Here is a 63,753-nt window from a genome sequence, read left to right as displayed (position 1 = left end):
GGTCATAAGGTCATCAACGTAGACTTTAAATAGAGCTGGACAGAGTACACTGTCTTGGCAAAATCCATCAGATGTTTAGAAGGACGGTGATTTTGACGGGTTCCATTTCACATATAAAGTTGCATATCTAGTTTCGGATAACGGCTTGAATCGGACGCGAGATCTTGGTTCAACGCAATTATCTAGGTATGAAATATAGGGCAACGTAGAGACGTTAGGTAACTGATATTGATCCGTGACAATCAATGGATTTGGCTCATTCTAGCGAGAACGAGACTCGACTAAACGTCTACCAAGCCCTATCTCTAGACCCGGACAAATACCTCTAGTTTCGGATGGCCTCTCGTGTAGAGCTACCAAAGCAGAGACCCAAACGGAATCTATTTGTTGCAGTAGCCTAACATCCCATCTTCCAAACAATCGTATGGGCAGCGTCTTCGTGTTTCGTGCGTAGCCGTGCTAGTCGTCAGAGTTGAGTGAGGTCACGTCCTCTAGTTTCGGATGCCGAAACACGCTAGATCGTCATTTTACGAGCAAACTTAGACACTCTGTAAAGATTTTGAGCATAAAATCTCGACATCTAGTGCTAAAATCAACTGTTAAGACATGTGTAGACATGTTTCTACGTATTTCTAGCCAATTGCTCATCACTCTTTGCCGTTTGAACATCTATGGAAAACAGTTTCTCTATGTAGCAGTATCTTACTAGCTTGCTACGCAATCTAGAGTTAAAAAGGTTCAATTTTCACAATCAAAAGTAGGTTATTTTCCTCTGGTAATGGATATCTATAGTGCCTTCACGCATTAGAGAGACTGGTGGAATGTAGCCATTTGCGCAACAAAGGTGTTGCCTTCCGGACAGATATTGGTATCAATCGAAAGCTCTTTACTTTCCGGATCTAATTACACTCACAGTTGGGCTACAGAGACGTAACTGAAGTTAGTAAAGCCAATTTCCTGTATTGTAATGAGTTAGGGGGCGGAGAAAGGCGGAACTAAGGCGGGATTAGGGTTAAATGCATAAAGCTAAGTACATAATTGTTATAGCTAGCAGGCTGTTAACAGTAACGCAACACAGTAAACTTCCCAGTTGGGGTGTCAGTTAGCTAGGAAAGGGTGCGTCTAGGATCCGTTTCTACTCTTCATCCTTGGAACTGTCAGTTTCAGACGACGACGAATGTTCTGATTTAGGACGAACTTTGAATTCAGTGACCATCTGCTCTACACCGTCGTCTAGCACACCGCGTATTGTCCTGTAATGCTCCTCCACCTTCTCACGTACGTGCACGTGCCTCACGCAGTTTGCCCATGTTTCCACAGTAGCGTTTGCTATACCTTTTCTACACAGACTCTTGATGTTTTCAATCGTATACACAGCAATCCCTGTGTTGTGCTGTGCAGAATAACTGTATGTCAGAGGAGGTCAAAGTACTCATAGTGATGTCATCAACGCTCAAGAATGCACTAAATGGCTGGTCAGTTTGGTTCTGATATGGTCAAATTAGTCAAGTTCTCGTGGTTTTCATACGCTTCTCTAAGCCAGAAGTGAATGAGTGTATGTAAATGGTACATACAGCTGTTCCAAGAAGAGGCAACTGACACATACAACCAGTGAGGCCCTAGAAACGTCCAGGTCTGTTGTCAGGGGTTATAGTAAAAGTACAATTTTTAGTAGATCATTTCATCATGAAGCAAAACGCGTTTCAAGCCATCGAGGCAGCCAGAGGCAACACGTTTATAAGTACACTTTTACGTAAACTATAGTTACCTAATTTGTCATTGACACCATACGCTCTAAACATAGATGCTATTTGCCTCCTGTGACAACATAACATCCGTTTACACAAGCACTACGCCACGCCTTAGGGTGTACTTTACATATCAGCAGTCGCTCTAATAGCCTCGTCCCCAGACTCACGTGAGTCTGGCTGTGTCCGGTTCCCGTATGACATTTTCAGCCTCCCGTGAGTCTGGACTCACCGCACTTACTTTCACACACTTACTTCATTAAGTGTCGCCCCACGTCATAGTCTTGCCACCCCACATGACTAAAAAGTACTTACGTCACAAACTCAATTAGCTTATATCTATCTAATGTGTGACCCAGCAGATTTTGTATCACGCCCAAGCTTCTTAACAGCGCATGGTGACTCTCCACAGTGAGTGATGCACCACATTCACGCTATCCAAATCTCAAGACGACTTCAGCATGTGGAAGGTCAGTGTATTCCTAGCTAAGTTATTGTCCTACTCGCGTAGACTGGCGAGCCAAGTCTAGTTACAGCGATCCGGACAGCGCGTGTAGTTTACTCGTTGTTTCGTCGCACATCCGCTATCTGCACGGCCCTTGCTAGTGCAGACTCTAATGGCCAGTAGGGCGCGCAATGGCAACAAGAGACACATTGACGTGGAATTGCAGTCCGCTCTCCGTCTTTTCAATTATGATGACTTTCGGGAGAGTAAACTTGAAGTCTCCAGGGCCATTCTAGGGGGAAAAGACATCTTTGCCCGCACAAACCACGAGTGACTACACGTGGAGTCCAGATCGCTGTAACTAGACTTGGCAGGCTCGCCAGTCTACGCGAGTAGGACAATAACTTAGCTAGGAATACACTGACCTTCCACATGCTGAAAGTCGTCTTGAGATTTGGATAGCGTGAACGTGGTGCATCACTCACCTTGGAGAGTCACCATGCGCTGTTCGGAAGCTTGGGCGTGATACAGAATCTGCTGGGTCACACATTAGATAGATATAAGCTAATTGAGTTTGTGACGTAAGTACTTTTTAGTCACGTGGGTGCCAAGACTATGACGTGGGGTGACACTTAGTGAAGTAAGTGTGTGAAAGTAGGCGCGGTGAGTCCAGACTCACGGGAGGCTGAAAATGTCATACGGGAACCGGACACTGCCAGACTAACCTGAGTCTGGGGACGAGGCTAGCTCTAATTCGTGAACGCACTTCAGTTTCCTTTTCTCGTGAAATGGTAGGACTAATTTGTTCCAATTTTCACACTGCATTTCCTATTAACTAGTATTCCTGAACTCTCTTTTCTTCAGTAACAACCAGGAGTAACATGCGGCTGGTCCAGACATCCAGCCTCGTACCCAGGCCCTCTTGCGCGCCCGATACCTATACTCGGATCTTCAGACCAACGTAGCGGCAATTACAAAATCAGCCGCATGTTACCCATGTTTGTTACTAAAGCAAAAAAGAGGTCAGGAACGCTTGTTTATAGGAAATGCAGTATGAAAAGTGGAACAAATTTAGTCCTACCATCACACGACAAAAGAAAACTAGATAGCCATTACCAGATCGAGGGGAATACCCTACTTTTGATTGTGCAAGTCGAACCAATTTTAATCTAGGTTGCGTAGCAAGCCAGTCAGATACTGCCACATAAAGAAATTTTGTCCCATAGATGTTCAAACGGCACTGTACGATCTCTACGCTGCAGAGGGTGACGAGAGATTGGCTAGAAATATGTGGAAACATGTCTAAACATGTAATAAAAGTTGATTTTAGCACTAGATGTCGAGATTAGATGCTCAAAATCTTTACAGAGTGTCTAAATTTGCCCGTAAAATGACGATTTAGCGTGTTCTGGGCATCCGAAACTAGAGGGCGTGACCTCACTCAACCCTGACGACTACCATGGCTAAATATATACGCATGAAACAAGGCGACGCTGCCCATGCGATTGCTTTGAAGATGAGATGTTAGGCTACTGCAACTAATAGAATCGGTTTGTGTCTGTGCTTAGGTAGCTCTACACCGGAGACCATCCGAAACTAGAGTTATATTTGTCCTGGTCTATAGAGGTAGCTAGGGCGTGTTCATCTCTTTTTTTCTGGTAATTTCTTTTTAGTAGCAATCTTTTCTTTTTCTGGTAATCAGAAATACCCCTCGTGGCCGCTTTGTATTTTTATTCGGGCACTCGAAATGACAAGAGCAAATCGAAACCACCACCAACCACGAAAACTAGCTTTCAAACATCGCGCTTTGTGCAGTCGCAACAAGAAAGTCGCACGCGTGGAAAACTGATAAAAAGCACTACTAGACATTGGTCTGATGCGCTCACAAGAAAGTACTGATTGCGAAATGACCCATCAACATATTTTCGAACAGTATTGAGGCGCGTTGGCACATCAGCAGCTTGTACCATTCGACATACGGCCGCGCGCACGCGCGAAACTGCAAGGTTCATGTGATCACGTGCGTTTACTATCTTCTTACTACGTTAGTATTTAAAGTTATAACGTCACAACTTTTGACTAAATTCAACTAATATGTATTCTAAAGTTTTAATTTATCAATCTCGTCTATTATTTTATAAGTTTGAGCCGTTTGTGGAAAATGTATATGTGCATATTCGAGCTTGCAGAAAACCATTCTTATTTGCTAGAGTATAACGCTATTGTAAATCATTATATCACGTGAAACAGATTTCAAGCTATCAAAAATCGAAACAACTCTACGTTGACTTCGATGACACGTACACGTTCTTATTTCTAAAACTTAATCAATTTTGATTGAAATTCGATGAAACACAATCGATTTCGTTTTGTAATGTGACTTAAATGTATTCTAATATGTATTGGAAACACTTTCTAAAAATCATCTGGAAATAGAGAGTTGTTTTCTAAGGTCGCTGTAAACCATACGCGAATTAAGTGCTTTCACGTGAGCACGTTCAACCATTTTCTGCTTTGTAGTAATGACGCCAGTACTTTTTTCTGAAGGCTTTCTGTGCACTCGTCCACTTCACGTAGGTTTATAATAGCAAATTCAATCATTCTACTCTCTCACTTAACCGATTCGATTCATCAACTAGGAGCTGCTTGTTGCCAAATTCGCGTGGTCGTAGTCTTCGGCGGCTAATTCTTTTTAATAGTAATGTCGATATGTCAAGAAAGCTTACAAATACAATCTCGTTTCCATTTTCAAGAAAATTATTGATAGACTCCTGTACGTCAACGTAGACCTATCACAGCCATGACCAGCCTTGAAACCGAGTTGTTGCTTGTTTGTACGCCAATGCTTTGAAATTTTGCCATGACAATTTTCTCTATTAGTTTCTCTAGCACTGACGATATCACTGTGCCTCTATAATTGTCTGGATTATTTCTATCTCCAGCTTTATCTTTGAGGATGGGGATTACTGCGGTTTCTCTAAATTTTCTCGGAATACAGCCATGCATTACCAATCCTGTGACCAAGCCAGCAATATGTCTATAGAGATTCAGGGAGCCATTCTTGATAAGTTCTGCCTAAATACCATCCAAATCTGAGGCCTTATTGTTCTTCAGTTGCAAAGAAGCCTTCGTATATTCTTCTGCATTGATAACAAAGTGCCATCACAAGGTTCTTTTTCTTATATCTTCCTCTTCTACCATTTATCAAGCTGGTTGTGCAATACATCGCAAAATTTTTGATCTTGAATATTTCCTAATTTTTGATAATATTCTTTCCAATAATTGCTAATGTCGCTGTCAGTTCTTGCAATCCCTATCTGAACACCATTGAATAATGGTCGACCTTGCTTCTTAATTCTTTTCCAGAAGTCGTTCTTGTTTGCTGAGCAAAGTTTTTCCAAGAGGATCTCACTCTCTCTTTTCACTCACCTGCGTATAACCCTCTTGCGTTCTTTTCGAAATATTTTCCGGCTGTCCCTCATTTGATCAGAGTGTGTACTAGATCGACATTATCCACTTTTCCTCCACTTCCTGTATGCTTCACTGGCTTCCTGTTGTCTTACTTGAATATCGCTATCCCATCCATTGAGCCAAACTTTTCTGTATTTCTTCTTTGGAATACTATTTTGCCGTGCAGTACGTAGTGCATATACTTTCGCAATACGGTTCCAAGAGTGGTTTGTGACAACACAGGTCTGGTTGATTACATAGAATTGCACCCCACGGTATTTCTATATCTGATAAACGCGTCTATCAAATTCCCATTGGTATCCAAGTAAGTCCAGGTCTTGACATTGTTGCGAATTACAAACCGAATGGTTATGTCTGACATTGAAGGTCTCTACATTAATTATGTTGACTATCGTCCAGTTGAATCAATAGTCGTACTGGCCAATATGATCAGATCTAGGAACTATATCCTCTATTACATGAAAATCTCTAACCTGAGATTTGATGCTATTTGATACTAAGGCATAGTCCAATCAACTGCACTTTGAAAGATTCCCTATTTCCTTGTCATAAACTTTACATCTTTTTCAAAGCGATGTAGATCTGCAGTAATGACAGTATTATTTATAGCAAACTTTAAATTCTCATCTTCTTTCCAAACCTGCTACTACTGTATGACCGAGGGTCACCATTAATTCCCTAATTATTATTATGATGTCGTACTCCGGGCTATTGACAAGACCATCCAAGTATCCAAGTTCTTAATTCTTCATAATCATATCACTTGAATTAATTAAGTTACGTCTCTCAAATCGCATGGCATATATACTGACGCAACCAGATCTCGAATTTTCCTTACTGCCAAATCAATGCTAATTGCACACAGTCCGTCTGACGGGGTCTTTTGTACTTGGATATTCTCCTCTGTTAACTCCTTATAATTCTTTCACATGATAGCAACACCACCATTCCTAGGGTATATCCCGATGCGAAGTGCACGAAAGAATGCCGTCGTTGTCCCACCGTGATCTCGGCGTGATAGAAAAATCCAGGCAGATATCGGCGGTATTAAGCTGCAGTGTTCGGTAGTTATGATCGCGGATACGCAAACCTCAGCTCGTTCACAACGTGTTTCTCTGAAACTCGTGTTTTCACGGCGTGTCACCGTGAACCTCAGACTTTTCACGGCGTGTTATTAATCTTGATGACTGGATCACGTACGTGAACGTAATTAGCTCGTACAACGCGCTCAAGCTAGCTTTGATTTACATGTAAACAAAACATGGAATTGTCTAGAAAGAACCGTGGGACGGTTTTTGAAGGATTAAATGACACTAACGTTGTTTCCACAGTGTTAGAAATCTACCATGCACGTCTAGATGCTCGTATATGCATCGCTCCAGGGATGAGATTTTAGGTTTATATAGAATGTGCACTATTGTTCGTGTAGCAGAAGCTTATGTGATAGCTGCTTATGTTTTATTCATTTCCTGACAGACAGCATATCCTTTGTCGGCAAGACTACTACGTTCAGGAATGCTTAGTCAATTAGTAGGTTTCAGGGAAGTTGCTGGGAGTAATTGACGCTTCATTCCACCGCTTACCTCTACACCAATCAAACAGCAGTAATAGCATTGTTTTGCATTTTCAACTGCGCAGCGGTCATAAGTTCTTACTCCAGCTGTCTGCATCGCAACTCGATCTAACTTTACTGCAATGACTAGAATATTTCGCAAAACGTTTGAGAAATTGATGGACTACGGAGGTATGCAGCGGAGAGAATCGGTACGAAAAGAAAAAATCAGAAAACTGTGTTAGGAAGATCATCATGTCTAATGGTTTTTAGACTTTGAAAACAGTTGATGGCAATGATTCTGTGTCGTATTCTAGCTTTCTTTACATTGGAATAGCCGCATTATAAGAATAATAAATTTATAAACTGCAATACAATTACTGGCGTGTCTATGCCGTAATCCGTTGAAATCCTGGGTGTATGTACCAGAGGGATTTACTCGTTAGTCCACTGTATAGCGTACCAGTACCAATGTAATTACGAGTAGATCCAGCCGGTGTCACAGCATAAATCCGCTGAAATACCCGTCGAATACCCCGATGCTTTCATGAGGTAATTCGCCTGGAATTACCAGCAGGTACCACGGCGTGCACTTTGCATCTTCCTTGACCCATTAAATTACTCCTCATTGGTAAGACAGCTGTGAAAAACATATCCATATTTACATGACCAAGTAGATCAAACTGTTCTTTCAGCAATCAGTGCTCCTGAATGCAAAGAATATCTGCTTGCGCAGCTAGCAGTCTAATATATGATCTTCAGAAGATCAAAACACCTCTGCAGTTAAAACTAATTGCATTCAGAGTAGACTCCATTATCACTCACTCTTCGATTTGCTACTAGAGCCTCGAGAACCTCTAATCCATGATCTAGCCTTGACATATAGTGGCAAAAAATAAAGGATGATTGGGATCAAGAACATTTTGCTCATCTTCCAAAAAACATACTCGAATTCGTGCACTCACGGATCGAGTCTTTCAATTTAGAATTCAGGAGAAATAAGTGGATTGGCTGTACTCCATTCTCTGACAGATATATCCTTCAATAGCTTCCTTACTGCTGTCTGTCTACATTTCCTACGAAGAAATCCCAATATGCTCTCCTTTATTGAACTCCTTTCAAACTGCCAGAAGAAGTTTCTCTTTCCCTTCATATCACTTTCACATTCTTCTTCTTTATCTGTGACACTACAGTCCAATCTGCTTGGTTATACTTATCCTATAGCTGGCATTTCTGATATTGTCATCCTCGCTGTCCTCTCTCTTTGTAAAACCAACGTCACTACTCTTCTGCTCCTTAACATACTCAGGTTCTTTCACTCTGCTTCCGGCATATCCTTTAGATGTTACTTCTCCATATCTGGCTCTAGCTTCGTTCTTTGAGGTTTTCAGATACCCAGATAGCAGATCTACTTTCTTTACAGACTGAAAAACTTCTGAGGTTATCTCTTTCTGAGCCGATAAAACTGTTTCACAGGATCAGCTTTTTCAAAGGGCATCCAAGACGGAGCATTCAGATGAATGGCTGCAAACTTTTGCAGAGAAAGCCCAAGTCTGATACATTCTGTAAAGATCTTTGGTAAGTCTCAAACGTTCATTTCACCAACTGACGACTTTTCAGTTTGACGGTGCACGATCTCCTTTCCTCACATTCATTTCCTCATGGCCCTGTAAGTTGTCGACAGTCTCGAATATTATTATTATTATTATTATTATTATTATTATTATTATTATAAATGTCTAGCATATTGATGGAAATTAAGATGGACGTTTAGCTGTATCGCTCGTCCCAGAGCTAGCTGAGGAGCCTGTTCCTTTTCGTGAATCCAAGACAGGGCTCGTAAAGTTGGAATCTGGAATCACTGGAGCTGTTAATTCGAAAGACCAGGAATAGTTCTGGGCGTAGGGCGACTGGTCGACCCATCTCTCGTGCGGCGTCTGATTTGAATTTGGCTTCAAATCCTGCTGACGACACTATTGTGATGCCCACCGTTCTTAGCGAATCTTGTGTTTCGGCTAACAGGAACAGCAATGCAACAAGACGACGGAAATGGACGCAACAAATGAATAGGAAAGTGATGTTTTGTTATTAACACGTGATGTTGTCATGCAAGTTCTCTGCTTTCAGGAAACCCATTCATAAGCTGTGGTGTGAACCAAATTCTTCTCTGACTGACGTCTCTGAGCAGCGTTTGGCAGACCAGAAGCGATATCTCCTGACTTTTGGAAGTCTGATTGAATCAGAATTAGAGGAGATTAAATGCGAGGCCGCACAGGATGGAAAGCCGGTTTCAGGTTTGTTATCTGTTACGACTGATGTTTGTCCTGGTGTGCAGATGTCGGCGTTGAATGTGGTTTCTGCTCTATCAGCTGATAGTTCAGTTGTCAGGCCTTTGCTTGACAATGTGTCACCTTGCATGGCTTCAGTCAGGATGGCGCCTGCTGTACGTGGTAGGAAACCTGTCGTGTCAATAATGCAAGAAGATCATGAGTTATCTAATCACTTGGAAGATGGCTCCCTTGTTCAGTCAGTCTCTGTTCTCACTAAGGACTGCTCATCTGCAAGAGATAGTGGTGATATCCTATCCGCAGATGACACTTTGTATTCAGTTCAGTGCAGTGTTATCAGGGAATCACCATCACCTTGTGACTCTGTGAGGTCTGATCTGATGACTACACATCCTGTTACAGCTTCTCGGCTAGAAAGGAGGCAAACTTCTACATCTCAACTCAGTCCAGACTGCTGCCAAACGAAGGATGGTCTTTCGCTTGATAGTGATGCTGCTGTGGAATCTGTACTTCGTCGAGAGTTTCTTGAGAAGTTGAAGAAAGTCAGGCAAAGTCTTATCTGTGAGAGACAACGCCTTCCAAGGATCTTTGTGAACAGTGGAACCCTGAAACTTAATGGTGATCTTAACACGATCATCATTTCGCTTATTAAGGACGAACCAGATATGAGTGAAATCATTTATCTGGTATACTCTGCTGCTTTGCTAGTGTCCAAAAGGCGAGGCTTAAAGACGACGAAGTCAACCAATTCTCAAACACGGACATGGAGAAGAAGGATGTATATGGAGATTCTCACACTTCGACGTGCGATATCACTGTTGTTGGGGTTATAAAGTGTTCATCGGGCATCCATATGTTACATGAACTCCGATTTCTCCGGCATTGGTTGAGCATTTCCTGTTCGGAGAGTTGTGAGGTCGATATCAATGATTGAAAATGGAACTTAAGTCCAAGGTCGAGCGGACCAGGAGTCTGGAGAATAATGGTAAGAGACTTCGCCAGAATGGTTTGTTTCAACGAGATGCTGAACGGGTTTACAGAGAGCTGGGTAACCAGACTATCCAGGTCACTTCCCCGCCATCCGAGTCTGAGATCGAGCAGTATTGGTGTGGTATCCTAGAAACTGAGGTAGATTACAATGAGTATGCCTCCAGGCTGAGACGTCAAACCGATGGTGAGACGCACCGAAGAGATGAGCAGCAGTGGTTAACTATCTCAGACAATGAGTTCACATCGTGTCTCAATAGGATGGGGAACTGGAAGTCTCTCGGTCCAGACTAGGTTTATGGTTTATGGGTCAAGCTTATCACGTGTCTTCACACTGATCTGACTCGTAACTACAACATGATGGTTTAGAATCCAGACTTTGTACCCGACTGGTTGTCTCAATGAATAACCACTCTGATTCCTAAGAATGACAAGACTTAAAAGGCCAAAAATTGCAGGCCTACCACGTGTCTGTCTGTCTTCTATAAGACCTTCACCTCAGTCATCAATAAGAGGATTGAAGGGCTTTTTGATCAGAGAAACCTCATGTCTCCGGAGCAGAAGGGTTGTCGACAGGAATCTTTTGGTGCAAAGGATCAGCTGTTGATCAACAAGCTGCTGACCGAAGACTGTAAGACCAGGTACAAGAGCTTGAGCACTGCTTGGTGGACTACCAGAAAGCATATGACAGCGTGCCACACAGTTGGTTGCTCCAATGCCTTCAGCTGCATAAGTTTAGTCCAGTCTTTTGCAGGTTCCTGTCACGTGTGATAAAGAATTAGAGAACATTGATGGTGCTTTCTTTCGGAAACAGTATGATCAAGACAAGGTTTATGCAGATCAGGAGGGGTATTTTGCAAGGTGACTCACTTTCCCCACTTTTATTCTGTGTGGATCTCAATCCTCTGAGCAAGGAGCTGAACAGAAACGGTTCCGGCTACCGGATTGCCACTGGGCATGGTAAGACTACGAAACGTCAGCTCATCAGTCATGTACTTTACATGAATGATCTGCAGCTGTATGGCAGAAACTCTGATCAGTTGGATGTGTTTTTGCGCACGGTTCGTACCTTCTCTGATGACATCCAGATGAAGTTTGGTCTGGACAAATGTGCTTTTGCACACTTTTTCAATGGCAGGCTATCTGGACAAAACTCTGGAGTGACTGTAGGAAAATCGACACCATCAACTGTATGGCAGCAGGTCAAGTCTACAAGTACTTGGGTGTAGATGAGAGTAACGGTATTCAGCACAGCAGAATGCGGGAGAGACTCCGTTGTGTGTATTTCCGCGAAGTGAAGGTGTTTCTCCGGACTGCGCTGTATGGTCGGAACAAAGTTCTAGCCATCAATGGGTTTGCACTACCGTTTCTCACTTACGGTTGTGGCAACATTCAATGGGGGTGCGCTGACCTGCAGCAGCTCGATCGACGGACCAGAAAGCTCCTCTCTATGCACGGTGTCCACCATCCTTCTGCAGACGTTGACCGACTGTACGCTCCTTGCAGTGATGGGGGTAGGGGGTTACAACAGATTGAGTCGGCATATAAATCTTGTATTGTGAGGCTGAACTGTTACCTTGCTGACCGTTCTGATCCTTTAATGAATATAATACGGGAGTGTGACTCTAGAAAATCTTCACACTCCATCGAGTGCATGGCTTGTCGCTTTACTGCACAGCTGCGGAGGAGTCTTGCTTCGGACGAGAGGTTCCAGAACTTACACAGGAATGCATCCATCTCGGTTGAATGTGACTTCGAGCAAGCGTCTGAAACAAACGCGAGACATTACCGTACGTGTTGCAGTTTTGTTCGTGTGCGGTCCTGAAGCTGCAAGCCTACGCACGGGAGGTATCGCCGTCTCACTGAGCAACCGCCTGTGGACATGAAAGAGACCTACAGATAGCTAAAGACAGCGAATCTTTCTGCTGCAACTGAGGAACTGGCTGTTGCTGCTCAAGACCAAGCTCTTTAGACTCGGTACTATGAGCGCAAGATTCTACATCGTGATGTCAGTCCTAATTGCCGCATGTGCAGCGTATGCCTGGAAACAGTCGACCACATTGTTGCAGGCAGTAGTGACTTGGCACCGATGTACTACACTGATCGACACAATCAGGTAGCCTCCATCATTGACTGGAAAGTTTGTCGCCATTTGGAGTTTCTGTGGAGAGCAGATGGTACTGGCATCATTCTGGCTTGTGGAGACGGATGACATTACTATGATGTAGGATACCACCATTCCCACTGCCAGGAAGATCAAAGCCAATCGTTCAGACATCTGTCTCAGAAATAGGTAGACAAACAGTTATCTTCTTATTGATATCAGCTCTCCTGCTGATGACAACATTGGCAAGAGTCATGCCGAGAAGTTGGCGAGTACAGAGACTTGCGAGTGGAGATAAGCCGCATGTGGCATTGTTGAACACTGGTGGTTCCGGTGGTCTTGGGAGCTTTGGGCACAGTGCACGCAGGTATTAAACGGTCGTTGTACATTATTCCAGGTCATCACAACCTGCAGCACTTACTGAAAACAGTGCTTTCGAGATCTACTCGAATCCTTCGTAAATTCATGTCTTCTTTCTAGACACTCGTGATGGTCTAAGTACTTCTGAAGCAGGGTTTGCTTCCGGTACTTGTAATTGACTTTACAAACCAGAATGATCTGGTTGAGCACGACAATATATTTTTTCATACCACTACAGGTACAGTGCTCTAGGCCTGACAAGATACATACACTAACAAGTACAAATATCTAATCATAAAAGAATAAACGTAGAAGAATAAACAAACATAAATTAATGTTTAATGCAGCTCTTGAAGTCCATATAGGACAACACCATTATTCTTGTCCTCGTCTCATTGTCCACTGATCGCCACAGACTGCTTTGAGTATTCAGAATGTACCCACTCATTAATTCATTATTAGAATGAACTGATCTCCATACGAAAGAGAGCTGGCTAACACGCAATAGATCTGGAGCTTCCCTGATAGGTTCTGCCAGAGTTTCCTGCAAGGGTGTTCTGTTTGAGATCCCTAGCCTTTTACGATACCCTCTTCTCCACGCTCGATGTAGTAAACGTTTGGTACTTCCCATTCCCAAATCCCACAGTTCGCATCCATAGCTCAATACAGGTAACAATACGGAGTACATTATCGTTGTCCATACTGTAGGATTACGACCCACACCTTCGGCAGCCCCTACAATTGAGTATAATGAAGAGTAGAACTTCCGACTCCGCTCAAACACCGCACCAGTTGCTTCTTTCTCAACAGCCAATAATTTATGACCTAAATGAATGACATCATGTACTTTAGGCAGATTCTCTCCATTGGTGAAGAAAGCTGTCTCTTTACAGTAAATGGAATGTCTCTTCCTAAAACTAATTGATTTACTTTTCTGAAGATTAAATTTCAGGCAGTTGTCTGTTGCAAAACTCTCGCACATCTCCAATATCCTCTGCATGCCCTCTCTACTTGTAGACAGAAGCGATAAATCATCCGCGTATATTTGCGATGCCACTACTAAACCTCTCGTTAATTCGAACACCTACTCCCGATTGTTCCAATCCGGTAATAAGATCATCAACGTAGACATGCCTAAAAGCTGAACTGGTTTAGTTGTAAACGCGTTTAAGCCAAACTTGTCTAAGGCGCAGATAGTACAAAACACGGTCTAGTTCGCTGTTGGTCTTGTCATGTCTTTTCGATTTTGCACTCTCACTTCGTTAATTAATATTTACTCACTCTATTATCAACAAGTCAATCATTTCTCAATGATCACTGATTCCTAGATTTTACGCAAACATGCCCCGATCGCAATATCTGTGTGTCTATTATACTACTAAACATGCAATTTATAATTATTAAATTAATTAATAAGAGGCCTGATTCCCTACTGATAAAATATAATCATTACAATTCATAACTTAACGCTTACTTATAAACTCTCAGCTCAAACGTTCAAAATTTATCACTGGTCAATGTTACTAAACTTTCAACGGTGTAACGGTCAAGTTGTCTCCGCAGCAAAAAGACACGCCTTCGCTGTTTTTGAAACGGTTGATGCGCCCTCGCTTCGCTCTAACGTACGGGAACGCAAGGCTACGTAGATCGCGTACAGTCTGACGCGATTAGAATCTTTTTTTTGTGCGTTCAAGTTCGTTTTGACGAGTTTATGTACCTCGAGGTGTTTACATTTTGTTTGGAGAAGACGTCAAATACGCTCGTAAGCGTAACGGAAGTAAAAATCGATCCTAAAAAATCTGTTTGCTGTACCTCGTCTAGCGAATCGTCGTGCTAAGTGTTTTGGTTCTACGCTTTAGTTTTGCCAACTTAATAGAAGAAGAAGGCTCGTATTGGCGTCCATACTGTCTTTCGCAACGGTCGAGTGCACCGGAAGTTCTCGGCAAGTTGCAAGGTTGGTTTTAAACATGCAAGTGAGCTAGACGTAAGCTACAGACAATGTTTCTACACTGTAAAGACGAATGGAGCTAGTCATTTGGTACTGTCCCTTCTGACTAGGAGGAAAGGAATACCGGAAGTGCAGGGGACTACTCAAGAATGCACGTCGATTTGAAGGTGAAGCAAGGAGTTTGAATATTGTCACTTTGCAACCGTAGCAATTGATGTTAAATGAAATTGTACAGGAAAGAGTTAATAGGAATGATTTTTTCATAAAATCGGTCTGTGTAGAGAGTCAGGCCCTTTTTATTATTAATTACAAATTATATAATTATTACGGTATAGCTAATTCTATACTGACAATAATTAGAAACATACTTCAGACTAGTTTTTGACATGCAGTCACGTGAACAAAAATTGAAATCCGGATGTATCTAGCTAGCTAGAGGTTACAATAAAGAACGTGCATGACACACTTACTGGGAACGGGCATAGTTGTAGCAAGCGCTTGCTAAAATAAACGTCTAAACAGAGTCTGACAACGATAATCTAAAATCGAGCCAGTCTCTTTCCGACCTTGCCGTTTCTCGTATGTCACTCTGGAGAGAAAACGACTGTTAGCAGACAGCGTTCTTCCGGTGCAATTTACTCTGACGAGGTGCGTAATGTAAATATATATATATATGTACAATCTTCTAAACTACTATCTAACAGATAGGGTTACCTATTCACGTCAATCACGAAAGATGTTGGTCGATCGCCGCTTGTCTAGCCTGGTATATCATGCACTTGTTAGTAAGTGGTATCTTACCATGACCTCCGACTGCTATCGATGACACCTATAAGCCACCTGCTGATATGACGTATATACTTGTTCGGAAAGACGCCATCTGGTACCATACTCTCTCCACTCTTACCGGTAACCGCGGAGGCGCAAAGAGTATCTCGAGTCTAACAATATGCACCTATACGCGACGAAGCCCTCCTCTTTCCTTGTTATTTCAATGTCAACTGCATGTGATAATTTGATACTTTCCTTTACGTGCTTCTGCTGCTTGTGTATATGAAGTGTTCTCTGTGAAAATCAACGTTTTTGTGTGTAAAACTAACACATAGGCAGTTTCGAGTACATACTGTGTTAGTAGTGGGTACAGTCAGTTTTGGGTGTGTTCGCTGCTAGCTGCTAAATGTCATTTACAAGTACAGTGCGCACCTTTGGCCCATATGCAGTCAGCATTATCGATCTTTGCCATTTGGTTAACAATTGTTTAGGACCCTCCCACTTGAGTGTCAGACCACGAGCACCACAATTTGGCAATGATGTATATCATATCACATTTGATTGAACAATAGAACATGACTTACATTTGACTGCAGCAATATTGATATATTTACACACCATCTTCTACAATGTTCTGTACAAACCTTGTCTGCTGTGATTGGATGATGCAGCTTACTCCCCGCCCTCCAATCAGTTCACTTCAATACGTAGCAAAACGGAACTATTTGTTCATTGTTCTTCTTTGTTCACAAAGAACAGCATGCTCAAGTTCTTGCTTGTAGTTTGTGCTCTATTTCAGCAAGCTGTTAGCAACAGCGACCAGACAGGAGATGCATCAATGCAAAGTTGCATTGGAGAGAAAGGTGAAAAGGTAATTAGACGTTCAAAAAGTACAACAGATAACTTTAGCGAATATCATGAAGTACTGATTATGTGTTTTCTAATGTTTAGGGCGACTATGGCCTAACCGGGATACGTGGATTAAGAGTGAGTTTAACGTTTCAATGTGTAAAATCGTTCAAATGAGTAAAATTAGCGTGCTTTGTATTTACTATTAGGGTTACAAAGGCGGATTAGGAGCAGCCGGTCCCAAAGTAAAATCGGTTTCTAATCAACTATTGATGCTATTGCATTAGAACTCGTATTGCAGGGAGACCGTGGAGCATCCGGTCCTGCTGGACCTCCTGGTGCTCAGGTGAGTTCGAACAATAGTTTTGTTGCACTAATATTTGCACAACTGAGTTAATTAATCAAAGAATGATTACAGTAGTGTGGACGGGCGGACAATCGGAATGCAGCAAATGTGCTCGTTGTTGTCGTTAGAGTTAGCTAGTGTGTTGCAGTCAGTGTTATGATGTCTGTGCTTTCAAGAGGTAGCTATCGCAATTCGACACTCCCACGTGCTTGTCACTGTTCAGCCGTTTTCTCAAGCTCTTCAATGGCTCTGACTAATTGGATTGAAGGTGGATGAACGCGCATTAGAAGAGTGATTTCGTTCGTGCTTGTACTGCCTTGATTAATTAAAGGGATTAAGGCATGCAAAATATTGCTACCCACTTTTAGGTTAGAAATTTTATTGCTTTGGCAGTAAAATGAGTGAGTGCATAAAATTTTTATATTTTTAGTCAATGTTGTGATGGCTAAAACAAGTGATCTTTCGTTAATTATGTGGCACCGTCTTACTTCTTCCGGTAGTTTGAGGCGTGTCCGCCGTGACATTACAAGGGAAACGGTGCTTGTGACAAAACATAGACCATGTCTTTAGTGTTGAAGATGTGTTGCAGCCAACTGTTGTAAGTCATACAGCAACTAAGACTTTAGTCAGCTTGTTTCCTGTTCACAAGACCCAGCTCTACAAAACGGTTGAAAAGAGCAATAGAATTACTTATAGACACTAGGCTGGCCCTATTTTTACTGTATTCAGTGCTATGTAGCAGAGGACAGTTTTGACACCGAAGCTCTTTTGGGCTCATCGTTTGTCATCGTCATGCAAGGATGCCTAAAACGACTACCAGACGCCGTTCCAACTCTTGTCCAACTGAGTTTGCAAATTCTGGAGTTATGACCAGCTATGTCCTCCGTGCGGATACGGAAAAGAATGTCCACTGGCTGTCAGAATTAGTTGATAAGCAAAAGGGGAGCGTAAGAGAAGACAGAAAGAGCTGTGTAGCGTAACAATTGACGGAAGTGCTGATTTGTGAATACACACACCTCAACGTGTTAATAATTGGAGTAGACGTGTTGCTAGAAGTGTGGTTAGTAGGTTACACTTGAAGTGTAAACAACAACGGCGAGAGTTGGTTGTTGTAGCTGAGATCGAGAAGCATTCACTATTACTGATAAATAAGGCTGACAGATGGCAATTGTGCATGGGTTTACAATCTAGACTGATGTTTTATGGCCATAGACGTTGCAGTTTTCTAGCAATGTTGTCTTTCTTGGAAAAGCGTACACGTTAGTTCAGTTATAACTGTACACTGCCCAAAGCTTCACCTTCATTCCAACACAAATGTTTATGTACGCACTAGAGAAGTTTACACATGATACGGCAACTGTTTAGATACCAGAACGCTAAACGGTACAGTACACATCATTTTCTGCAATGACCAGTAATTATAGACTGTAATTGCTTTACATGAGTGATGAATGGCTACTGGAGGTAAAATAAGCATATTAAATTATTCTTTTGGCTCGTGGTGTGCGCGCCTTGGTGCATGGCGATCGACAGACGCCAAGTGGCAACATTCGCAAAACTTAGCGGAAAGCGATCACGACTCTACTATACAATCATGCCTAACAATAATATTATTGTGACGTCTGTTATTTACTGCTGTATTATCATAGACAGGATTGTAAGAAGATAGGTGGTTTCTTCTCTTTCCACTGTCTCGTCGTGATAGTCGTAGGGCTCTACACAATGCCTCCGGATTCTTGGTCCTCTTAATGAGTTGGAGCTATTGCTTTTCGACGAAAACGTGCTGTATTATGTTAACTTGAACTATGACTATACATTTGCATTCTTCTACCATTCAGGAATGTGTAGTTAAAGGGTAACTGCAACTCAAAAATCAAAAATTCTTTTTTGTTGGAAATTGATTGTTATGGATGCATACCTCACAAGAAAATAGTTTTAGATTTTTAAGTTAAGTCTTCGCTGAGATATAGCAGGTCAAAGTTGCTTCCGGTTCTTCTATTTCTGGAAACGCGTTAAAACAGGCGCGGTGTAGTGTGACGTCACAGACGCGAGACGCGAGTGCGTCTGTCTAGTCAGCGGCTTGTGAAAATGATTACATCTTCATATCCAAGGCAATGCTGTAAGGGTAGAGGCGACGGCAGCAACAGTTATTTTTCTGAAGAGCCTTCTGGAGGTTTTTACGTGATGATAACGTTCCGTCTTCGCATGAATCGCATGATGAAGAAGATCTGCTGAGAGCCATTGTAGTGATTAGACCACACAGGTTCGAGTTCAGCGACAGTGGCTCCGAAGCTTTGAAATCGCCTGCTGCCTTGGAAGCGGTCGAGGAAGAGGACAGGCTACCCGATAGCCTGTCATCATCGTAAGTAGAAGTAGGAGTTAGCAAACGTAATCGATGGACATCCGGGTAAGTAAACAACCATCACAGGTGCAGCTGCGGTTGTGAGATGATGGAAACGTATTCGTGTTGAGTGCGTGTGCTGTCAAAACGTATTAGAGGTTGTCTCAAATAGTGACGCTGTAATATTGTCGAATACTAGCGACAATAGTGGTACAGTGTACTGGTGAGTTTATGCAAAACTCTAGCTATTGCTGTGAGAAACAGAACAAAATAGGTTGAAGTTCGTACGTTGAATTCACGTTGACACAAGGTTTGACTTCACTGTACAGTATACTGTAATGGATACCACTGAATTCACTACACATGATGATCAAGCACCTAGAGACGCAAGGCTGTTTTAGTCGTCAAGAGTCTGACCTCTCCAGCCATTTGCAATACTTTTAGTCCTGCTCGAGAGTCTTCCTTACCCTCCCGCTTCTCAAATACGGCTCTCCTTTTCTTTTGCGAAGGTTCCAGAGTTCTGCGCTCTTGAAGTGTGGAGGCAGGTAGATGGAAAATGGTGGCATCAATTTCGCTCTTCTACAACCCAGACCAAGTTCTTGAATAGACCTGGCTGTACGTATCTCGAAGCAATCAGGCTAAAAGTGGCTGCTACAGACTCCCGTCCACTCAGCAAGACGCGTATGATGAATGCATACAACAGTAAATTTATGATGCAACAACTGATAATAATATACATTTATTAACCATTAGTAATAGAGGTTGTGCATTGACGTCATCCGACTATAGCAACGGTTGCTAGGTCTCCATGATGAGTGGAAAAACACGCATGCTGGCGTGAGTGGCAGGATCCGGTTTTGTTCTGTTTTGTTGGGTTTGTTCTGTTTCTTTTGTTGCGTACGACAGACACAAAACAGAGCATAGGTATAGTAAAACACTTAGATCAGCAGACGCCCTAGCATGCGCGCAGTAACACCTGGTTGTCGACGTAAGAGCGTGTTCATACCTACATCTGGACTACAGTACAGCTACACCAACTAACAGTAGTAGCGCAAACACGTTCACGCCGTTAATTATGATTACTCACGTGGGCAGGTGAATGTAAAATTAGCCTCGACATTCTTTCATCTGTCATATCCGACCACTATCCGTGCTAGATGTTTCGTATTGCTGCCCATAGGATCTTGCAATATCTTGCAAGAGACTTTCCTATGAGTCAGTCGTTTTGGGCTTGCTGTCTTCGTTGGTCTCCAACCCCAAGTATGTACTGCCAGACTAGCGATGCCACGTTTGCTTTTGCAACGAGATCTGAGGATATGAACCCTTGGCGTTGATTCAGGGCTGCTGTCTAGTGAACATATACTGTTTGGCGACGATCGCGAGAGACCCTCGAACACTTTTAGCGCGTTGCGCTTGCGAATCGACTGAGCCCTCTAAATGTCGTCAAAAGGCGATTCATCGTGATATCGCCCAACACTGAATTACCTATTAGTACACCCAACAGCACAGCAGTTCTTGACCATTTCTAGCGGACTGCGTGCTAATATCGGAGGATAAGAAGGCGTGGCTGACAACTTGCAATCATAATGGCGGAGGGAGCGGATCACCTGGCCTAGTGACGTCATGTGCACAACCTCTATAGCTAATTTACCACTGCGGAGCTCGGGATGATGAGCTTCATAATATATATGCATGTGTAAGAATGTATGTGTTACGTATTTAAATGAATGTAAACATATATCCATATATGAATGTTGGTATACCCAGCTGCAGTTAATCGGGTAAGCGTGTGGTGTAGAGGATTTACATCTCATCAAATATATTGCAATGTAATGTGCATAAAGAGACTAGCCTTCTTGTTTTGAATGTAACGCTACGCATTATGGTGCTTAAACAAACAGTCATGCATGCATTTAGCGAATAGGCTGATATCATTTTCATACACAAATAATAAAATAGTAGTATATTTGTTACAGAAAGCAATGATATGAACAAAACGAAACTGTAAGCAAACAATTAACGAAAATTGAAATATAACTTTAATTTGTGAATAGATATTAAATCGTTATAGACACTATATAAAAAATAATAGGAATGTTTAGTTTGTTTATGGATGCGAAGTGTTCAGGCTTTGAGTCATTTTTATTGATTTAATTGTTAATGCGTCATTGTTATTGATTTGACATAGTCATGTAAATTTATTTATTCCTCTTTAGGGTCCAACAGGCTCTATTGGTCGATCCGGACCAAAAGGATCAAGTGGTGACAAGGTAGATAAATACATGTTGTTAAAAAATTGGCCAAAATTGTGCATCGTGTGTAAACGTTGAATAGGGGCAGAAAGGAAGTTTGGGGCCAAGAGGTATTGAAGGAGCTGATGGAGATCCGGTGAGACAAAATTGATACAGATACTGTTTTACACAATGACGGCTAGCATACATAGTTAACGACAAAGTTGAATATTAATATGAAATAACTAATCTAACATTTCAAGTGTGTGCCACATTTTAATGTTTATTAAGAATAATATTCAACAATATTCAAGTAACTTTAAACTTGCATAAAGAATTTTGTAATTCAGACGTCATTATAAATTGTATAATATTTAAATATTGTTTGATCTAGGGAGTAGCTGGTCACACGGGACCAGTTGGCCCACGTGGCTCAAAAGGAGAAAAGGTAGTACCTTGTGAAATTTGAGTATTTGATTCATACTTAAGATACGTTTGGATTAGGGACTGAAAGGGATGGCAGGTGTAACAGGCCTAAGGGGACCGCAAGGAATTCCAGGAGAACCAGTATATTTATTTAAATAAATGTATATGACGTCATCAAATGTTAAAAAATGTTTAATTATTTAGATAGACCAGGAGACGCTTGAAAAGTACTTTAGTCCTGTGAAAGCGTTACAGACAGAGGTAAGTCAATATCAGAGTTAAACCAATATGCCACCATTTATGATTTGATCAGTATCAACGGAAAGTTACGCAAAGAAATATTAATGGCAATTAAGAATAGTCTCGCGTAACCAGACCCCTTTCCACCGCGTCATCCTTCCGGCGAAATGGGGTGTGGTGAACGGCTTTGATGTCGCTGTCTGCTGCGTACCCAGAAATCGGCTATATAAAGATCGGATTCGGTTTCTTAAATCCTTCACTAAAGACAAGACTGGTATGCAAGCAGTGCAATCCTATCTCATTAGCTTCTCTTGTTTCGTAGAGAACTACTCGAAGACTACAGCTCGAGTCGTTGCTGTTTGTGAAATCTGCATGTCTACAGCAACAATTAAAAAGCGGCCGCGGGAATGTTGACGTCGGCAGGTTCGACGTCGTACGTCTAGCGCTGTGCGCTCGTGTCACAACGGCGACTGAATGCGAACGCACTGAATGGATGCGAACGTACTCGATGCTGTTTGCTGTTTTGATGTCTAAAGCGACCGCGGACAGTCCAGAGTGAGCGATATTTGGTCTTGGAATTGAAGGGCTTGGAGCTGACGTCATTGAAACAAAATGAGTCGTCTTCCTGTGTTTGGCTAATCATCTCACGTGTTTTGTGCATTGCTTTACATCGAGTACGTTAGCATTCAGTCTCCGTTGTGACACAAGCGCACAAACGCATGTACGACGTCAATAATGACAGATTGCCTAGGAGATGGAAGCCTAGCCAGTCGACGTCAACGTTCCCGCGGCCGCGTTTAATTAATTGTTGCCGTAGACATGCAGATTTCACAAACAGCAGCGACTCTAGCTGTAGTCTTTGAGTTGTTCTCTACGAAACAAGAGAAGCTAATGAGATAGGATTGCACTGTTTGTATACCAGTCTGGTCTTTAGGGAAGCATTTAAAAACCGGAATCCGATCTTTAGACAGCCGATTTGTGGCTACGAGGCACACAGCGCCTGTTCACCAGACCCCATTTCGCCCGGAAGGATGACGCGGCGGAAACGGGTCTGGCTACACGAGACTAAATTAAGAATTGGTTGTACTTTAGTCAATTGAGTTAGTGCAATAGACTGTAGGAATAGGAATTTATATGTAAAACGACAGTTTCTTGTGTTTTTTACAGCTTGTTAATAGTGCTGACGTTGTGTGTGCTTATTATATAGGTATCGAACATAAAGCTCACTTTGCAGTCCTTGGTAGGCAATAATGCAAATTGGCTATTTGCCAATTTCACTATTATAATATGTTACACTGCAGGCAGGCAACGATCAACCCGCCGCTCATTTGCACGGGAATGGGAAATCTGGCACATACAGTTCCAGTAAAGTTATTGTCGTCAACACTGTGTAAAAATATTGTTAATCCATTTTGGTGTAATTGATTGCAATCAGACAGCATTATTACGGATTGGTATACTGGTAGCGGTCAGTGGTATTCTCCTATTCTGAGAGGTGGAATGACATACAGTAACGGATACGTTACCGTGCCGAAAGATGGACTTTACTATATCTACGGACAGATATGGTTTGATCCACGGTCGGGACAAACACAATCTGGATTCTACATTTACTTGAACAATCAATTTGTTGATTTTACGTACCAGCGTATTCAATCACCTAATGGTTACCAGGATTACACTCGTTATTCCGGACTTCTAAAATTCGTCAGCAAAGGAGACAGGATCTACATGAAGTTTACCTTTACTGTGTACGCTTACATGCACTCACATCGTGCTCAGTTTGGAGCCTTTCGTGTTGCTTAATCAGTGCAATATCTTTTGCTGTCATTTCGCTGTCAAATGATTGCTGTTTTCGTAAACTATACGTGTTGTTGATGTATTTTTTAATTCTTCGGTTTGTCTGAAGTAAACAAATTAGCATTTATATTTTTTCCGCCATCATATTATACGCATTGCCAACTGTAAATGTTGTAATGTTACCAAAAAACAGTACACATGACCGACAATATTATAGCGTTTGTACCGTCTAGCACAGTAACTAGGCTGCCTTGATTTCTAATACCACGCTCACACGAGAGAGTTCATGCAGAATCGTACCAAATATGTACATGTATTTGATAGAAAGTGACCTGGCTGGATGATCAAAATTGGCATATAAACGAAGTCTTTATCAAATATTTTTAGTACAGTATTTAATGGCAGTCATGAAACAAATTTACTAGAGCAACCTCGATTCTACAGTTAATTGTTAGTGTGAACGCACGTTCTCCCGATTTTGCCACGGGATTGGCACGATTCGGCTAGATTTGTACGGTATTTGTGAGAACGAGGTATTATAGATCTACAGCAAACTAAAATAATTACCTCTTGTCACAACTGTCTGGCATTATTCAAAAGGTTGCTGCATATACAGCCTCGTTTGTCCACCATAGCTATACAACAATAGTTTTACGCTTTTTGTAGAATAGAACGTATTCATTAATAGTTTTCAATGGAAAAGAGAATAATTACAATTTTGCAAGCAAATGATATCATAGCTGTAGGACATGCGCACGCACATTTACATCTGCACGCACATTTACATCTGCACGGACATTTGCAAAAACATTTGTCAAAGACATCGAAAATATTCTATTCTATTAGAATAACGCTGTAGAAGCTTACAGACTAACTCTAGCATCGGTGTAGTAAAACTCACTTCTCATTTTTAAGACAACAAGTACTGTAAGCACATGTATTCATGCTTGAAAAGGCTAAAATTGAGTCATGCAATTGAGTTACAACTTACTATTGGCTAAAATAGTTCTACCAGAAATGCTATCAAATACGAAGAAACAATCATATAATGACTCATGTATGCTGTATAGGCGTACACGTACTTGCTAGCTTCTGATGGTATAAATAAAGGCACAAAAAAGTAGAAAAATACAAAGTTCGCGAAAAGCAATAGCATGCACTGGCCTCTCTAAAAGGTGTTTTGTACTATTGCGAACGCAAACGTAAAAACGACAATTTTGGAAGAAACAAACGGCGACCAGATGGGCAGTTAATCTTCATGACCTGCTGCTGACATGTCTCTTTTGTTATAAACCACTGCCAGTCTAGCTAAACAACCACAGACTGCATGTTGAGAAGTCAGTATACATAAAAAAACGTCATATTACATTAACATAAGGTACAACAGTACATGTCCGCTGTTTACAATGAACAAAATTGTCATGGTCGAAACTAAAGGGTTTCCCCACAAAATAAAAGTATAGCGACACGTAATCTTATTGACGAATTTTAAGTGGTTTAGGATGTAGGACTTGATAGAAAGTTGACCTAACTAAGTGGCAATCTGCAAACTCACAGTTCCTCAATCAATTGCTTACTAATTCAGGTTATATTTCTTGCTTGCTTTGTTGCTTGACTCAGTTATAGTACATGTCCAAAAGGTCTGTTAAATGTCATCATGTACATTGATTAAAATTATATTTTTACTAACTGATTAATTTCTAAATGTTTTGTCATCTTTGTAGGTTCATTCAATTCAAAGTAGTCAGATTTTTGGATCACTTCTCGCTGACATCAACGGTAGGGACACTGCGCTCAATACACTTTTTTTTAGACCACGTGTTCTTTAGCGATTACTCTACGCGCGTGCCAACATATACGAGTTAAGCTGTTTTCATATATACGACGAAGGATTTGTTAGTGAGTTCAATCCATGAATTAACGCATTACCGATTATTTATAGAATTGTGATATTTTCCGAAATCCGCAAAGAAATCACCGCGAGCGTACGAAAGAAACCGCAGATATTAGGTCTATCGTTGGAGTCCCTGGAAGCGACTATTGCGCACATGTATATGAGTGACACTGTGTACTTAACCCCGCTCTCAACATTCCGGCTGGACTACGGTCTGGTGAGGTTCCTTTGATCTTGAAATTTTGCCACGTCACCGAATTCTTGTGAACTAGAGACCATATAAATGTTATAAAGAGGCAAGATAGTATTACCGCTTCTCGTGCAAAGTGGGTGGTGCTGGACGTTTATAGAATTTAATCATCGATTTTATCGAACTCTAGGCAAGCCATGGCCTTACAGCCATTGCGAGATGAGTTCTTGTCGCGAGCGATGTGTGTGTGCACAGGCTCTTTGCAGTCATTGATTTTTACTTTGCGATGCTGCAGTGGAGACGAGCACGTACGCGTACGTGTTCGGCTAGTACGTAGGTTAGTCCAGTGAAAAGCTAGACGCTAGGCTGTATAGCAAAGCGTTTATATGCTATATTCTCAGAAAATTAAATTCAATTATTTAAACACAACAACTTGTGACAGACACACACTTGTTTAACTTAAAAACGTGTCTGTAGTAACGTAGCGTGCGCAGAGAATTGTGTTTGTTTTTAGTCCACGTAATTTGAACTAGTAGTCTTGTGTTAGCTGTCGTTCTATGATATATACTACCAGCCAATAAGCACTACATGGTGTCAGGCTATCGACCGACTCAAGAGTCCGCCGTTTCTCGACTTTGGAGCGCCGAAATTGGCAGAAACGTGGAGGCAATAAAAATAGCAATTTCCAGAGCTGCACAAGAAGGATAAACTTACTCAAACGACGATCTTGCTCAACATAGCGAGAGCAGACGCCCTGGAAGTCTACAACACCTTCGTGTTCGATGCCTACTCGGAGGTGAATGCTAGGAAACGCAACGAAGTAGAGCAGTTAATCGAAAAATTTAAGTTGCATTTTCATCCTCTTCGTACAGAGCGGTACCGATTTTAGTCGCGTGACCAGGCTGAAGGGTAGTCGGTTGACCAATGGGTAACTGACCTATAAACGAAGACAACGTCATGCGCGTTTAGAGAGGAAAAAGATCACCATATTAGAGAACAACTGGTGTTTGACTTGCCAAGAAGAACGAGTGAAAGAGAGGCTGCTGAGAGAGACTACGCTGAGTCTCCAGAAGACGATAGACTTATGCCGGGCAGCAGAAGCGTGCAAACAGCAGCTGCAGGCAATGGAAGCGCCATCAATATCAGTACAGAGCTTACTCACAAATACAAAACGAGGTGCAGCGGCGCATCAGAAGAACACAGCGGACAACCGAAGCTGCCGCGGGAGACAGCTTTAGGCAAATATTGTGGTGATAGCCACCCGCCGCGACAATGTACAGCTCATGCTAAAACATGCAGCAAATTTCACAAGCGAAACCATCTTGCAACGGTTTGGCAGCTAATCCAGAAAAGGAGCGACAAGAAACCTGCAAAGGCAATCAACACGTTGTCATATATCCACGTGACGCCAACCTATCAGACGAATACCTATTCTTGGGTTCCCTATTTGTTGGAGCTATGAGCGATGATAACGACTGGTCTCACAAGCTGCGGATAGGGCCAGTCACGATTATCTTGAAGTTGGATACAGGAGCCAGTGCAAGCGTTTTACCGTACAGACGGTATCAAGCTCTCAAACACGTATCTGGCGTTTCGGCAATAATTTGGCAGGCGCTCAGGTCAACAAGGAAGGTACTAGTAGGTGTTGGAGGCGGTCGCATAGCCCCTAGATGCACAACAGTATTGGAATGAGCCACGAGTAAAAACCAACTCATAGACATCTAGTACCTTCTACGTGAAAAATGAAGATTTATCAATCTTGGGAAGACTGGCATGCCAGGACATAAAGCTGGTCCAGCAAATTCAAAGCATAGATGTCAGTTTCAAGAGACAAAGACAATTTGACCGAGCATTACGGAGACGTATTCCAAGAAAGAAGCTTATATAACAGACCCTATCACATACGAATGCGTGAGGTTGCAATTGCGGTTATTCAGCCAGCTAGAAGGTTTCCGTATGCGAAAAGTACAAAGCTGAAAGACGCAAGCAGCGATTGCAAGAACAAGACATCACCGCAGAAGTTGAATTCACTACGGATTGGGTTCACAACCTTGTGTTTACAGAAATAGAGAATGAATCTACGTAATTGTGTCTCAACCACAGACCTTTCAACAAGAAAATTCGAATGGAATTTTAACGCAATGCAACCGCTAGCGAGGTGAAAGCGGGGTTAGCAGGAAAAACACTGTTTACGGGCAAACCACTGTTCATGGGCAAAAACACTGTTCACAGTGGCGGACATGAGAGATGCGTTTTGGCACGTCCAACTGACGGAAAGTGATTGAGGTGGAATCTGATCACAAGCAGTTGAAGTCTATAATGACAAACTCACTCTGTGCAGTCCCTCTTAGGCTTCAATGGATGATGCTTCAACTACAACATTATGAGTTGGAAGTGCGCTACATACCAAGCAAAGATGTTCCAATACCAGATGCTCTATCTCATGCTCAATTGCCCAGTACTGAGGATGCGGACGATCAGATGACAACAGACATTGAGGTGATGGTTCACACACTCACCAGTTCACTGCCAATGATCTCCACCAGGCGAGCAGAGTTACAACGGGCAACGGCTCGAAACTGAAAGCTACAGAAGCTATTGACCATTATTCGGTTAGGAAGACTAAGCACTACACACACGGATACCAGTGCAGTAACTACTGAGAGTAGCTGCTGATTGCGCATAGAAAATGTCCTTATTCGTCGGCAGGAACATGCCCTTTCAAACTTTGTATCGGAGAGAGGCTTGCTTGCCGACACAAACCGCTCTCACCTCACCCCCGACTGCCCAAGCTCTATAGTATAAAGCTAGACGACTATATCGCGCAACAAAGAGTAGCGCTGACATCAGCAAGGGACACAGCAAGAACAAACATCAAACAAGCGCAGGAGAGATATAATTAAACATGATCAGGGATGTAAGGCGATACAAATTTGGAGACAATTTTAGGTCTTGATATTAATACCTCAAGCCAAGCAGCCAGGCAAGTATCGGAAACTAGCGACACCATTCCTGGGACCGTTCGACGTTTTGGAAATTCGCGGAAATACCCTGCTGACGCGATTGTCGAACGAATAACAAAACCAGTCTTGTCAATCTTGACAAAAGCAGTCCTTGTCGAAGATAATTTATTAAGTAAGGACCGGGATTGTCAAGAAGAAAAGGGAATAAAATAATTATTTAAATATTAATTAATAAATGGCCTGATCCCTACTGACAAAATGAAATCATTATAATTCATGACATAACTGTTACATCTAAACTATCAGTTCAAACGTTCCAAAATTTATCACTTGTTAATGCTAGTAAAGTGTTTAACGGTCCAGCGGTAAAGTTGTTTCCATAGCAACAAGACAGATCTTCTCTGTCTTGAAAAAATTATTGCCAGCTCGTTTCGCTCAAACGTGAAGGGAACGCGAGGCTACATAGATCATCAGAGCCGTATACAGCTCTGTAGATCACGAACAGTCTGATGTAATTACAATCTTTTTGCGCGTTCAAGTTCATTTCGACGAGTTTCACTACCTTGGAGTATTCAAATTTTGTTTGGAAAAAAACGTCAAATACGCAGCTTAGCGGAAGTAAAGATCGATCCATCAGATTGTTGTACCTCGTGTAACGAATCGTGGTGCCAAGGCTTTTGGTTCTATGCTTTGGTTTTGCCAACTTATTAGAAGAAGAAGCTTCGTAATGGCGTCCATCCTGTCTGTCTTCGCGCAACGATCGAGTGGGCCGAAGTTCTCGGCAAGTTACAAGGTAGGTTGGAAACATTCAAGTGAGCTAGACGTAAGCTACAGACACTGTTTCTACACTTTAAGAAACGAATGGAGCTAGACATGTTGTACTGTCTCTTCTGATTAGTAGGAAAGGAATACCGGAAGTGAAGGTTTACTCAAGAATGCACGTCAATTTGAAGGTGAAGCCAGGAGTTTTGAATATTGTCACTTTGCAGACGTAGCAATTGATGATGAAATGAAATTATAAAGAAAAGAGTTAAAAGAAATCAATTTTTTCATAAAATCAGTCTGGGTAGGGAGTCAAACCCTTTATATTATTAATTATAAATTATATAATTATTACGGTATAGCTATACTCTACAATGACAATAATTAGAAAAAACTTCACACTAGGTTTCGACATGTAGTCGGGTGAACGAAAATTGAAATTCGCTTGAATATATCTAGCTAGAGGTTACAATAAAGAGCGTGCATGACACACTTACTGGGAACGGTCATAGTTGTAGCAAGCGGTTCCTAAAATAAACGTCTAAACAGAGAGTGACACCGATATTCTAGAATCAATACAGTCTCTCCCCGACCTTGCCGTTTCTTGTATGTCACTCTGGAGAGAAAACGACTGTTAGCAGACAGCATTCTTCCGGTGCAATTTCCTGTGACTAGGTGCCTAATGTGTGTGTGTGTGTGTGTGTGTGTGTGTGTGTGTGTGTGTGTGTGTGTGTGTGTGTGTGTGTGTGTGTGTGTGTGTGTATGTGTGTGTGTGTGTGTGTGTGTGTGTGTGTGTGTGTGTGTGTGTGTGTGTGTGTATGTATGTATGTATGTATATGCAATCTTCTAAACTGCTCTCTAGCAGATAGGGTTACCTATTCCGCTCAATCACGAAATACGTTGGTCGATCGCCGTTTGTCTGGCCTATTATGTCATGCATTTATTAGTAAGTGGTATCTTACCATCACCTCCAACTCCTATCGATGGCACCTGTAAGCCACCTGCTGATATGACGTATATACTTGTCCGGAAAGACGCCATCCGGTACCATACTTTCTCCGCTTATACGGGTAACCACAGAGGCGCAAAGAGTATCTCAAGTCTAACAATATGCACCTATACGTGACGATGCCCGCCTCTTTCCTTGTTGTTTCAATGTCAGCTGCATGTGATAATTTGATACTTTACGTTACGTGCTTCTGCTGTTTGTGCAGACGAAAATATTGTCTATGAAAATCAACGTTTTTGTGTGTAAAACTAACACAGAGGCAATGTCGAGTACATATGGTGTTAGTAGTGGGTACAGTCAGTTTGGGTGTGTTTTCTGCCAGCTGCTAAATGTCATTTACAATTACACTGCACACCTTTTGCCCATATGCAGTCAGCATTATCGAACTTTGCCATTTGGTTTACAATTGGTTAGGACCCTCCCACTTGAGTGGCTGACAATGAGAACCACAATTTGGCAACGATGTCTATCATATCACATTTGATTGAACAATAGAACATGCCTTACAGTTGACGGCAGCAATATTGATATATTTACACGCCATCTCGTACAATGTTCTGTCCAAAACTTATCTGCTGTGATTGGATGATGCAGCTTTCTCCCCGCCTTCCAATCAGTTCACTTCAATACGTAGCAAACCGGAACTATTTGTTCATTGTTCTTCTTTGTTTGCAAAGGGCAGCATGCTCAAGTTCTTGCTTGTAGTTTGTGCTCTATTTCAGCAAGCTGTTAGCAACAGCGACCAGGCAGGAGATGCATCAATGCAAAGTTGCATTGGAGAGAAAGGTGAAAAGGTAATTACACGTTCAAAAAGTACAACAGATAACTTTAGCGAATATCTTGAAGTACTGATTACGTGTTTTCTAATGTTTAGGGTGACTACGGCCTTCCTGGAATACGTGGATTAAGAGTGACTTTAACGTTTCAATGTGAAAAATCATTCAAATTAGTAAAGTTTGTGTGTTTTGTATGTACCACTAGGGTTACAAAGGCGGATTGGGAGCAGCCGGTCCCAAAGTAATTTCAGTTTCTAAACAACTATTGATGCTATTGCATTAGAAATCGTATTACAGGGAGATCGTGGAGCATCCGGTCCTGCTGGACCTCCTGGTGCTCAGGTGAGCTCGAACAGTAGTTTTGTTGCACTAATATTAGCACAAGTCGACACTTCCACGTGCTGGTCACTGTTTAGCGATTTCTTCACGCTCTTCAATTGCTCCGACTAATTAGATTTAAGATGGATGAACGTGCTTGTAGTGCCTTCATTAATTAATTAAAAGGATTGAGGCATTCAAAAATATAGTTACCCACTTTTAGGTTAGAAAATTTTATTGCTTTGGCAGTTAAATGAGTGTGTGCATGAAATATTTATATTTTTAATCAAAGTTGTAATGGCTAAAACAAGTGATCTTTCGGTAATTATGTGGCTCCGTCTTACGTCTTACGGTATATTCAGGCGTGTCTGCGGTAACGTTACAAGAGAAACGGTGTTTGTGCCAAAACAGCATTTCCTGTTCACAAGACCCAGCTATACAAAAGGGATGGATAGTGTAATAGAATTACCTATAGGCACTAGGGTGGGCCTATTTTTCACTGTATTTAGTGCTATTTAGCAGACGACAGTTTTGACATCGAAGCTCTGTTGTTTTCATTGTTTGGCATCGTCATGCGAGGATGCCTAGACCCGCTGCCAGACGCTGTTCTAACTCTTGTCCGACTGAGTTTGCGAATTCTGGAGTTATGTGAAGTTATGTAGTACGTACGGACACGGAAAAGAGCGTCCACGGCGGTTAGAATGAGTTGATAAGCAAGAGGGAAACATAAACGAAGACAGAATGAGCTGTGTAGTGTAAAAATTGACGGATGTGCTGATTTGTGAATACACACACCTCAAAGTGTTGGTAATTGGAGTAGACGTGTTGCTAGAAGTGTGGTTAGTAGGTTACACTTGAAGTGTGAACTATAACGGCGAGAGTTCGCTGTTGTAGCTGAAATCAAGGGGCATTCACTATTACTGATAAAAGGGGCTGTCAGATGGTAATTGTGGAATGGGTTTACAATCTAGGCTAATGTTATGCCTATAGACGTTGCATTTTTCTAGCAATGTTGTCTTACTTGCAACAGCCTACACGTTCATTCGTCTACATTAAGGAGGTATAACTGCACACTGTCCAAAGCTTTACCTTCACTCCAACACAAATATTTATATACGTACTAGAGTGATTTTACACATGAAGAGACAAAACCTGTTTAGATAACAGAACGCTAAAAGGTACAGTACACATCATTATTTTTTCAATTACCAGTAATTATATAATTGCTATACATGAATCATGAATAGATACTGGAGGCAACAGAAGACCATTAAATTATTCTTTGTGCTCGTGGTGTGCGCGGCGTCGTGCATTGCAATCAACTGACGCCAAGTGGAACCACTGTCAGAATAAGCGAAAAGCGATCACGAACCTACAACAGCCAAGGCTAACAGTCTAGATTGTAAAGTCTGTTATATTCTGGTGTCTTATCATTGGTCGGACTGTAAGAAAATAGGTGGTTTCTTATATTTTCACTGTCTCGTCTTGATAGTCGTAGGGCTCTAAAATGCCTCCGAATGTTTGGTCCTCCTAATGAGTTGGAGCTATTGCTTTTCGACGAAAAGGTGCTGTATTATGTTAACTTGCAATATTTGCATTCTTCTATCATTTACGAAACTTACAGCAGTGTTCGAAACTGCGGTCGCAAATTCGCCAATGGCGACTAAAACTTTCCGCTGGCCATTGCATGCTTCAAAGCTAGTCGCCAGCTTTGGTAAAATCTGCTACGTGTACGGCACTGACCGGCTTGCAGTCTCTGGAGAGGCAAATTGCACTCGTGTAGCTAATTAGACAATCTTGTTACTGGTGAGTGGCAACTTTTTACTCTGTTGTAACGTGACACTCTTTAGCAGGCAGAATGTATTCAAAACATTTCTATCATGCAGATTTGGTTAGTGCTCTAATGGTGTGACCACATCCCATTACTCACTTCCTCAACTTCACGTTTGGGGAATAGAGAGAGACGAGTGTGTACTGTACAAGTGTACGTGTTGCTAGGAGCAACAACACAACACAGCTGGTAGCAACACACTTGTAGGTGTGTTGACACTATGGTCTGCAACCTGGTTTGAGCTTGTTATCATACTTGAGTTAGTGTTAAACGTTGCACCTGCTCCAAGGAATGCTGTTTGCATTAGGTTTGCAGACGGTACAGTAGGGAAGTTGGTTTGCGGTTACTTGAGGAGTTATCAAAACATTCCAGCTGTTTCGCGCGTAGTAACAAGAGTAGCATTCTGTCTAGCACATAGTGACAGGAGTAGAGCGACGCCCCTCTTATCGAACACCGTCAATCATCGGACAGTCGTGCAAGAAGGAAACGAAGTAAGATTGAGCTTTGTTAGAGCCCACGTTAAGAAGGATTAGTAAAGACTGTGATTCCAGACGCGGGACTTCCAAAGGATTAAAACGGTTATGTTAGGACGGTAAAGGTGATCCTTCTGTGCGACCACGTTTATCGGACACCACCATTATACAGACACGATCTCTCCATGGAAACGCAACGGCAATTCTGCAACTTCGCACATGAGATAGGTTTATAGGTGACTAGCTAACACAACAACACTATCACTGTCTAGAAGTGATAGCGAGTGCTCATTGTGTCTAGGTAACGCCCCTTTCGTCGGACCGCCGTCGTTTTCTTCGCAGCAGCAGCCTGCAGGTAATAAATGTCATAAGAGATAGTTGGAAGGAAATATCGTACGGCCCCAATTCGTTTGACCTTTATTTGACTCAGCAACGGTTATCAGAGGAAACTGCTGAATGTCCTCTGCTAACAAGCTCATTCTGTTGGCCCTCCGGTACTGTCTAGTCATCCCAGTGTAAGAATTTGAACTCCTGAGTGTCTTGCAGCGCAACTGCATACGCTTGATGCACCGGATGTAGCAGACGATTCACGTCATCCATGTTCGAGCTTTGCGGCGAGCACATTCTCCCAACTCGCACAGGAACAGCTCGTGCTTTTTTCAAGGCCTCTAAATTGTTACTTGGCTCTGACTAAGACAACTGTACCGAATGCAGGAACTTTGTTTACTGTCAGAGCAGCTGGAACTTCACCCCTGCTTCTGCTAGGTAAAGTTGAATTAGATAACGTCAAGTCCTTGTCAACGCACGCTACGCAGGATCGACTTTCTTTGCAAAGGTTAAAAGAGCGTTTTAGCACTTCAATCGTGCTCTCTCATAGGTTTCGGTTGTCGTCTTCTTTGTTGTACGGCTTGTTCGTTCAAGTCCACCTTTTACGCGTCGTAGTAAGGGCGTGATTGTACGAGAAATGACTCAGAATTGCCGTCAAGCACTCTAGGCAGGCGTTCTGCGTTCTGCGGCGTTCAGATAACTGAATTTAATAGACTGCAGTCATTTGAAACCGAGAGCTGTTGTTGAGAAGGCAGGAAGGCATGAAAATGGGTATCCGACGATTGGGGCCGTTACCATGGCCGTTTGACTGACTGTAACTCATACAGATCTTGGCTGACATGCAGGATAACTAACAACACGATTTGTAGGTAAAGAGTTGTTGATTAGCGATATATAAGTAACTATGCTGAAGGATGCGTGTGTGTAATTTAAACGCTTCTGTCCGGTGAACAATGCGCTTGTACGATGAACGAGATATGCAAAGCTCCGCACAGTTTTCAATCTCAATCTAAGCAGAGAATAGGTATAAAGCTCTTTTTTGGTGTGCTCAATTACAACTTGGATACATACATTTATGATGTGGTAGAGACTGCATTCAAAAACGAATAACTGAGAACTCGCGTCCGGAATATGATGGTGTTCGAGGAACGGGGCAGCGCTCTAGCAGTCTAGGGCTAGCAAGGAAAACATCGTCTTACTGTGTTGGCTGCTGCAAGAAACAGGGCAAATCTCGTGCGTGCAACACGGCAGAGAAGGTCGTCTTCATCACTATCACAGTGATACCACACTGTACCGAAATTTTGTGTCGTCCGTCAAGCGGGAGTATCCTGACTTTATTTTCAGACTCCATATGTAAACATTTCTGCTGAAACTGTAGCGTGCTATATTACAAACCAGGTAGTCAAGCCCAGTCCAGTATGAACACAGGTTTGTACTTTATGCTGATATATCTACTCGTATTACGTAAATCAAAACATATCACATTATGGTTTGCAAACCATATGATAGGCCTTTCATCAAAACGGCATTAGGAGATAAACGGTGAAACATTTAGACTATACGTTTAATTAGTTAATTGGTTAGTGACAAAACAAATAGATTCAGTCTAGAACTAGAGAACAACTGCACGCCACATAAAAGTAATATTTACACATCCTTACACTTCTACTTTGAATGATGATAATATACGGTAATTCAATCAAAACAATTGCTCTGCGTGATACAAATCGATTAGTACCTGTCGTGACGAAACTCGCCACAGGTGTCATTTTGTTTTTGACATGAGAAACTTGCATTATGATTAGAATCAGTGCAGTGCAGTGACAGCTGTAGTAGAAATAAGTAAGTTACTACAAAGAGCGGATATAATACTCTATATCTACTAATTGACAGTCAATTGTACAATGGTCACCCTGAAAACCTGACAGCGCAATTTTAAAGGACTAGACATGTGTTAGATAACTATAGACGTCTACCAGCTGATTGTCACCCGACTGATATCTGACGGCGTTTCCATTGGGTTTATTAAACCAGGCCTCCTCAGCTGTTCAGGACTACACTACTGCCACGACATGGATGAACAGTTTCTGAGAGGATCTTGCAAGGCAGTGTATAATAATCCCAGAGTGGAAGAAGCATCAAAAGTAGTAGTCTCCTGGCAAGATGCCTGTGTGCTTGCGTGAGACGCCTGTAGTTGAAGTTTGTGGTCGAGATAGAACCGTGGCAAGTCAGTTGCCTGCAGATTCTCCAAAAGGCTTGTTTCCAGGACGAGTACTATGAGACGGAAATAGCTTCTTTCGTTCTCTTGCTGTCTTTATGTATGGTTTTGATGAGTTCTGCCGTCACTTTAACCTTCGACTCAGAGCAGCTTGTGAAGTGATCTTGAAGTCACAACACAACGTCTCGAGTCTGAAGAAATAGGTATCAGGCCACCACGAAAACCCAAACAACATTCTTTCGAGCGTGTTCTCTGACCATGCTACGGCTGTCTTGAATCCTTTCAATTTTACTGAAAGCGTCAAAACAGCAGTACATAGTAGTAGATGCTAGGAAGCTGTATGTTTGCCTGGTGAATACAGTTAATGTTGACGGTTTATGCAATATACAGTGTGCCAAGTAAATGTCAAATCGGTCTAGCCTGAAATGCTGGACACAGTCCGGCCGAGACCATTCTTTAGCATTAGGATACGGCCACGTATTACTGACCAAGCTGCCACGTATTACTGACCAAGCTGCCACTTCTATACCAACAATCTTGATTTTATGGTGCCATCTTGGGCAACTACCACGTGCAAGGCTCTGGTCTCCCAAAGACTTTGTACCTCTACTTTCGTACAAACAGGAACAGCTGGAGCAAACTGAAAAGCGGCAGTCGTGTTCAACCAAGGAGAACTTCAGGAAAGAATTGCCAAGGCAGTCGAAAGATTTAATCTGGAACTGGATGCATGCAGCACAAAGATCTCTAAGCAGAAAGCATAAAGCGTCTGAACAGACCCCTGCTGTCATTAAGCGTGCGACGAAAACCTATCAACGGAACATGTTTTCAATTCTTATGCCGTCTAGAGCAACTAAATCTACTTCAAAATCATCTGAACGGTTAACGAAGTTTCTGAATGTCTGGAAACCGAGTTTGGTTACGTCGTATCAACCAGAAAGAACACTTGTCTTACAACCCTTAGCTGCTCATACAAAGGAACAAGATAGAGAAGAGAGAGCGAAACTATCTGGAAGTGTATATGGGCAATCACGCACGGAAGCGCAAGGAAACAAATTAGTAATTAAAACATTACAGACATCTCAGGAATCAGGAAAACTGGTAATCCCTGGCTAACAGCAAATGATGTTAGGACCAAAATTTTCTGTGCATGGTGTGTCACATATGACAAAAGGAACTCCCGAAACAGTTTCGTAGAAGGAACCTCTACAATGAACAAAGAGACTGTAGTGCCTCAGTCTATCGCACTGTCATCATTTGGCAAAAGAAGCTCATCGAAAGGCAAAGATGAGAGCCTTTCTGCAGTCGTCAATTGATGTACCCGGATCTGTCAAAGGAGGATTGAAACACATGAGAGACGCGGAGTTAGACACCGTGTAGAAGCTTTTCGGAACAGCTTTCTATCTAGCCATGAAAGAACGCCCTTTTCTTGATTTTAAGCCTCTCGCTGAACTGCGAATTGAAAATGGTGTCGTGTTAATGGACATCTACCGCAGTGACAAGCAAACCCAATCTTTTGTAAATGCCATTGCTGAACAGCTTCGTGTAGAGACAAGAAAGAAGATGGATTTGTCAACATTTCTCTATTCTCTGTGACTCCAGCACGAACACAGGAACAATAGACGAAGAAATTGTAAAAGTGCGAATGTTAGTGAACAATCAGCCTCTGTTTGAGTTTTTGGATTACTATCCTTTGAAACAGAGTGACGCGAAAAGCATATGCGATTGCCTTGACGAACATTGCGCTGACTGGAGGAACAAGCTGGTGTCGTTTGGAGCTGATGGTGCTCCAGTCAACTTGGGTTGCAACAACGGGGCTGCACATCTCGTAGTAGTGCACGGTTGTGCACACAGGCTTGAGCTAGCAATTAAGACTGCAGCTAAGTCATGCTCTCTTATGACAGTCGTAGACAGTGTGATGGAGAATGCATTCAAAATTTATCACTAATCTCCCTTATGTTGTGCAGGCCTTCAAGAAACAGGTCGTGCGTTGGGGTTTACCTGTGTTGAAACTAGTGAAGCTGAAGGGGACACGTTGGATAGCTCATAGAGAGAGGGCACTTCGATTAATACTCCACGACTGGCCCATTCTTGTTCAACATGCCAGTCAGGTGCGCATGGGTCGTACTGCTGTGCAAGGTCGGGCAGCACAGCTTTGTTTCATCCTATTGAAGCCAGACGTTCTTCTCTTTATGTATCTTTCATATGACCTCTTTGTAGTATTTGGACGCCTGAGCAAGACATTGCAGAAAAACTCCACAACTATTGATACCGTTCTTCGCTTTGTGGTATCTGCAAGAGCCGAGCTGTCTAGACATGACCGTAGTAATACAAAAGTTAACAAAGCGTATCAATGATGTACTTTCTCGTATTGAACAGGAAAAGACTAGCCTGTCACAGATTCCGCTAATAGAACACGGGAAAAGTAGCGACAAGATTGATAGCAGCGAAAAGTATGATTTCGACACTCAAAACGACAAAAGCGAAGGAGACGACACCGCACTTGAAGAAGATGCTCTCGTTCATCAAGGACAGAATATATGTCGTTCGCGAAGAAATATGACTGAAACCTTTCGATTGGTTAAGAGAAAATTTCAAGAACGAGTGCAGACCATTTCCTGTCACATCGAGGGGAAGTTTGCTTCGTTTACAACTGATGATGTTTTGGCTGCTTTTGCGGTGTGTTTCCGCATAAGTGGCAAGACCATTAGGACCAATATGGAGATCTAGAGGTTGAGCTTCTTTCCGATCACTTTTCTGATCCTTTGTAAAAACAGGACTTGAACTCAACACTCTTATTGCTGGAATAGAGGGAATTAAAGCATTTTATTAGAGACTACATTCAGACGAATAAACAGTGGAATTTTTATTCTTTGTGGAAGAATTTCGTCGACTGCGGCACTGATACACAGGATCTGAAAAACATCTTGGCGTTAGTACAGATCATGTTGGTTTTGCCTATGCATATAGCTGAGCTCAAGAGGCAGTTCTCTCTGTCACATACCATTAAGTCAGACTGGCGGACCGTTTGAAATTTTCGACGGTCAGTGACTTGATGAAGGTAAAGCTGTCGAGACTAGACATCAAAGAATTTGACCCACTCCCGGGAGTCAATATTTGTCTGAATTCTGGGCAAGCTTCCAGAAGGCCATACGTTGTATGTACCGCATGGAAAACACAGCCGGCAGCCACATATACAACGGGCCAAAAAAGATAAAGCTCCAGCAAGGCAGTAAGCATAGAGGTTTGACCAAACACGGTCGTAAATAGTACTTTCTCTGGTCCATGTTACCTCTGGTGTTGTTAGTTGCACCAGTTGCTGAAGATAATTTTAGTTTTAACAAGTCAACAGAGTTGCTTTAATTAATGCTTGAGTGCGAAAATTATAATTGTTTGTAAAATAATTTGGCCTGTGCATAAAACTTGTGGTATGAAGTATTAAAATTGACGGTCCGGCGTCCAATGCGGTTGAAACCACGCCTTCCTGTTACCCTGGTGACCAGCTAATTTCAGAAATTTCGAACAGTGGAAAGTGTAGCTAACTATACGACTAGCTTCCGTTCCCATCGTAATCTATGTCACAACCTACACCCCTCAAACTTACTGGAGGCGAAACGTGGGGCCAATGGTCACTAAAACTCCTAATTAGTAATTCAAATGTTGACCAAGAATTCTAAAAGTTATGCACTCTTTCACTGCCAAAGCAAAACTTCAAGTTATGAAAAGTGGATAACGATATTTAAATGTCACGATCTGTCTAATTGCTATAGCATCCAAGGTGTTGAGCGCCAATGGAAAGATAGCAAACGGCCGGTCGTTTTAAATGGGGAGAGTCAGCACGTAAACAAGGAGAATTTTTCAAAACAGAGCGCTCTGTTGCAGTGGCTTCGAAGAGACGACGTTCCACTGGACTGTCGAAATGGCGAGAGTCAGACGTCGTGACTTAATTTATATATACGGGGAAGAGATTACTTGGATGACTAAGTAACTGCTCGTGACTTACTGCTGCTCGGATATATATTTCCGAACAGGATTCACGTCGAATAGATGCCATTTCGTTACACCTGCTCCCCGCAACTGCAGCAACGTCTTTGAAGAAACGCGGCGTTCAACGCGACTGTCGAAATGGCTTCAACGGGATATTTATTAGCCAACAATCAATACATCAAATCAACGGGATTTTTAAAAAATAGACACTTGGTTAAATTATTATTTCTTTAAGGGAAAATTAAGTAGCAATCAAAAACATTACAATTGGATATCATTCAAGAGGATATCATTAAACGAGATATAACTCTAAACGACATTTTTCGAGATGAATGAGATATACTTCATGAATGCATCTAACGATAAATTCCTTATGTATCAACTAGTAATAATAATACAAATTTGCTAACCATTAGAAATATTAATAGCTAATTTACTAATGCGGAGAACGAGATGGTAAGCTTCATAAGATATATGCATGTGTAAGAATGTATGTTTTATATATTTACAAGAATGAAAACATATATACGTAAATGAATATCGGTATGCCCAGCTGCAGTTAATCGGCTAAGCGTGTAAGTAGAGTAGTGGATTTATATCTCATCAAATATATTACAATGTAATGTGCATAAACAGGCTAGCCTTCTTCTTTTGAATGTAGCTCTACACTATGCTGTTTAAACAAACAGTCTTGCGTGCATGTAGATAAATAGGCTTATATCCTTTTTTATACAAATAATAAAATAGTAATATATTTGCCATAGAAAGAAACAATATGAACAATACAAAAACTGTAAGGAAACTATTTACCAAAGTCAAATAACATTTGATTTGTAAACAGCTATTGAATCGTTATAGACACTATGTAAAAACATAATAGAAACGTCTTGTTTGTTTATGGATAGGAATGGTTTATAGGTTTTGGCTCATTTTTATGACACTCAAATGTGTCATTGCTATTGATTGACATAATCATGCAAATTTATATATTCTTTGTAGGGTGCAACAGGCTCTATTGGCCCATCTGGATCAAAAGGATCAAGTGGTGACAAGGTAGACACAGTAAATAGACGTTCTTAAAATAATTAGCCGAAATTGTGCATTGTGTGTAAACGTTGAATAGGGACAGAAAGGAAGTTTGGGGCCAAGAGGTATTGAAGGAGCTGATGGAGATCCTGTGAGACAAAATTGATACAGATACCGTTTTACACAATGAAGACTAGCATACATAGCTAACGACAAAGTTAAATATTAATATAAAATAGTTAACCTAAAATTTCAAGAGTGTGCCATATTTTAAGGTTTATTAAGAATAATATCCAATAACATTCAAATAACGTTAAACTTGCATAAAGAATTGTTGTAAATCAGATGTTCTTAGAAATTGTATAATATGTAGATATTGTTTGGTGTAGGGGGCAGCCGGTCACACGGGACCAGTTGGCTCACGTGGTTCAAAGGGAGTAAAGGTAGTATCTTGTAAAATTTGAGGATTGGATTCATACTTAAGATACATTTGGATTAGGGACTGAAAGGGATACCTGGTGTACAAGGCCTAAGAGGACCGCAAGGAATTTCCGGACAACCAGTATATTTATTTCAATATATGCATATGACGTCATAACATGTTATAAAATGTTTAATTATATTAGATAGACCAAGAGACGCTTGAAAAGTACTTTAGTCCTGTAAAGGCGTTACAGACAGAGGTAAGTCGATGTCAGATTTATACCAGTATATATGCGACAAATTTTAGGATTTAATCAGTAATAAATAACGGAAGTTACGCAAGAAAGTATTAATTGCAATTAAGGATATATTGTATTTTAGTTAATTGATTTAGTGCAGTAGACTGTGCAAATAGGAGTTTATATGTAAAACGACAGTTTTTGTGTCTTTACTTTAGTTTGTTAATATGACGATATTGTGTGCCGTTATATACAGGTATCGAACATGAAGCTCACTTTGCAGTCGTTGGTACGTAATTATGCAAATTGGCTATTTGCCAATTTCAGTATTATAATATGTTACACTGCAGGCAAGCAACGATCAACCCGCCGCTCATTTGCACGGGAATGGGAAATATGGCACATACAGTTCCAGTAAAGTTATTGTCGTCAACACTGTGTAAAAATATTGTTAATGCATTTTTGGTGTTGTTGGTTGTAATCAGACAGCATTATTACGGACTGGTATACTGGTAGCGGTCAGTGGTATTCTCCTATTTTGAGAGGCGGAATGACATACAGTAACGGATACATTACCGTGCCGAAAGATGGACTTTACTATATCTATGGACAGATACGTTTAGATCCAAGGTCGGGACAAACGATTTCTGGATTCTACATCTACTTGAACAATCAATATGTTGATTTGACTAATCAAGTAATTCAATCACCTAATGGTTACCAGGATTACACTCGTTATTCCGGACTTCTAAAATTGGTCAGCAAAGGAGACAAGATCTGCATTAAGTTTGCCTATACTGTGTACGCTCATATGTACTCATATTATGCTCAGTTTGGAGCCTTTCGTGTTGCTTAGCCAGTGCAATATCATTTGTCGTCGTTTCGCTGTCAAATGATTGTTGTTTGCGTAAACTATACGTGTTGTTGATGCCTTTCTTAATTCTTCGGGTTGTCTGAAATAAAAAAATTGAAGTTGGTAGTGTGAACGGACGTTCGCTCGGTTTTGCTACGGTATTGGCACGATTTGCCAAAGTTTGTACGGTTTTTGCAAGAACGAGGTATTATAGATCTACAGCAAACTAGAAGAATTACCTCTTGTTACAAGTGTATTGAATTAATCGGAAGGTACCTGCATATACAGCCTCGTTTGTCCACCACGACTGGAACAATATGGTTTTATGCTTTCTGTAGGATAGAACGCTCTAATGAATAGTTTTTAATGGCAAGGAGAATAAATAGAATTTACAACCAAAAGATATCATAGTTGTATAGAACACGTGGACGCACATACTCAGCCATTTGCAAGATTTGCATGCTTCTCTCATAGATCACACGTGTACAACCATACTCTCTTATCTATCGGAAGTGTTGAAATTTTCTGACTTTGCCCCACTTGACCGTCTGCGACATCAATTCCGACTGCATGTTTCGCAACCCTCAAACCGCCCAAAACGAGGCATCGTGCGATTCGAAGTCTTGCTGTGCACCATTTAGGCTACGTAATTTTTGAATAGTAAAAATGCTCTTCCACATGCTGACATCGATCTGACCACAGCTTTCATGGCGACAGTGAACAAAACAGTTAGGCTGATGCTGATAAACTGTGCAGGAGGAATTCAGTAAACTGAACCTCCACGCGTTTTGAGGTTGCAATATAAAACACGACGCCCTTTATAATACTATAGGTTTCTCTTTTTGCTTACAATTAACATCAGGTAAAAACCCTCTTGGTTTGTGTATAAAAAAATTATTTAAATAAATAGAGCGCGTAATCTGACATGCTGAAAAAGCAGAACCAAGCGACGGTTTCTATGAGCTAAAAATAGCGGAAGCAATGCTAGATTTCTAAATAGCAAGCTAGGCTACTGAAGTGATCGTCTACTACAGTCTAGCTAATGAAAGAGTTTGAGGTGTTTTTCTAGCGCCTAAACCGGTTTAACAAGTGGTTTAAGCTAAACTGGTTTAAGAATTATTGACCTGTTGCCATTTGCACTAAACCATGCAGTTAAACCAAACTCTTAGTAGGTTTAGCAAAGTAGTTTAGGTTTAACTGTTACGTGAGAGTACCACGCTTCTATTCCTCTCTTCTGACAACGCCTTTGTGATGATATTCACAACTTTGCTTTGATAGGATTGCCTTATAACAGGTAACGGTCGGGTCGCTAGTTAAGGAAAAAATCAGAAGCTACGGAGAAAGAGAATTAAGACGCTGTTCTTGGTCATTGTTGTGCATGCTACTATATAACAGATGCTGAATCAGTGAAAAACAAATGTTGCTCTGACTCGGCGACAGAGCAACCAAATACTTCATAATAAGGCGTTCCTTGACACACATCCCGGATGTGCAAGTTCCTAATTGGAATAGTCGCTTTCTTATGTAAGGAATAGCCTCGCAAGCCAGGCTATTCCGCGCAGTCGCTGAGCTAACAGCACGTGAATCACGCGAGGAGGAGGAGCTTTTACCGCAATTGCTACAGCGTGAGAAGAGCCTGGACGCTTTCAACAACGTCACAGTGACATGGGACCCCCTATCCGGTTTCATAGCTTGCTAAAGCTAATTCTATTAGGTAAGCATGTAGGTATGAAAGTTGAGAACACGCGACATCGCTTCACGCACGTGCTTGTTTTGCACGAAGTACGTAGTTGACATAATCGTTCGCTTCTAGTAAGTATGTAGACAGCTCAGCCTTGTAATATTCTGCTGTGTCACGACTCCTTTTCAACATTCAGTTTCGCCAACAGCACACCGCCGAATCTAGATCTGCAGCGCAGTAGTTTGAGAAATGAACTCATTGTACGCGGTTAGTGTATATATGTAGCAGTCAGAGTCCGTGCATTGAAACAAGTCGTACGTAGTACACGTGCAACTACGAGTCAACTCTACATTTCCTGAACATGGTAGGTCTACTGCACTTCTGTTTTCCCATGCCTAGATGTTTCCAGTTCTCCGAGAGGAGAGCCAATATCGTACAAAAGTGCTGCTTGCTGAGTCAAAAGTACCGTCACATAGACTGCGTTAGCAATACACACCAATCTGATCATGACGTTGAGAGGTCAACAAGCTCTAGACCACTGTTTTCGTGAACCATTGAGTGAAACTGGGCCGGCAGTTCTCACACCATTTCCCCCACAGACTATAGATGTCAGAATAGACGCGCAAGAGTGGTGAACAGTTCCACGTCGGTTTCAATTCGCGCAAACCTGCAGATGAGTTCAGTAGAAAGAAACGTTGCTGGAGAGTGTAGGTTCAGCGGACCAGTCCCATGTAGGCCATTCCTAAGCTCATTATTCACTAGCACTTTGTCCATCAATTGCTTCACTGGATTTCGTGTTCACGCGCCCTCTGCGGAGGGCTACCTCTCTGCTTCATGTATCAGCGCAATGACATTAACGAGCTTTTTAGCAAATCGAATTAGCATTATGCAAGCTATGAAACCGGATCCGGGCTCCAACGTCACTATGACGTTCTCGAAAGCGGCCAGGCTCTTCTTGCGCTGGAGCAATTCCGGTAAAAGCTCCTCCTCCTCGTGTGATTCACGTGCGGTTAGCTCAGCAACTACGGGGAAGAGCCTGGCTTGCGAGGCTATGTAAGGAGTTGTATTACACGAAACTGTTATGTTGGGATATACGGTGTTGTTGTTATAGTGTTTGTCGCGTTGTGTTGCGTCTTGGCGCGTTTCTGGTGTAAACAGAGTACATGCAATTATTAACTTACATTAGCTTCACTATCTTCCCGTACTTTTGGACGTTACTCAACTTTGCAAGATGCTTTTTTCCGAATCTCTGCAGTTCAGCAGTATCATCAAATCGCTTACGAGTTAACGCTTGCATTACACGAGAATCGCCGTACATAAAGTAGGTTTGCAAGCTGGCAGGCATCAAGAAGTTGAATACTACGAGTTACCATCCTTAGACCGACGGAATGATACAACGGTTTCATAGGACGTTAACAGATATGATCGCGAAGTACGCGGCAGCACACGAATACCAATAGCACAAATACTTAGAGTACTTGCTGTTTGAGTAAAGAACAAGGCCTCATTCGTCGGCAGGAACATCCCTTTTCAAACTTATGTATGGGAAAGAAGCTCGCTTGCCAACACAAACAGCTCTCACTTACCACCGACTGCTCAAACTCCACAGCTAGACGATTATATTGCGCAACCAAGGGCAAGGCTGGTATCAGCATGGGACACAGCAAGAACAAACATCAAACAGGCGCAAGAACGCTATAAAGCTCAACATGATCAGAGATGTAAGGAAATACAAACAAAGTTGAAGATAATAAGGTCTTGATGTAATTACCCCTTGGATTTTCACGTTATTTTAATATGGCGCCTCTATCCCGTATGTAAAGCTTCCAAAATTCACTGTAAATCTACCTTTGCAGCTCCAGACTTGCCATTTCGTACACTGGTAGTCGTCGACGTTACCCGACGAGCTGCCATCTTAAAAGCTTGATATCAGCGACCAAAGGCGGTTCCTTTTAGGACCCTCCTCCTTCAATATCAATGGTCTAGCGCAAAGCCTAGACTACAGCAATACGACCACACAAACAAAATGAGAAGATGGAACGGCCTAAACTCTACACGGTTTTAAGCATTACTTACCTATGAAAGGAAGAAATTAAGTACTGTGCCACAATTTGCAATAGCAGCCATTTTGGCCACACTCTTGTACATACATGCATATGTACAATTATGAACTGTACACCTAAATTATCAACTACGCTATATATTATCATCTCCATCACCCCCCACCACAAAACACATAAACCCTGGCTTACTAGCTTTCTTAGCTACAGCGAACTCTCTACAATTAATTGCGAGTCTATTTGTTCTACTGTGATATAGTCTAAAACAGTTGTGGCCTGAACGCAAACAGAGAAATACACCACACTCCCTGCAATAACTCCGCATCTCTGTTATCTTGCCTTGGAAATAACAATATATACAACTAAATAAATACAGGTTTAAGAAGCAGTACTATTGAACACAGCATGCATCTGCCCTCACCGGCGCGCAGGGTGCTCATAAAACATAGGAGTGTGGTGCATAGGGAGAATATAGGAAGCTGCAGAGGCAGCGACTGGATCTTGTGGTCGACCACCTCTGTTAGAACGATGTTGTTGAGTTTCCTGTTCGGCAGCAACCAGTTCTTTGACCAGACGTTCTTGATAGTCAATATGTTTCATCTATAACATGAACAACTAGCTATACTGTATATACGTAGAGAATTCATACCTATGATACTTACTTCTGGATTGGTAGTTAGTTTGTACAGGTGCCATGAATTCATTGCCGCGGTCTCGAGGAAGTTGTAAAAAAGACGATTGGCCAACAGAAGACCTTCCTCAAGACCGGGTAGGCACCTGCCATCTGGTCAAAGATGTCGACTCCACCCATGTACCTATTGTAGTCTGGGACGACAGGTGGACAAGGAAATTCCCTTGCTTTTCCTAGTAATGCCTCGAGCCAAGCAACAAAGCAAGTATCGGATATTTCTGAGACCTTGCCGGGGACCATCCACTGTTTTGAAAATTCGTGGAAATACCTTACTAACGCGATTGTCCACCGAATAAAGAACCAGTCTTTGTCGAATCAGTCCTTATTGAAGTTAAGTAAGAACCGGGATGTCCAAGATAAAAGGGAATCAATGAAAACCACTAAACAACTAAGTTTTAAACTACATTTAGTAAACTAGTGCTGTAGATCTAGCGAGGAGATGTAAGGAGTTGCTTTATACGGGACTGTTGTGTTGGGATATACGGGATTGTTGGCAGGGTGTTTGGGGAGTTGCGTTGTGTCTTGGCCCGTGTCTTGTGTAAACAGAGTGTATCAAGTCAATGAAATCATAAACACAACCTTAGAACGCAATGTACAGAACCCAAGACCAAGTTAAATACATCCTACCGGCACTTAGTCGGAATTAACTGAGTAGTCCCGTATATACTACGTCATACTGCTAACATCCGCCTTCTTAAAGTTAACAAATACAAGTACTCAGCAAAACGTACACCCATCTATCTACGCGTCGTAGTCATTGTCGCAAATATAGTCTCGCAGATACTTTGGTTTCTTCACCACGCGGCCACTTCTAGTTGTTCTCTGTAGTCTCTCAGTACTGCCCTATGTTTCTCTGTTAGGTTGAGAACTTGTTTGTTCTGATAGATCCTGTTTCTCCTCTTCTTCTTGGTTGCTAGTTGTATGACTCCTCAAAGTGAATTGAGACTCTGCCTGAAGTTGGCAGTCTTGCGGTGGCAGGTTGACACTGGATTCCGCTGCTACTTGTTCTAAGCCAACGTCGACATTATTCACTAGCGTAGTCGTGTCATTCAGTATTGCCTCATTCGTAATCTTCAATCACCGTCGATTCCGCCTCTATATTCCACCATCCTCCAACTTTGTACGATCGTTTTCTAGTTTGCTCTATTACCACAGCTTTCTTCCAACTTTTTTTCTTTCCTTTCAATGGTTCCATGCGAGCGACAGTTCCCGGTGTGGTAAGAGGGAGGTCTTAAGCAACTTGATAGTAATTTTTGTTTGAGTTTTTTCTGTTTGGCTAATTGTTGGGAGATCCCATCGACTACTTGAGGTTTAAATAGATCTGGCTTCATAGGCAACAGCCCGTTAGTTCTTCTACTAAAAAGACGTTGAGCTGGACTTGTTGTTGATCCTTGCGGTGGTGTATTTCGTTGATACAACAAATTCATGCACGGGTCTTCTCGTGTCTCTAGGGCTTCCACCATCAGATGATTACATACTTTCACTGACCTTTCAATCTTTCCGTTGCTTTCAGAATGATATGGACTTGTTGTTACATATTCGAATTCCCACTTTTTAGCAAATTCCTGCGATTTACTAGCGACAAACTGAGGACCGTTATCTGTCACCACCGTCTGGGGATTTCCATGACGAGCAAACTGAGCATTTAATTTGGATATAACCGTCTTTGACGTAGTTTCAATTAGCGGATACACTTCTGTGAAGCTGCTAAAGTAATCTACTACAATAAGTTTTTTTCTCTCATGAAAGCTCATCAGGTTTATGCCTACCTTAGCCCATGCCAGTTTGGGTATCTCCTAATACAAAATTGTCTCTTTTGGTTGTCGTATTTTGTGTGTTCTGCAGGCTTTACATTTGCCGACATAATCCGCAATCTCCGCATTAATTTCCGGAAAAAAGACTGAGTCTCTGGCTCTTCTGACACATCCTCCAATTCCAATGTTTGCTTGATGTATTCGTCCTAATGTAAATCGTCCAAGAGAGTCAGGTATTATACAGCGATTTCTTCGGTACATCACATCATCTTCAACGACAAGCTCGTCTCTAAAGAGAAAATACGGGTGGACACAAGGTTTCAGGCTCTTCTTATCCTCTGGCTATCCGTTATGAATAACATTTTGTAACGCTTGCAAAGTATCATCAACCGCTGTTTCTCGCTGAATCTCTTGTAACCTGCTTGTTTGTAATGAAGTAGCAATCTACAGCCGCAACTTGTTCGGATTTCTTTTCAAATGTCGACTGCGCGTTCAGAATTTCAAGGCTATTTTCCACTGTACTGCTCCTGCTCTCTATCGTTAAATGCGCTCTTGAAAGAGTGTCGACCAAAACCATTTCTTTCCCTTTCTTGTACACTACTTTGAGATCGTATATTTTCAGCCGCAGTAGCATTGCTTGTAATCTTCTCGGCACTGTTTGAAGTGACTCGCGCACAATGATTTCTAAAGGCTTATGATCAGATTGTACTTCCTTTGGTCGTTCATACGTATATTGGTCGAATCGTTCCAGTCCATAGACTATCGCCAGTAATTCCTTCTCTATTTGAGCGTATGCTCTCTCACACTCAGTTAACACTGTACTAGCATGCGAGATTGGTTGTCCGTCTTGGAGAAGCACAGCCCCAACCCCAAAATAGATGCGTAACATTGCATTAATGTGGGTTTTGTCATGTCGAAATATCTCAGAACTGTTGCTGTAGTTAATTTTTTTGTTTTTTTAGAGTCCGTTATTGTTTTTATGAGCCCTCCCACGCATTATTCGGAAGGGTCAATTCTCTCAGTGACACGCAAGTATTAGCAAGCTTCGGTAAATATCTTAAAAAATAGTTATTCATGCCAAGAATCCGTCAAACACTTTCAAACTTTTCTGTTTTAACATTTTCAGAATGGCATTATCATTTCTGGGTCAGATTTCAATGCGTTTTCTGTAAGAATATGTCCCATATATGTCACTTGCGGTTATCTCAATTGAACTGTCTCTTTATTTAACTTAATACTTTTATCTATACAACGTTTCAGTAAAGCGAGTAAATTCCGGTCGTAATTTGTTCTCGCCTTTTCAAGAGTGGAACCTCCGTCCGTAATTAGTATGTCGTCAGCATGCAATAACATAGATATTATTCTCTCCTTCCAGTGCTTGATTTAATCTTATTTGGAATACCTCCAGTGCCGGAGATATCCCAAACAGCATTCGTTTGCACTTATAGCAACCTATTGGAGTGCAGAAGGTTGTGAGATTGCTTGTTTGTTCGTCCAGGACCACATGCCAAAATTCATTTCGAACATCGCACAAGCTAAAGACTTTCGTATTTTCAACCGTGGTAATATACCATTAAATGTGGCAATTGGACAATGGAAGCGTTTTAGAGCCCGGTTTAGCGTCGGATCGATACAAATTTGAAGTCTTCCTTTTAGCTTTCCCACAAATCACCGAGTGGAGACCCAATCTGTCGGTCTATCTATTTTTCAATAAGTCCGTCTCGCTCTGTTCGGTCAAGTTCCGTAATCAACTCATCTTTAACAGACACAGGGATACGCTGACCGGTAGTTCCACTGGAGTCTCCGTGAGATCAATATCCAGCTGCAGTCGTCCTTCCAGTTGTCCCAACTTATCATCAAAATCGTCACTATATCTGTACGATCTGATCCAACGTCAGCAGTTGAGATGCACGTTGTACACCTGATGGGTGACCAATCTCCCCAGATGCCTGAAGAATGTTTTCGCGTCGAAGGGTCATGAGTTTCATCTGCTGTATACTCTTTGCTCCTAACAGAGAGGTCAAACCTTTCTCTACCACAAAGAACTCTCCTCTGTATTTATTACCATTCTTAGGATTGAGAAGACGAACAGTACATTTGCCCACCGGTTGCACTTTAGAAGCATCGAATATCCTTGGAGATTGACACGTGACTTGTATGGGGACGCGAGAAGGCAAATTTGACTGGCTAATCACATTACATGAGGCCCCATGTCTACTTGCAATCTTACCTCTTGTCCGTCAACAAAACTTTTAGCTTACAGCTTAGACGAAAAATTTATTCGCTGACTTTCAAAATTTGCCTTGAATCAGCTTGATTTGATAAGAACGACACATTAATTAAAGAGTCTTCATCACTATCTTGAGTATTGCCTACAGAATAAGCCTTGTCTCCTCGAGATTTGCAGACATTTCGCAAAGTGGTTTTACTTATTGCATAACTGGAACTTTCGTCCATATCCAGAACATTGATTTCGTCCCTTGCGATGCGCTTGTTTACAATAGCTGCACTGACTCTTTTCTCGTCTGTTTGTTTAATACCTTGACGGCTTCCTTGTTGCTTACTCTGTGCAGCTATTTTTCTAATAACATGCACTTTTGTCTTTTGCTTCTTTATATCCGCCATTGACTTCAAATGAGTTGACGCAATTTCAGTAAACTTGCAAATGCTGATAGCCTAGGGCAATGTCAAATTATCTTTTGCAACAACACAACCATAATTGAATCTGCCATAAGTTCACATACTAATCTGTATAACTCATTAGTAATTTATCGGTAATTACACGTTCTCACTAATTGTCGTAAGACTATTAGGCACGTTTCAAAAGTCTCGCTGGCTTGCTGGTTACCCTGATTAAAAGCATACCGGTCATAAGTAGCATTAATTATGCCTATGAAATGAGTCTCCAATGTTAGAAGAACAAACTCCATGTCGCCATGAGTTGCTTCGGCATCACCAAACAATCTATTGAAAATCTCTAGAGATTCTTCTCTAATACACGTTATGAATGCTGCTAATCTAAGGTTGTGAGGCTGCTCTTTTAATCTCAATATAGTTTCGTATAAATCCAAATTTGTCGCTATCGCCACCAGCTTTTCTTCGTGTCTCCTTCTTGATAATAATGTTCGGGGTAAAGGTGCGACGCTTTGCATAAACCGCTTCTCATCGCCGGCTGACAAGCATCTTGGCCGAAGCGACGGCAGTGTCTGTTGCGTTCCCAGATACCGGCTTACAAATTTAATATTTTGTTTCATACCAATACAGGTACAGTTCTGTAGGCCAGACAAGATACTTACACTAGAAGTAAAAAATATTCATAGGAGATAAACGTAGAAGGATAAACAAACATAAATTATGGTTTAATCCAACTCTTAATTCAAAGTAGGACAACACCATGATTCCTGTCCTTGTTTCGTTGTCCACTGATCGCCACAGATTACCTTGAGTATTGAGAAAAATCCCGTTCACTAATTTATTATTAGAATAAACCGCTCTCCATAAGAAAGGGGGCTGGCTAACACGCAATAGATTTGAATCTTCCCTGATAGGTTCTCCAAGAGTTTCCCGCAAGGATGTTCTGTTTGAGATCGCTAGCCCTCTACGATACCCTCTTCTTCACGCTTGATGTAGAAATCGTTTGGCACTTCCCATTCCCAAATCCCACAGTTCGCATCCATAGCCCAATACAGGTAACAGTACGGAGTACATTATCGTTGTCCAATCTGTAGGATTACGACCAACACCTTTGATAGTCCCTACAATTGAGTATAATGAAAAGTAGAACTTCCGACAACGCTCTTCTCCCATACCAATGATTTCTTTCGGAACAGCCGATACTTTATGACCTAAATGAATGACATCAGGTACTTCAGGCAGATGCTTTCCATTGATGGAGAACCTCTTCATGCTCTCTCTCTCTCCTTGTAGAAAGAAGAAATAAATCATCCGTGTATGCGATGCCACCACTAAACCTCCCGTTAATTCGAACACCTACTCCCGATTGTTCCAATCCGCTAATACTGTCATCAACGTAGACATCAAATAGAGAAGAAGTTAGTAAACTGCCTTGGCGAACTCCATTAGATGTTTTGAAAGACGCTGATTTTGATGAGTTCCATTTCGCATACAGGTTTTGTTCTTTATACCAGTTCAGCGGGAATTTCATGATGAAAGTAGGGGTATGCCGTTCCATCAGCTTCACAAACAATAGAGCATGATTAACTCTATCACACGCTTTCGATAAGTCAAGAAAGATTCCAAATGCAATCTCGCTTCCATTTTCAATAAAATAATTGATAGACTCCTCTACGACAAACGTAGACATATCACAGCCATGACAGCCTTGAAGCAAAATTTTTTGCTTTTTTATATGCCAAATTCTCTGATATTTTGCCATGATAATTTTCTCTAATTGTTTTCCCACCACTGACGATATCGCTATGCCTCTATAATTGCCTGGATTATTTCTATCTCCAATGCGTTCTAATCAAATATGGGGATATCAAAGCCTCATTTTTACATGTTATGTAATATGAATTTGGATCTAGTGGCCAAGGGGTTTACTAGTAAACTGATTGATCAAACTTCTAACTAAGCAACGTTTAGAACAACTGCATTCAATTTCTTTATATGTATTATGGAGCACCCAACAACTGCTGGCTAAACACAAGCGTGTACGCGCGGTAGAAACCGCCGGAAACTATGTACTATATTGCAGCTGGCTTGCATTTGCCGGTTTGCCTCAACTTGTCAATTCTTTAGCGGGCGCGCATACACTAGTCAGTTTTGTGTAAATAAATTAGAGTAGACATGTTTGCACCAGGCGTTTGCATTTGTCAAGATACGTATAGATAGCTAAATATAAGAACGGTATATGTTTAGGTGTATATATGTCGTTCAGTGCGGATATACAGCGTCAAGGGCATTAGCCTCACGGCCATTGAAGTACCACTTTTTAAGAGAATTGACAGTCACCAGTCGTCTATTAACCGTACACTTTTGGTTAGAAAGTAAATGAATAAATAATGAAAGATTTCGTACTAATTCGTGCTTCTTTCACACAATATTTGAGGTCACAGAGCTGTCCGATAGTTAGAGGCTTCGGTTTTCAGAGTCATAGGTGTTAGTGAGAGGAGAAGAAGATTTTTGGCAAGTTTTCAGTGTTGTACTTGTTAAATACGAATTATTTAGCGCGCACTAGTTTTCAAACGACCACGCATACGTAACGCGGTATTGGCTTTTGACGCCCCAGCATATGCATAAATAAGTACAAACGTATCAGATAAAGAGTCAATTAGAAGTGGGCGTGTCGCATAGCGTTGTAAAATCTAGCCCAGCACCAATTCCTAGTGGTTACGCTACGCTCCTGACTTGTTTCCTGTTTTAGTATTGCTCCTCTTCTTGAAAACCCTAAATCATGCTCGTTTGGATCGTGATACATTTTTTGCATTTTAGCAACTTGGCCAGGTGATATCTGTCTATGAAGACGATCAACAAAATAGCCCCAGTAGCCCCTACTGTATAACGTATGATACACAACGGGTTGGTCTAATGGTTGACTTTTGCCTTTTCCAAGTAATCACACAACAAATCACTCTGTATTTAATTGAAGCAGGTCTGGTGTTATTCAACTGAAAATTGAGACCTTTATCCTCAACATTAGCGTCGGCTCGGCTATGCTATGGCTGACTGTTCTTCGTTAAGCCCTAAGACATTTGCCATTTATCAGTATGACTGTGACTTCCTACTAATTATAACTAATATTTATAAACGGTGCACGAGAAACTGCCTTGAGTCCCGGTGTGGGTCTTACACAAGTATACATGCATGGTTTCGGTAGCTCCTTGCATGTTGAACACGAGCATTCTGAAATCAGAATGTTTGAAAACTTATTACGTTAATTATATCAAGTTAAGTCAGCTCTTTAATGTAAACTATAATTTGACCTTTAAATGTGCATATCCATTTCATGCTAAGTGCAACGTAATCTGATTTTATCTAAACTGCAAAGCAAATTACAGAAAAGTGTCAATCTAATGACTACATATTCAAAGTTTGTTAACATCTACTTGCTAAAACAAAACACAAATATAACTAGTATAGTGTCTCACTAAACGTTCAAGTCTGAAGATTCCCAATAACTGAATTCTTTGATGGAAGGCCGATTTTTAGTCATGGCACTTCACCAAGTTAGCAGCTAGCCTTAATAGTCTGAAACATACAAGAAGGAATGTTAGGACGTACTGTACCTCCACGCATGACCAAAAGTTTTTCCAACTGCTTCACACTTCAACACTCTGACCTTCAAAAGGCTCTTCTTCAACTAACATTTCAAATGCAACAATGCCCAACGAGTAAGCATTAGTAAGACGCAACTGTTCAAAACTAAGTTCTCCTGGCAGAACTTCAAAACAGAATATCGCGGAGTGCTTTGAGGGCAACGATCTGGCAGACCGGATTGAGATAACTGTGGCAGACTCTGCAACACTAAGACCAAAATCACTCAAATTCGGCATTTTCGTTCTCACTCTTCACATCGCAGTGTACTATCTGATCAGTGTGGAGATATACCAGAGCATAAGCTACTTGGAAAACTTTCTTCTTAAAATTCTGTTAGATTAATAAAGATGGCATGAAACAAACTACGAGGAAGGTACTCCATGACAATGACAAGATGATTCTGGTCAATAACTGCTACAAAGAGTTTTGACTGTATTGCAATGATCGAGACTTGAAGGTATTGCTATTTCCTATACAAATTTGTCACGCAACTTTGTCGACATGAATTGATACAAGAGCTGCTTGAACGCAGTTCCTTTGAAATTTGCAGCATATAGTTCTCCTTATTATCGTTTTTCAATAGCTTACCATTATGCTCCAGTTGTAGAGAAGAAATGTAATAGCTAGCTTCATCCCAGTGTTAGAGGTATATTCTCTCAAATATATGCTTAATGTCTGCATGGTTCTTCGCCAGAGAATTTCCACTGTTCTCAAAATTACTTCGTTGCCCATAGAGAGCTGATTGATAGTACATATCGCCTTTCATTATCAATAGCCATGATTTTCAATAAGTTGATAACCCTTAATCGTGTTGTTCTTCACTATTTATCTCGACGTACTATTTTCGTTTATGCATATGTAATAAGCACCGCTGGTAAACTCAAATTGTGTATTAGAAAATAAGAACACAAAGAATGACTCAATAGATAGCAATTTACTGAGCCATCTGGGCAGTCACACTTACGGTCTAGTCATGCAGGTGTCAATTACTATGCACTACATTATTCTACTCCCTTTAATCCTAGGCTCGTCCTCAAGCCTAATATTGCAATCGAACTGGTGGACTTCGAACATGTCGTCGATATCGAGCACTACTTTGGTTTGGTGGATCTTGTGGAATAATAGGAGGGCGAATTTAAGTGGACACCATTGCTTGCTTGTTCCGTTGTTGCTGCAAGGATCTGCTTGCTATGGTTGAATTCTGCGACAAATGCGAGTTACATAAACAATTTTTCTCTTTGGACCATTTGCAAATTTCCAGCATAAATGGACTTCTAACTGACTGCACAATCCAACCTCTTTCCCATCGTGGATCTAACTTCTTTGCAGTTGGTATTGACAGCCTACGGTGTCACATGCACGGAAAGAGCGCTTCGTTGCTTGACGATCATAGTTCTCTATCTGGGTTTTTGCCGAAATTGCGACCTTAGTTTCACAAAGCCCTTAATCTCTTCCAGCTTGTGTGTAAGTTGAGCTTGATAGGATTCAAGCTCAAATGTAGTTTCTGGCTGCAAGCTATTGGTTTGAGATGCTCTTCCAAACTTTAGACCAAATGGTGACATACCAGTAGAAGAATTTACTGTTATTCTGTACACAAACAATACCAATGACAGATGACACTCTTAGTCATGCTGTTTTGAACATATTCTTGAAGCATAGTAGTAACGATCTCTCAGGCGCTCCACCATCCAATCTCTCCTTTGTAATAGGCTGTAGTTCTAGATTGTTCTATGCCAAATGCATCCAATGTTTGTCGCAACAACAAACTTTCAAAATTTAGGCCTTAATCTGAGTAAATGTTATCAGCAATTCCAAACTTCGAAGATAATTGCACTAGCTCTGATTTAATACTAGAAGCGGTTTGGTCTTTTAACGAAATGAATTCTGGCCTCTTGGTAAGATAATCTTGTATGAATAGAAGGTTTCTGTTTCCTCTTGACAAGATTGGCACCTCTAAAATGTCAACTGAAACCATTTGCCATTCCCATACATATAAAGACGATTATGGTGTTATCGCAGATGCAAAGTGTATAGAAGACACATTATTTGTCTAGTTTTTCTAGTTTTGTAGTCTTTGTGTGTGTAGTGTTTTATGTAGCTCACGATGAGAAATATAATAATAATAATAATAATATATTTGTCCCAGATATTGATGGAAGATGAACGTCTAGCTGTATCGCTTGTCTCAAAGCTAGCTGAGGAGCGCGTTCCTTGTTGGGAAACCAGGACAGAGCTCGAAAAGTCGGCATCTGGAATCACTAAAGCTGTTCGGAAGACCAGGAATAGTTCTGGGCGTAGGGCGACTGGTCGAACTATCTCTCGTGCGATGTCTGATTTGAATTTGGCTTCAAATCCCGCTGACAAGACTACTGTGATGCCCAAGGTTCCTAGCGAATCTTATGTTTCGGCTAACAGGAACGGCAATGCAAAAAGACGACGAAAATGGACGAGACAAATGAACAGGGAAAGTGATGTTTTGATATTACCACTTGCTATTGTCATGCAAGTTCTCTGCTTTCAGAAAACCCATGCATAAGCTGCGGTGTGAATGAAATCCTTCGCTGACTGACGTCTCTGAGCAGCGTTTGGCAGACCAGAAGTGATATCTCCTGACTTCTGGAAGTCTGACTGCACCAGAGTTGGAGTAGATTAAACGCGAGGCCGCACGGGATGGAAAGTCGGTTTCAGGTTTGTTATCTGTTACGAATGATGTTTGTCCTGGTGTGCAGATGTCGGCGTTGGATGTGGTTTCTGCTCTATCAGCTGATAGTTCAGTTGTCACGCCTTTGCTTGACAATGTGTCACCTTGCATGGCTTCAGTCAGGATGGCGCCTGCAGCACTTGGTGGGAAACCTGTCCTGCCAATGATGTAAGAGGATCGTGAGTTGCCAATCACTTGGAAGATGGCTCCCTTGTTCAGTCAGTCATTGTTCTCTCTAAGGACTGCTCATCTGCAAGAGATAGTGGTGATATCCTATCAATAGATGACACTTTGGATTCAGTTCATTGCAGTGGTGTCAGGGAATTACCATCCCCTTGTGACTCTGTGAGCTCTGATCTGATGACTACACATCCTAGTATAGCATCTCGGATAGAATGGATAGAAAATCCTACATCTTAACTCAGTCCAGACTGCTGCCAAACAGGGGGCGGTCTTTAGCTTGATAGTGAGGCTGCTGTGTACCCTGTACTTCGTGGAGAGTTTCTTGAGGAGTTGCAGAAAGTCAGGCAAATTCCTATCTGTGAGAAACAATGCCTTCCAAGGATCTTAGTAAAAAGTGGAACCCTGAAGCTTATTGGTGATTTAACACGATCAACAATCCGTTGAAGGATGAACTAGATATGAGTGAAATCAGTTACCTGGTATACTCTACTACTTCGCTAGTGTCCAAAGGCGGGGCTTAAAGACGACAAAGTCAACCAAATCTGAACCACCAAAATTGAGAAGAAGGCTGTATATGGATATTCTCTCACTTCGACGTGCAATCTCACTGTTGCTTGGGGTTAGAATGTGTTCATCGTGCATTCTTATGTTACATGAACTCCGACTTCTCCGGCATCGGTTGAGCATTTCCTTTTTTGAGAGTTGTAAGGTCTATATCAATCGATTGAAAATGGAACTTAAGTCCAAGTTCGAGCGGACCAGGACATTGGAGAATAATCGTAAAAGACTTCACCAGAATGGTTTGTTTCAACGAGATGCTGGACGGTTTTACAGAGAGCTGGGTAAGCAGACTATCCAGGTCACTTTCCCACCATCCGAGTCTGAGATCGAGCAGAATTGGTGTAATATCCTAGAAACTGAGGTACATCACAATGAGTCTGCGTTCTGGCTGAGACGTCAAACGGATGGCGAGACGCACCGGAGAGATGAGCAGAAGTGGTTACCTATCTGAGACAATGAGGTCACATCGTGTCTCAATAGGATGGGGAACTGGAAGTCTCCCGGTCCAAACAAGGTTTATGGTTTCTGGGTCAAGCGTATCACGTGTCCTCACACTGATCTGACTCGTACCTACAACCTGATGATTAAGAATCCAGACTGTGTACCCAACTGGTTCTCTCAAAGAGTAACCACTCTGATTCCTAAGAATAACAAGACTGACCAGGCCAAAATTACATGCCTATCACGTGTCTGTATGTCTTCTGTAAGACTCTCACCTCAGTCATTATTAAGAGGATTGCAGGGCATTTGGATTAGAGAAACCTCATGGCTCCGGAGCAGAATGGTTGTCGACAGGGATCTTTTGGTGCAAAGGAGCAGCTGTTGATCACCAAGCTCCTTACCGAAGACTGTAAGACAAGGCACAACAGCTTAAGCATGGCTTGCGTGGAGCACCAGAAAGCTTATGACACCGTGCCACACAGTTGGTTGCTCCAATGCCTTCAGCTGCCTAAGATAAGTCCAATATTGTGCAGGTTCCTTTCACGTGTGATGAAGAGTTGGAGGACATCGATTCTGCTTTCTTGCGGAAACAGTACGATCAAGACAATGCTTATGCAGATCAGGAGGAGTATTTTCCAAGGTGGCTCACTTTCTTAACTTTTCTTCTCTATGGCTCCCAATCCTCTGAGCGAGCAGTTGAACAGAAACGGTTAGGGCTACCGGATGACCACTGGTCATGGAAAGACTGCCAAACATCAGCTCATCAGTCATCTACTTTACATGTATGATCTGGTATGATCTGCAGCTGTATGGCAAAAACTCTGATCAGTTGGATGAGTTGTTGCACACGGTTCGTACCTTCTCTGATGACATCCAGATGAAGTTTGGTCTGGACAAATGTGCTGTTTCACACTTTTTCAACGGCAGGCTATCTGAACACAACTCTGGAGTGACTGTAGGAAAATCGAACACTATCAACTGTCTGGAACCGGGTCAAGTCTACAAGTACTTGGGTGTAGATGACAGTAACGGTATTCAGCAAAGGACGATGCGGGAGAGACTCCGTCGAGAGTACTTCCGCAGAGTGAAGTTGGTTCTCCAGACTGAGTTGTATGGTCGGAACAATATTCCAGCCATCAATGGGTTTGCACTACCGGTTCTCAATTACGGTTTTGGCGTCATTCATTGGGAATGCACTGACCTGCAGCAGCTCGATCGACGGACCAGAAAGCTCGTCTCTATGCACGGTGTCCACCATCCTGCTGCAGACGTTGACCGACTGTACGCTCCTTGCAGTGATGGGGATAGGGGGTTACAACAGATTGAGTCGACATATCAATCTTGTATTGCGAGGCTGAACTGTTACCTTGCTGACAGTTCTGATAGATTCATGCAAACGATACGGGAGTGTGACTCTGGAAAATCTTCACACTCCATCAAGCGCATGGCTTGTCGCTTTACTTCACAGCTGCGGAGGAGTCTTGCTTCGGACGAGAAGTCGCAGAAATTACACAGGAAGACATCCATCTCGGTTGAAGATGGCTTCGAGCAAGCGCCTAAAACAGATGCGAGATATTACCGTACGTGTTGCAGTTCTATTCGTGTGCGGTCCTGGAACGGGAAGCCTATGCATGCCCAAGAGAAAAAATCCCTCGGAGTCGCGCCGGTACCGGGTCGGGATAGCAGCGAAGCCGTCAGGATGGCAGTGAGACCTGTCGGGATTTCGCCGGATGGTAAGTGATTCGACGCGGTCCCAAGCATAGTCCGCGATTCCAGCTATAGCGCCTAGACAGAGACCTGTCGGATTTCGCCGGATGGTAAGTGAGTCGACGCGGTCCCAAGCATAGTCCGCGATTTCCGCTGCGCCTATAGATAGAACCCCGAGGTTTATTAGCTAATGTTCCCGGATAAGTCCAACTGGCTGCTAACGTTAGGTTCACTGACGAAGATCGTAGATGTTGCTATGTTTCTATGGATGGGATCTCCAGTGAATCTATTTGTTGATGAATATGGTAGTTGAGCGTACGCGTGTACTTGTACAGGCGATCAAATTTGTCCTACATGCAGAACTAGAATCTTCTAGGATTTTGAGGAAGACGACGTACGAGATCTTTTGTTAGCTACAATGGGTATGTAATATTGTGAACTGCTGTTTTAGGGCTCTTACAGGTTTACCGTTAATGCGATAGCGATAGTGGTTCGGGTGTTCTAATCACAGGAAAAATGGTCTGGGTGACCAAGTTTGATTTGGGCAGGATTTGGCGTGACAGGATGCATGTATGCATGCTTGCTGCATTGCGTAGGGTTAAAATACAGCTGGACTGCTATGAAAGTACAGTACTAAAAGCTTGATTATTCCGCCGGGCTCAAGTAAGACTCCAACCCCTATTTTGCATGGCCAAGGCTCTAAGATTTTCACGTTTTTTAATTTAATTTAATTTACGGTTAGCTAAAATTTGTATACTTAGTTGTTGCAAACTGACAGTTTTGTTGGTTAGTCCAGCACAGTGTGTAGAAATGAGATAACTTATAATTAGTCATGTTCAATAACATTGTCTGTAGGGAAATGTATTTCAATGTCGATCCTGCCATTTCTATAAGAATCAGTTTTTCAATGATGTTTGTATATGGCAGGTACCACCACATCCTTGTGTTTACTACAACTGGAAATATTTGGTTTTCTACTAGTTCATCAAGTGTTGCATCACAGACACTTGTTAGACATGCAAGGTGCTTTAGTTTGTGAAGAGTGTCTATAATGGCATATAGAATTGGTGAACTTGGTGAACAACGAATTTATCTATATTTCCATATGGAAATTCATTTTTTCAAACTTCTACAGTGAGAAAGCCTCTTTTGCTGTGTTGATAGCTTCTTGATGTAAAAACTTTGCACCGTATTTTTGAAATTTTTGTATTATACTATACAGATAAATTGTACTTAAACGGCTAATTGAGATTTATACTCTGATGTGTAACTGCATGATTTACATATTGATTGGTCAATTTGCTTATCTGTCAGTTCACTCTGTTTGTCCACTTGTTGTATTTTTGTCTCTGTTTGTTTTGTTTGCCTGTCTGTTCAACTGCCTGCTTGCTAACTTGTACTTTAATTTATGTGTGTTTGTCTGTGTGTGTATGCATGCATGCATGTCTTATATGTGGATACACACACACACACACACACACACACACACACACACACACACACACACACACACACACACACACACACACACACACACACACACACACACACACACACACACACACACACACACACACACACACACACACACACACACACACACACACACACACACACACACACACACACACACACACACACACACACACACACACACACGCATGTACGTAACCTCTTCCAAAAACCTCTTCCCTCTTCCAACATCTAGCAGCTCTGCCGCCGCTGGAAGAAGGGTGTGGCACATAGTTCAAGGGTTGCATTAGTCCACGTTAATGGCGCGCGAGAGAAGGAGATGTTTAACCACTCAGAGGCGTCGGAAGCAAATTTAAAGTGGTCCGGCCTAACGCGCGCTAGGTGGGCGTGATCATATAACGGTTAACGCACGCTAAACATTTCTCTAAAAGCTTGAATACCATACAGAGAACGCAAGATTAACACTTAGTAACTACTAGAACAACATGTGTCAAACCTTACAAGGCTATTTCTGTACGTAAATCTACATTGAGCCAAAAACGTTTCTTCTGTGTTCTGATTCCCTACAGAAATCATCTATGCATAGTTCTAGATCAAGACTATCACATGCTTCTTTGTGCACATGCAACATTAAAAGGTGATTTAACCTTGCCTGTGTCATAGTGCACCGAAGGTATGTTTTAACAATGCGGAGAGCTGAGAACGTTCTTTCACTAGTTGCATTTGTTGCAGGAGCAACAAGGATCAAGCGTATAAGTTTGACCACCTTAGACAACAGTAGTTGGCCGGGTTTCCCTAGTGACTTAACATAGTCCACAACATCCATCAGGGCTGGTGTGACTGCCGTTTCTCTAAAGTGAGAATACAGTATCAATAGCTGCGTCTGGAGGATATTGCTGTCAAAGTCTGTGCAGTACAACTCCTGTATGCTAGACAGGTCATCCGTATAGCTCTCTCCAGCAGCACCCTTCAGAAGTGTGCATTCAAGCTTGCTGTATATCTTATAGTGTGGCTGGTCAAATCTGCTTT

General features: G+C 41.8%; 3 protein-coding genes across 4 annotated transcripts in view; 2 read left to right on the top strand and 1 right to left on the bottom strand.

Moving 5' to 3' along the window:
• Positions 1 to 16,427: 16,427 nt before the first annotated feature.
• On the top strand, positions 16,428 to 25,746 carry LOC134193287 (collagen alpha-1(XVII) chain-like). 2 transcript variants are annotated; one of them, XM_062662111.1, is made up of 12 exons: positions 16,428 to 16,545; positions 16,626 to 16,661; positions 16,733 to 16,768; positions 16,825 to 16,869; positions 21,427 to 21,480; positions 21,545 to 21,598; positions 21,836 to 21,889; positions 21,946 to 22,008; positions 22,072 to 22,128; positions 23,315 to 23,347; positions 23,409 to 23,472; positions 23,543 to 24,036. In XM_062662111.1, exons 1-12 carry the CDS (start codon positions 16,435 to 16,437, stop codon positions 23,911 to 23,913), a joined length of 978 nt encoding a protein of 325 aa, XP_062518095.1. In that variant the 5' UTR covers positions 16,428 to 16,434; the 3' UTR covers positions 23,914 to 24,036. The 2 variants fall into 2 exon arrangements, with proteins under 2 accessions (XP_062518095.1, XP_062518096.1); XM_062662112.1 differs by lacking the exons at positions 23,315 to 23,347; positions 23,409 to 23,472; positions 23,543 to 24,036 and adding an exon at positions 25,632 to 25,746.
• A 5,658-nt stretch (positions 25,747 to 31,404) lies between these two features.
• On the top strand, positions 31,405 to 43,326 carry LOC134193269 (collagen alpha-1(III) chain-like). The gene is made up of 12 exons (XM_062662090.1): positions 31,405 to 31,519; positions 31,600 to 31,635; positions 31,707 to 31,742; positions 31,799 to 31,843; positions 41,652 to 41,705; positions 41,776 to 41,829; positions 42,068 to 42,121; positions 42,178 to 42,240; positions 42,305 to 42,361; positions 42,597 to 42,629; positions 42,691 to 42,754; positions 42,826 to 43,326. Exons 1-12 carry the CDS (start codon positions 31,409 to 31,411, stop codon positions 43,194 to 43,196), a joined length of 978 nt encoding a protein of 325 aa, XP_062518074.1. The 5' UTR covers positions 31,405 to 31,408; the 3' UTR covers positions 43,197 to 43,326.
• Positions 43,327 to 63,247: 19,921 nt separating this feature from the next.
• The window catches only part of LOC134193530 (zinc finger MYM-type protein 1-like), a 1,542-nt gene continuing 1,036 nt past the window's right edge, over positions 63,248 to 63,753 (bottom strand). Inside the window, exon 1 of the mRNA XM_062662357.1 lies at positions 63,248 to 63,753. This exon is cut by the window's right edge and continues 1,036 nt beyond it. Within this exon, the coding sequence (XP_062518341.1) occupies positions 63,248 to 63,753 (506 nt within the window).

Source organism: Corticium candelabrum, chromosome 17 (assembly GCF_963422355.1).
Source record: "Corticium candelabrum chromosome 17, ooCorCand1.1, whole genome shotgun sequence".
In the NCBI taxonomy this organism is placed as follows: domain Eukaryota; kingdom Metazoa; phylum Porifera; class Homoscleromorpha; order Homosclerophorida; family Plakinidae; genus Corticium; species Corticium candelabrum.
Note: the sequence above shows the minus strand (reverse complement) of the source record. Positions and strands in the feature narration are given on the sequence as shown.

Coding starts and splice junctions, on each gene's coding strand:
- LOC134193287 (XM_062662111.1), top strand. CDS start 16,435: ATGCTCAAGTTCTTGCTTGTAGTTTGTGCTCTATTTCAGCAAGCTGTT. Junction 16,662..16,732: donor CCGGGATACGTGGATTAAGA/GTGAGTTTAACG, acceptor ATTTACTATTAG/GGTTACAAAGGCGGATTAGG. Junction 22,129..23,314: donor TGAAAGCGTTACAGACAGAG/GTAAGTCAATAT, acceptor CTTATTATATAG/GTATCGAACATAAAGCTCAC.
- LOC134193269 (XM_062662090.1), top strand. CDS start 31,409: ATGCTCAAGTTCTTGCTTGTAGTTTGTGCTCTATTTCAGCAAGCTGTT. Junction 31,844..41,651: donor CTGGACCTCCTGGTGCTCAG/GTGAGCTCGAAC, acceptor TATTCTTTGTAG/GGTGCAACAGGCTCTATTGG. Junction 41,830..42,067: donor AAGGAGCTGATGGAGATCCT/GTGAGACAAAAT, acceptor TGTTTGGTGTAG/GGGGCAGCCGGTCACACGGG.